Source organism: Perca flavescens, chromosome 17 (assembly GCF_004354835.1).
Source record: "Perca flavescens isolate YP-PL-M2 chromosome 17, PFLA_1.0, whole genome shotgun sequence".
NCBI classification, from domain to species: Eukaryota; Metazoa; Chordata; class Actinopteri; order Perciformes; family Percidae; genus Perca; species Perca flavescens.
In genome coordinates, this window is record NC_041347.1 from 31,322,363 (window position 1) to 31,383,310 (window position 60,948).

The 60,948-nt window shown below is 40.6% G+C and overlaps 1 protein-coding gene across 4 annotated transcripts; it reads left to right on the forward strand.

Annotated features, from left to right (window-relative positions):
- The first annotated feature begins 27,837 nt into the window (after window positions 1-27,837).
- Window positions 27,838-53,673, forward strand: LOC114572614 (polycomb group RING finger protein 5-B). 4 transcript variants are annotated; one of them, XM_028604306.1, is made up of 10 exons: window positions 27,838-28,135; window positions 28,832-28,968; window positions 33,458-34,232; window positions 35,376-35,472; window positions 36,282-36,337; window positions 38,622-38,681; window positions 39,204-39,382; window positions 39,694-39,792; window positions 40,982-41,071; window positions 53,246-53,673. In XM_028604306.1, exons 3-10 carry the CDS (start codon window positions 34,118-34,120, stop codon window positions 53,291-53,293), a joined length of 744 nt encoding a protein of 247 aa, XP_028460107.1. In that variant the 5' UTR covers window positions 27,838-28,135; window positions 28,832-28,968; window positions 33,458-34,117; the 3' UTR covers window positions 53,294-53,673. The 4 variants fall into 4 exon arrangements, with proteins under 4 accessions (XP_028460107.1, XP_028460106.1, XP_028460109.1 ...); XM_028604305.1 differs by lacking the exon at window positions 28,832-28,968; XM_028604308.1 differs by lacking the exon at window positions 28,832-28,968 and having other exon boundaries at window positions 39,207-39,382.
- Window positions 53,674-60,948: the final 7,275 nt, after the last annotated feature.

Sequence of the window (60,948 nt, forward strand, 5' to 3'; positions counted from 1 at the left end):
TAATTCGGACATAAAAACAGAAGTAAACATTTTAAGGCATCACTGAAACTTTGTGTTGTAAATACAATATATATTATCTTGCAGAGCTACGTCTGGGTCACCTTTAACCTACTGTACAAAACCTGCACACGGGCAACTGTCCAATACCAGTGGACGGTTTGGATAATTCGTTACAGATTGGTTTCTGATTGTCTGACTGCTCCTGTCACAAGGTGCAATGTAAAAAACAGTGACATTAATGTGAACTAAGTACTGGAAATAAGGCTGCAACTAACGATTGTTATTACTTTTTAATAGTCGTCTAATCTGTCGATTATTTTCTTGATGAATGGATTAGTTGTTTGGTCTCCAAAAATGCCAAAAAATGGTGAAAAATGTGGATAAGTGTTTCCCAAAGCCCAAGATGTGTTTGGTGTTACATCCCCTAGACTCTGGAACACTCTGCCTACTGAAATCAGACACACCACACCTTAGCATCTTTAAATCCCTTCTTAAAACTTACTTTTATAGGAAAGCATTAATTAATACTTAATACACTGTTGGTTTTATCATCCCGCCCTGCCTTGTCCATTTAATGTATGTCTGTGTACATTTACAGGTATGTCTGTATGTGTGTATGTGTATATGCCTATACGTATGTGTATTTATATGTGTGTATATATGTATGCTTACATATACGCTACCGGTCAAAAGTTTGGGGTCACTTCGAAATTTCCATTTCACTCCATTATAGACAGAATACCAGCTGAGATCAATTGGATTGTTTTTTTAACCAGGGTAGCAGTTTAGATTACATTATGTGCTTACATAATTGCAAAAGGGTTCTCCAATGTTCCTCAGTTAGCCTTTTAAAATTATATCAGATTAGTATATATATATATATATATATATATATATATATATATGCTTTATGACACCTCTGTTTTTTGTAATTACTTCATTGTTGTTGGCTGTTGGTTTTATTTACTGTTTTTCTGGAAAGCAATTTGTAACCTTGTTAAGAAAAGTGCTAGAGAAATCAAGTTTATTATATTGTTATATTGTGTTGTCCAGAAGTCAACGATTTTCAGTTTACTGTCACAGAAGGTGAATAAACTAGATACTACGACTAAATATTCACATTTTACAAGCTGCAATCAGAGAAGTTTGAGTTTTTTCATGAAAGATTACTTCAAACCGATGAATCGATTCATCTTTGTAGCTACAACTGGAAATAACCACAAAGTGCTTGAGAAAACTGAACATATTTGATGTTGGTTTAGATGAGAGCATCACAACCAGAAGAGAGAAGCTGCACACTTAACTGATGCATTTATTAACAAAATAAAAGACTCAACTCAGGCGGATAATCAGCTGTTTCCTAAAGAAGATGTTAGAAAGACTGCTAAACCTCTAACCTGAAGGACAAGTTCAAACATTTGCACTAAAACTGCCTGCTAAAATGTAATTGTTTAAACAAAGATCTTTTGCTAAACTTAACCGAGTAGTTTTTTTTTGCCTTAAACATAACCAAAGATCCTCTATACTAAAGATGGTGTCAGTACCCGATCCGTTCCACCTGCACAATCCGTTCTGCGCATGCGCAAGATGTTCACGCATGCGCTGATGATAATACCGTTTTACGACCTGCCCGATTTGTTCCACGCTAGCCTCCACCCAAGCTAACGTTAGTTTAGCTAACAGCTAATTTGGCTAACCGCTAGCCGACAAATAACGCATGCGCTGAAATGGATCGTGGAGGCAGAATGGACAGCTAGATTCAGTCTAAAATAACGTTAAGTCAAACATAATGGGAAAAGCAGGCTATAGCAAAATTAAGACTTTACAGTAACAATAAAGACAAGTATTGAGTGATTGTATTTTAAATGAGCACAAGTAAAGCAGAACTGACGTAACAGCTGTTATATATGTTAACATTTGTTTTGAAGTTTTATTTTGAGGGTCTTTTAAAAGTTTGCATGCTGTCTCCGCTAGCAGTTAGCCGAATTAGCTGTTAGCTAAACTAACGTTAGCTTAACTGTGGAGGCTAACGGATGGCAGACCGCTACAATCAGCTAGCGGTTAGCCAAATGAACTGTTAGCTAAAGTAACGTTAGCTTCCCAGTGGAGGCTAACGGCAGACCGCTATAATCACCTAGCGGTCCGCCCAAATTAGCTATTAGCTAAACTAACGTGAATGAGCTTTTAGCTAAACTAACGTTAGCTTCCCGGTGGAAGCTAGTGTGGGAACAGATCGCGTAATGTGTGGATGGATGACAAGATATATTCATATAATCTATTTATATTATACATTAGATATTTATACAGCTAAAATACATATATATTTAGCATCACGGAGATCAATTTTGTTAGGGTTAGGGCTACCCTAACCCTGTTGCCAGATCTGGCAAGAGTTTGGAAGTTGGAAGTTTGGAAAAATTGCTAAAGAATCGCTCATAATCTGTGTTCACGTTCACTTCTTCCATTGGAATCAACACACTCAGGACCTGCTGCTAGTCTCTTGAAGAGGCGTGGCAGTTGCAAAACCCACGTGAAACAGATGCAGGAAACTACTCTGAGTTGGGGCAAAACGTTACGACGTGTTCAACACCACGGCCGTTAACAACTCTGGTTTCGATACGAGGACGGGAAAATGCTCCTGTGGGTTGTATTTAGCGGGAAGGAAATCAACAACCTGTATCGTCGTGTGGTTTGGAGGACTGGTTGAAAAGGAGAGCACACGCATAAAAGTTAATGTCCTTTTTTTAGTGCACCAGTTTTTCTTTTCTATTATCTGCAGAGTGATTCATCTTCTCAAACATAGACGGTCTTCTGCAGCGCCTCGTCACGCTGGGCATGTGGCCACAGAAATGCAGTGATATCACTGCGAGGAGACAGGTTCATGGTGGATGAGAAATAAATAGTCACACTTCCAAACATCCTCTCGCTGCACTCAGTGGGATGCCTGAGTGTTTGACTGACAGCTGGCAGTGGGTAACGTCATGTCAGGAGCTTTTTTGTCCTGTGGTAAATGTGGTCAAAGTGCACATTACATATCTCAAAGCAATGTATGTATGCATGAATATACTGGGGACGGTGACGACACCTGATGGTCACAAGCTGCGTGAGCTCACTGTTCACCAATCGGAGGCCAGAGAGTTATGATGTCAGGTGTAGAGCATGAAAACAAACGATGCAATCACAGTATGAAGTGAAAAATGGCAGCACGCAGTCTAATTATAACAATTTAGTGGGTTAGATATTAACATGTTGATGTCCAGAATAATCATGAACATTTAACAAACTTCACCATGTTTAACATGATTCAGATTTTGATTCTCCTCTGCAGCTCTGTCTCCTAAATAATTACATTCCAATAAAACGAAACTGCATTCTCAATAACTGTATGTTTTGAGAGAATTTAATTGTCCAGCGACATTCGCGATTGAAGATTATAGTTTGGGTTTAAAATAATTATTTTTGTTAATTACTGTAATTTAAGTAACTTAAGTTAAGCATGTCATATACCTGACGCAGGTTAAATACGTTACATAAACAAGCGAAAGGTTAAAGTCCTGTTTTTGTTTGACCCATCCGTCCCGATCTCATCCCTACGCTGACTTTTCTGGACTTTAAGAAACTTACAGAACCAGTAAAAAGTCTGGACGCGCTTTCTCATTCACTTGAATGGTAATGCTTACGTAGAAAACCTAAGTCTGACACCATCTCACATCTAACGTTAAAGACTGTCATAATATGCAAAGACTGGGGGATCTTGCAGGATCACACATTGCAAGACTACAACTAGATTTGTTTTGAAAACTTTAACCAGGCTAGCTAGCTGCCCGCTAGCGTTAGCTGGTAACTTAAGGGAAAGTTTGCTGATTTTTTGTTCTGCCGTAGATGCGGATGAATGTCTCCAGTACCCGGGAGGTCTGCGTTTATCCGCAAGTAAAATTCCCGTTGGATGACGCACTCCAGAAGGGTTGAAAATCGGCAACTTTCCCTCTTTAGCGTAACACATAGTTAACGTTGTGCATTGAAACAAAACTACTTGGTTTGGTTTTAGGAAAAGATGATGGTTTGCGTAAAAATAAGTATGTTGGTTATGTATTGTAATTTAAGTATGTAAATTAAGTACCCATGTGAAGTAGGTTAAATACTTTACTAAAGCAAGTCAACGTTGACTTTTGGTTTCACACGGGACACGAACAGCGGCCTCCTGGGTGAAAGCCCTGTGGTTCTTTGACCTATTAATGCCTGACTTTATGGACTTTGAAAAGAAACGTATTTGTGGTACGTCAAAGGCAAACATAATCAAAGTGTGTTTTCCTCTAATTGAAAGCGAGGATACAGTTTTGTTGTCTTGGAACATATTTTTTAGAAGGCAGGGCTGTCCTCTGAACTCCATATCTAATTGTTGTCTGTGTGAGAGCTGCTGTAGCTCAGAAAGCTTCTTTTTTTCCATATAAAAGTATATCTATAATTTGTCTCTTTTAAAAAAGACACATTACTGCATCATGGAGTGACTCAAGAATAATAATTTGTGTTATCGTTAAAAATCTAGAGACAACACTGTTGACATCTTGACCATTTATTTATGGGGGATTTTTAGCAACACATTGAAAGGGGTTGTGAACCAAACATTGACACACACACACAAAACAAAGATAATATGGCAAAAGTCAAGAAAGTCTAGAAAAATCAAGGCCAATCCAGACTGTAATCAAAAGGTTGAGAAGTTAATAACAGTGGTTGGCTTTGCTTGCTCTCCTTTAGACCTTTTCACATCCAAACCGCTTCTTCTGACATTTTGATTCCTCTGAAAGTGAATTCAAAGTCACGAGCTATTTTTGAAACTGACCTTGTGACTGAAATAGATGGTAAAAGGGGAAACGGTTTTGGAGGGAGACCTTCAGCGCTACCGCACAATACTTTTTACTTCCAGCGGTAGACAACGGAAGGAATTGTGAACAGGAACATCATGGGGACCTTGTGAATTAGCAGAAACGGTTCTTTACTGGGAATAAGGGGGACCTGGTTAAAGTGTGTGTGTGTGTGTGTGTGTGTGTGTGTGTGTGTGTGTGTGTGTGTGTGTGTGTGTGTGTGTGTGTGAGTTTGCGATTGTTGTTCACACAAAGCTGGTTAAAACCCAAAAAATCTTTTTGCCTTCTAAGCACCCATGTCTCTCAGAACAACGTATTGGCAATAGCAAATACATTTTGGGAGAAATGTTACCTGACTTACGTTTTTATTAATTTATCAATATTTATAGACTTATAGACCCGGGTCACTCAGTTGGTGGACTGCGCGCCCATATGTAGAAGTTTGTTTCTCGACGCAGAGGCCTGGGGTTCGGGTCCAACTTGCGGCGAGTTCCTTCATGTCTTCCCCCTTTCTCTCCCCTTTCATGTCTGGGCTGTCCTGGTGATTGGTGGTGGAAATGCCCCCCAAAAAAGTCTTAAAAAATAAGAACGTACCTGCAAAGTTCGAAAATGTTCAATAACAATGTATCACATTTCTTTTTCCTACAATATCTGATTGTATCAACTAAGGCATATTGTTTGTGTTATGTTTCAGCAATCAAACACTTGGTTAAATTGGAACTGAACCAATTTTATCAAAATGCTAGTAGGTACTTGGGTAGCTCACCTGGTGCGCGCACTCATATACAGAGGCTCAGTTCTCAACGCAACGTCCGCAGGTTTGCCCTTTGCTGCTTGTCATTCCCCCTCTCTCTTCCCTTTCATGTATAAGCTGTCCTGTCATAATAAAGGCCTAAAAATGCCATAAAAAATGCTAGGGAACTACTACTGCAAATATGAATACGTATGAAGTAGATCACCCAGAGGGAGCTGTGTGAAGTCTAATAAATGTCCTCAAGTGATGTCACTTGAGTCAGCCATGGTTGAAGACTACAAATTGGAAAAGTAAAAAAATCTGGAGGTGTGGCGTGGACTCAGGATGTGCATCCAGTGTCCACCCAGAAGAAAAATGGAGCTCTTGCTTCCTTTTTGTAGCAAATGTCGCCACTGAACATAATCCTTGTCGCACTTACGTTTTGGTATAACAAATTAGTAGAATATGAATGTAATTTCTAGGAGACAGGGATGCAAAATGCTGGGTTTTTAACATAAAAGATGTTTTAACTCTTGTGTTGTCTTCGGGTCACATTTCACCCATTTTTAAAGTTTTTTATATAAGATATATTGGTTTCGTTCAACCAAATTGCCCCAAAATAACATGGATGCATGGATGTACGTTAAAAGGATACAATGTCCTTCGCAGATAAAATGAATGATTACTTCCATTGAATTTGTGGGTGTTTCATTAAATTTTAAAGCATTTGAAAAAAAAATGTTTAAATGGTTTTAAAACAGTATCCTGAATAAACTTTGACATATACCAGTCTGTGATCCACTCATTATCCTCTGATCTTAGCTATTAGTCAATATAATTCATAATAAAAAAGTTCATTTTCAATTTTGACCCGGAAAGACAAGTTCATGGTTGATGGGAAAACAACACAAGGGTTAAAAGAGGCTAAATCAAAGAAATGCATAATTGTCGACAAGGAAACCTGGAATTTTAGAAGATTATGACATATACTGGTCCAGATGCCATTGGACATGGTCATGGTTTCAGCTGTATTACAACATAGTATTTGGGATGAAGTTGACCGTGCCCTCTCTCTCTCTTTCTAACTATGAATACGAAAAGCTAGATTCACTATGCATCAACCTCGTGCTTCACTCCTTCTCTACTTTGAAAAATACGCTAGATCTTAAAACATAAATGTGTGCACTAGGATTCAAACACAACATCACAACAACTCTATATTTAAGTAGTCTCTGCCCGAAGCAGCGTTGACCCTGAAGTTATGAACAGGCATTGAAAGCTGCAACTTTTTATGCAGTTATTTATGCGCTGTGATGAAGTGTGTGATTGCTTTGCTGACAGCTTCACAGCTTGATCAGGAACGAGAATATCACGTTGTTGCAAAGAGCACTTGGCACCAACACTGAGACTAAATAGAAAAAGGTGCAGTTTGTTAAAATAGAGTCCCTTGTGTCTATTTCAGCTGCCACTCCCTCCTCTGGAACACACACCTCACATCCTTCCCTCATATTTGTCAGCAGTCGAAAGGAGAGTGTGAAGATGACACTATATTTATGTGTGTGTGTGTGTGTGTGTGTGTGTGTGTGTGTGTGTGTGTGTGTGTGTGTGTGTGTGTGCATGCGAGCGTGCATGTGTTTGTGCAGAGTTCCTGTGCAGCCTGGTCACCGGAGTGACCGGTAGTCCGAGACTGTTTTGGCGTTAAACCACAAGGGATACATCATAGGGTTCTGTCATTATAAATAGTCCCCGTGCAGAATTCCTTCTCTGGAAACATATCTAGTTTATTCTATTATTAGCGGCGTAAATCCACCCTCTCACCCAGTGTCCTCATTCGAGGGGGCAGTGCATCTGTGGGATCGATTGCGCCTCAGCACTGTTTACGAGTGTGTCATCGTATGAAGATAATCCTTCACTCAGAGAGACAAACCGTCCGGTCGTAATTCACAGCACTGTTTGCTTTCTGACAAGCGCCTGCAGGCTCCGAAGACCCCCCGCCAGGACTTTCCTTCCTATCCATCTATCTGAAAGAGCTGTAACTCTGACAGGGATGAAATTTAAATAGTAATTTGTCACGCTGCTGATGCCGTGTTTTCCGGACAGACACGAAAGCGAATGACAGCAGAGATGGGGCTGTGATAAAATGTGACATGAAACTTATGTCGGATAAAAGAAAGTACTCAGGCATGTTCATGTAAAAGGCTGTAGCATATGTGTCAGGTAGTATTTTGAATGAAATGACCCAGCATTCCAAGAAATGGACGATTTCAGCCCTCACCATTTACTTCCGATGCAGTAAGTAAAAAATTACGTATAATGTCATATACATTACTTTTATGGACCATGGATAAAATAAAAATAAAAGCTCTGAAAAAAGTGCCAGAAACAAAAAGAATCAAAAGCATCAAGAAAGTGACAAAAACAGCGGGGTAAGAAAGCGGCAAAAAAAGTTTTCAAACCCAGAAGGACAACAAGTTCATGGCCGACAGGAAGACAACAGAAGGGTTAATGAAATCGTATTAGAAGGGATAAACGAACAACCTACTGTGTATCAGCATATGGTTTGGAGGACTGGTTGGAGCCAAGACATGTAGGGCTGCCTCTAAAGAGGAAGTAAGGTTGACGTTTGTTAACTTACTCTATTACGTAACTAAGGCCGGCTACACACTGCCTGCGTGGCGTGAGTGTGGCGTTTATGTTGCGTGTCAGTTGCGTGTCAGCTGCATGGATTTTTCTATGTCTTTACACACCAGAAACATGTCTGACACGGCGCTGCTGCTGCTAGCCTTGTCTGGACACGTATGTTTCCCATTGATGAAATGAAATACCATGTTAAACATAAATATATTCTGATTTGATTACAGCAAAGACAACGTCGGCAGTATTGACGGCAAAATAGGCTACAGAATATTTCCTTCTATATTGACAGGTGCAATGTTAGAAAATAGACAATTTTTATTACATTTATATATCTGCATTTATATCAAAACCTAGAGACTTTCAAACATCAACATGTCATTTATTAAATGTATTTGTGTCAAAATGACAAATAAACATCTTTTCCTATTCTATTTTGCCTGGAAACACAAGAAAGGAAAGAACAATGGTGTCTCTCTGCATTCAATCAAATTGTATTGAAAGTCTAAAATGGGGGGGTGGATGGGTCAAACAACACAGGACTTTCACCCAGGAGACTGGGGATCGTGTCCCGCTTGTCACGTTTCCTAAACCCAACCGTTGGTTTCTTCTTTTCCTAAAACCAACCGTCCCGTTATTGTTTCCCTAAACCCAACCCGACAGAAAGAATCGTGCTGTTATCACGAAAGATGCTTCCCATTGTTATACATTAGTTTAAAAAAACGTGCTGACCATCATGAAAAGAAGGATATAAACGCGTCCGTGTACAAGAATCAATAGATTAAATTACGTGACCATTTCACAAAAAGCCTTGAGACTGTGTTGGAACGTAACCTTCCTCCACAGTATGTGTTTTGGTTCACTCCAATGTCTCGATAAGGATCAAATATCCTTATATCCAGTATACATCCAAATAGTCAATATTTCTGCTTTCAGCTGCCTTTAACAAATTGCATTAGTCTTTCAACACTGATGCACAGAGATGCTTCAGGCCTTGTTGGTTCAGGTGTTCCCTCCAGGAAATAAAGTTAGTTGCTAAGCAGCACCGGCCAAAACTTGGTTTACTGGGAAATAAACGTGTTTGTTGCCAAGCAACATTATCTCATCGGCTGTGTTGGGAGCCGTCGGGAAATCCTGAAGTCTTCCGTGTGGGGAATAAAACCGTGCAATTTCACTTTAAAATATTGACTTTATTAACATGTTCAGCAGTGGGCTGATTGTGGCACAGAAGAACTACAGTCAGAGAGCAGGAAAAAAGATTCACATTTATGTTATTTTTTTTAGTACAAGTACAGTGAAGACCAAATTGGAGCAGAATGAAAAGAGGCAAAGAAAATTAAGTCATATGACATAGTCATAGTGGTTGAACCCTATTCCGTAAATATTTTAATAATGTATCAATGAACAAATTATAATGCACTGATACTGTAAACTATAGATACGTGTAGGTACATGGTAGAAATAACTAGCTAAAAGTACTGGATAAATGGTAGAAATAACTAGCTAAAAGTACTGGATATATACAGTAGTAGAAATAACTAGTTGAAAGTACTGAAAAAAAAAAGGTAGACATAACTAGCTAAAATGTAATGTAATGTATTGTTATATACACTTCAGATGCACACTTCCAGAGTGAAGAGATTTATTTTAAGGACTGATGTAATAAAGTAAAACCAACATCTCTGTGTAGTATCTATCGTACAGAAGAAGAAGAAGAAGAAGAAGAAGAAGAAGAAGAAGAAGCCTGTCAGTGTGTTTGTGAATGGACAGGCTGTTTTGATGCTACCGTTTGACAGTGTTAGAGTCAGGTCAGCTTGGATGGTGTGACATGAGTCCGAAGGGATACGAGCCGCTGGTCACCCCCTCTGACCTGCCCCCCACCAGCATAAAAACCAACCAACACGGACCTAAACACGTCCTGCGTGAGCACTGTAAAGCATAACCAACCCAGTCTCATGACAGTTCATGAAATGGTCACGTTATTTAATCTATTGATGTGTTCACAGGGACGTTTTAGTCGTGGTGGCCAGCACGGAAATTTAAACTAATGTATTTAAATGGGAAGCGTATGTCGTGGTCACAGCACGACTACGGTAGCAAGTAGTATGAAATGCCGAAAATCCGCACAAGGAGGTTGGTTGGGGTGGTGGATGGGTCAAACAATTCAGGACTTTCACCCCGGAGGCCGGGGATCGCTTCCCGCGTGTGGCGTTTTGTTTCCCCGTTGTTTTTTCCCTAAACCCAACCTCCGCCATCCCGTTATTGTCACGCATCCCCCGCGGCCGTGTCCCGTCGTGCGAGGCGTCCTCTTCCCGTAATCTCCGTATAGACCATTTTCGTGCTGGCCACCACGAAAAAAACGTCCCCGTGAACACAAATCAATAGATTCAAATAACGTGACCATTTCACCAACTGCTGTGAGACCGTGTTGGCATAACAGGGAAGCATCTCGCTGTGTATTCAATTCAATTCGATTCAATTTTATTTATAGTATCAAATCATAACAGAGTTATCTCGAGACACTTTATAGATAGAGTGGGTCTAGACCACACTCTATAATTTACAAAGCCCCAACAATTACAGTAATTCCCTAATAATTCATTATTATTATCATTATTAATAGACACTGTAGTAGCGGTACAACCTCAGACTTAAAGGAATACGCCACCGTTTGTTGAAATAGTTCTTATCACAGTCTACCCTAGCTGTACATAGGTGGGCCAATGCATTTTTTGTCTCAGTGCAAGTAATTAGGTTGTTTTTTTGTCTTTTGTTGGCTCACTTTTACTCCCAACATGCTAACCGGCAACATAGGATTCCATTCACTACGCTAAGCTAACTAGTGGCGACGCTGCCAGTGTTGCACCGGACTAAAACGATGCATGCACAAAAAATGCATTGGCCCACCTATCTACAGCTAGGGGAGACCGTGATGAGCCCTATTTCAACAAACGGTGGCGTATCCCTTTAAGAAAACAAACTCAAAATCAAACAACCACTGAGGCGCCGAAGGAGTGAATCTTACGCATGGAATAAAAAAAAAAGAAAAGAAAATTATTCATTGTCCAGGCAAAGATGTGAGGTTTATTTGTCCAGTTTTGGCAGGCAAACAATTCAAGAAAAGAACAATGGCGTCTCTCTTCATTCGATCAAATTGTATTGAAAGTCTAAAATCTCCATTCGACGTGGTCTCAGTGCACTTTACAATTAAAGGAACACAGAAATAACAGACAGCGACAACATAATTGAACAGCATTAAAGCAGTTATAATAAACGATACAAAACCAGCACCATAAGAGAAGATGATCGTTTGTGAAGGACGCAGAAAAGATGCTGTGTTATGGTTGGCTGTAGCATAATGAGTAGAGTGGGGGTTTGTGTTGGCTTCCCGACAACCATGCAACTTTAAAAAAAATTTTTTTTAACTTTTCCTGACATTTTTGTGACTTTTTTTCCAATGTTTTTGTCGATTTTTTTCTGCGTTTTTTTTATTTTATTTTTTTACGTTTTTCAACATTTGTCACATTTCTTTTCAGTTTTTTTCAAATGCTATACCCTATTATTACTATATAATAACATGAACTATTAAATATAACAAAACAATGAATATGAGGGTAATGAGGGTATTTAAGATAGTGGAAATGTGTTGACATTTAGAACAAGTGTCACACTCACACACGCACGCATGCACACACACACACACACACACATATCAGCATATATGGACATCCATAAATGTTGCTCAACAGAGAGATTCACTGCTCAAGGTTATGTGTGTGTGTGTGTGTGTGTGTGTGTGTGTGTGTGTGTGTGTGTGTGTGTGTGTGTGTGTGTGTTTTCACATGTGTACATGTGATCAGCCTCAGAAACGTGGAGGCAAAGGTCAAGTGCAGCGAACCAGCACCTGCTGTAACCATACACACATATACACACACACACACTGCTACACACAACACCCTTTACAAGTTATTTCTGTCTGACACCTCTGAAGATAAACAATCCATAATCCCCCTCTAATCTCCTTCGCTCCTCGAACAAAGTTCCACCATGCAACAACTCCGAGCAGTTTAACAAAAAGTCTCAGCTTTAGGACAGTCCAACACGTTCGTCAGGTCCTCTGATTTAGATATGAGAACAAAAAACCCTCCTGTGGGTCATATTTCCTGTTACTTCCGCTAATTTATGAAACGCTCCTGTGGGTCGTATTAGAGGGAACGATCTATATTGTATAGTCATTTAATATATGTGTTCATACATGGCTATATATCAGATTTGTGTGGGTACAGCTTCGTCTGAATATTTGATATATGTAATATATCAATATATGTAATATATGTATTTTTACACAAAATGAGTACTGGGCTCTTTAATCTACTTTATGGGCATGTGAGGATTGTATTAATATAGATAGGATGGAACGGGAACCTTAATCATTTTTAGCTGCTGGGAGTGGATACTGTATCAGCATACACACAGGCTAAGTTTCTGCACCACGTGCTGTGAACAGAGACTGATGCTAAACCAGACGTAGAGGCAACAATACTGTGGCATGTATTTGTGTGTGTAGTATGTATGTGCCTGTGTGTGTTTCATAGATGTGTGTCCACAAGAATGCCAACTGCTCGCCGTGAACAGGTGGAGCGGGCGCAGTAACGGGGGCGTCAGAAGGTGTGGTGAGGAAAGGCTCGCCAACACTAAACAGCAGCTTCAGAGGGATGAGTGCTGATCCGCTGGTTCAAGGTTAAAGACAAGAGAGAGGGAGGGGAGAAGTAATAAGGATCAGATTAATAAAGCCTCCGCAGCGAGGGGTCAGCCCTATGTTCCCACAGCCCTATGGTCCCACAGCCCTATGTTCCCTCAGCCCTATGTTCCCACAGCCCTATGTTCCCTCAGCCCAATGGTCCCACAGCCCTATGGTCCCACAGCCCAATGGTCCCACAGCCCTATGTTCCCACAGCCCAATGGTCCCACAGCCCTATGTTCCCACAGCCCTATGGTCCCACAGCCCAATGGTCCCACAGCCCTATGGTCCCACAGCCCTATGTTCCCACAGCCCAATGGTCCCACAGCCCTATGTTCCCTCAGCCCAATGGTCCCACAGCCCTATGTTCCCACAGCCCCATGGTCCCACAGCCCCATGGTCCCACAGCCCTATGTTTCCACAGCCCAATGGTCCCACAGCCCAATGGTCCCACAGCCCTATGTTCCCACAGCCCAATGGTCCCACAGCCCTATGTTCCCACATTTCTATGATTTTTGCAGTAACGTAATGTAACAGCAACACAAGAAGGTCCATGAAGTCCATAATAGTCAGTTATCCTTCTAAAGTTTACTGACATTGGAGACCATCAGCCATGGGTTATCCTCTTGGTAATAGCAAGCTGTTCTCACTCCCAACTCATCACATAGCGACGCTTGGTCAGTGTCTCTCAGCGCCAGATATGAACGCACAAGGCACCCTTTAGCATCTGTATGGGACGCACCGGCAGAGCAGCATCTTGACCACGGCACTGTAGGAGGATGTACTATAAAGAGGAACAATGGTAGGGAATATTATTACCGAAACTCGTACTGCGTAAGGACAAAAGTTGAAGTGGTAGACAGGTCAAACAACACAGGACTTTCACTCAGGAGACTGAGGTTCACTTAAATGTTCATCCGTGGGTTTGTGTCCCGTTCTTGTCCTGTGTCACTTCAACTGATATCTTTTAACCCTAACCCACAATCTTTTTCTAACCCTAACTAAGTGGTTTTACCCTGCACGTTGAAACATTTGCCAAATTGGTCCTGACTGAAACTCTGCATAAGGACAAAAGTTGGGGTGGTGGATGAATGCAGGATTTTCACTTAGGAGACTGGGGTTTGTGTCCCGCGTGTCACTTAAACGTACATCTTTTAACCTCACCCACAATCTTTTCCTAACCCTAAGTGGTTTCACTCTACATAAAAAAACCCTGATTGGGGTGAAAAATGACACCAAAGGGCATAGCCAGAGTGTTAAAAGTGGGTTGCGAAGGGGTCCTGACCAAGCGTCACTATTTGACTATAGTTGGGAGTAAGAATGTGTTGCAAGCCAAGCTATACCAGATCATATAAGACTGTAGCATTAAATCCAGTTGAGTATATCTAAGCGAACAAAGGTCTGTTTGATCACTCAGGAATTTAACTTTTCATTTGGACGAGTAATATTGAGTTGTTTCTTCTTACAAAACTTACACAGGATACCATTTTAGAAGTATTTAAACAACCTGGCAAGAGCCGGCGTATATATTGTCTTACTCAAAACCACTTAATCAGTGCGGATGTTACACTGCCTCGCCCTCCAGGCTGTGCTGCCCAGGAGCATATCTGCGGTCAGAGCCGCAGTGTTATGGGAACTCCATGCACTGGTGCCCATCACACCCTGAAAATAATCCCAGTTTGGTATTTTCTGACGCAGCTGCTGTTCAGCTGCCGTTAGGAGGGTTGGGCACTCAACCCGAACATTTGGCAATATTGAATACAAAACAAGGTTACATTAATAGGGGCCTGAAACAGAACGGCCACAATAAATCTGTGAGGCCAAAGGAGCGACTCTAAAGTTAGTCGGAGGGATACTGTGATTTGAATTTTTTTTTTATGTCTTACTTGTTTTTTTGGGAGAAAAAGTGAATAATCAACAATTTTCTCCAATCAGAAGTTTGACTGGATAAATAATAGGCTGTGGTTATTTTTTCTTCAAGAAATTCTTCAGTTGATTCATGCACACTGGTGACAGACATTCAGGGAGATATTCTACACCAGGGCCAATTTGTGGGTCATAAACTTTTAAATTGAGAGAACAGAAGAGCTTCTCTGTGCTCTCCTTTTGGTACTTTTTTTTTCACCTTTCAAATTTACTTCCATATTAAGAGCATATATGTGTCGGTGCATGCCGACTCCGAAGCTCGATGTTAAGTTGCTCAGATGGACTGAAAAAGTGAATAATCAACAATTTTCTCCAATCAGAAGTTTGAATGGATTCTAAATGGGCTGTAGTTATTTGGTTTTAAATAAGTTCTTCAGTTGATGCATGCACGTGCCGACTCCAAAGCTCGATGTTAAGTTGCTCGGTTGGACTGAACTGAAATGATTGATGATGAATCAGAAAAGTCGTAGCTTCTGACAAATAGCTAATCAAGAAATGTCTTGTAATTTTGATGCTATCCAGACAGACTTAGATGTGGCCCAGCTGTCTCCTTGAGAGATCAAATATTCACTGGCAAATGTTTTTTTCAGAAAACTTGGTGCTCAGTGAACCATGTAAAAGAGCAAGACGCTGCAAATGTAATATTTGAATAGTTTAGTGTGACGAACCTTCTCAGTTGTAACTGAGATGGGGTCTGGGGAAGGTTCATTCACAGCTCATTTCCAAAGGGGCGTCACCAACGGACGCCGCTCAAATGCCTCTGGGCGCAATTGGATAGTCCTTCAACCAATCAGACCAACGATCCGGGTAAAGTGTACATTAGCAATATGATCTAAAGGTTTCTGGTTCAATCCTAGGTTTAAGAGCACAATGTCTCCATTGTCTGACGTTGCTGTCGTTGTACTAGTCTAGGGTGAACACATCACACAACTACATTTGTATTGAATGCACTGATGCAGATTGCATTCATCCTCTCTTCTATCTCTTGATAAGAGGGCAAATACATGGCTTTCCCAGAATGGTAAAGTATCACTTTAATCATTAAAATGAAAAATGTCTCTGAAGGTTCCCATTCATCCAGGTCAAACTGCAGCTTATAGCAGCACTCAGTCAAAGGCAACTGGACTTATTCTTTTTAAGACCAAATTCAACTTTATCTAGCCACAAAGCCACGAGAGTCAGAGTGATGTCAATGTTGTCATCTGCCCATGTTCGCGAGTGCGTGTACGTGAGTTGAAACCACTGCAGCTCTTTAGCTCTCTGCTGTAAGATTTGTTTGTGTTCAAAGCTCCCTTTACCCATGCAACTACTCATCCATGGCACCGCTGGTAAATATGGCAGTGTTTCTCTGAATGTGGCTGGTGTAAATGCTGCACTGAGAATAATGAGTCATTCAAAGTGAAATGATGTCTGAGGATGAGTCAGTCAGTCGAGAACTGAAGCTGAAGTAGAGACACAAAATAAAGATGAGAAGAGGGGAGGATGGATAAAAAAAGAGATTAAAATAAATGGGAAAACGCAGTTGGGATATCATTTAAATGAAAGGCTTTGAGTTGAAAAGAAAAGGGGAAAAAAACAAAGCAGGAGGACTGAGGTACAAGAGAGGGAAAGATGGCAGAGAAAATGAGAAGAAAAAAAGAGTTAAGGGCTGAAAGGGCTATAAGAGGAAGATGAGGAGAACAGAGCACATCAGAATGGAGGAAAAGAAAGAAAGGCGAGGGCAATTCATAAAGCAGTGGTCAGTAATTTGGGGGTTCAGAAGTCGATCCACATTCCTGTAGAGTGAGGATATAGAGCAATGGCTGCCAGCAGTCTACTCTATGTAAGGCACAGAGACATCCTGAGATGACGAGAACAGACAATTATCTCCTTGATGTCATATTTTCATCATTTGCATTTGCACTAAGGAAGATTGTTATGTCAAAGTATCTTTTCTTCCATAAATCACTCATCTTTCATCTTAAGTCATCTTAAGTCTTAAGTAATCTTAAGTATCAAATTAAACTGCATTATTTTTTTAACCACGTGAAACGTCTCTCGGGATGGAAATGTCGTTCTGTCGGACGCTCGGGGCACAACTTTGGTTTAGACTGATGACAGATTTTTTAACAATTATTGGACGGATTGCTATGGAATTTTTGCACGGATGTTTGTGATCCCCAGACGATCAATCCCACTGACTTTGGTGATGCCCTGACTTTTCCTCTAGCGCCACCATGAGGTTGACATCTATGGTTTTAGATGAAATGTCTCATCAACTATTGGATGGATTGTCTTTCACATTTGGCTTCCATAATGTTGCCCAAAGGATACCTTTTCATCATGGATGTATAATAAGATCTGGATACAGCGTTTGAGGCGGAGCTCCGTTCATTCCTATGAGAGTTGCTCAGTGGCGCATGAAGCCAAAAGAGTTCAACTTCTGCGTATAAAGTTACCCAGATGATCCGCGCTGCTTCCCAGTATGCAGCCCATAGATCAGGCGCACTAGAGACCTCCGGCGGCCGAGCCGGCTACTTCCGGTTTAGTGCTCCGCGAATTTGAATGAGGATTAAAGGTCCAGTGTGTAACGTTTTTAGTTATTCATTATCAAAATCTGTGTTGCCCGTTCACAAATGTGTCCTTTTTCTTGAATATTTACCACCACCATCAATTCCAAGTATTCCTATTGACTTTAAATTTTAAATTTGCATTTGCACAAAGAGAGACGCTCCATATTCATGCTCCACCTTGAAATACATTAGCCGGAGCATGGTGGCCCAGTGGTTAGCACTGTGGCCTCACAGCAAGAAGGTTGTGTGTTCGAATCCAGGTCACTCCGGGGCCTTTCTGTGTGGAGTTTGCATGTTCTCCCCATGTTTGCGTGGGTTTCCTCCGGGTGCGCCGGTTTCCCCCACCATCAAAAACATGTACTAGGTTCTCCAGGCAGTGCCCTTGATCAAGGCACTGGCTCAGATCTGGAGTGGGTCCCCAGGCACTGTCATTGGCTGCCCACTGCTCCCTTGAGGGATGGGTTAAATGCAGAGAAAGACACATGATACATGTACATGTATGTGACAAATAAGGTACCTTACCTTTCGCGTTTTCGCTGTCACATGATAAACTCACAGGTGCTGCTAATGCTGCTAATGAAACTCCGCGCAAATTCTTTCAGGAAGACGTCATTACCCCAATCACTACTCATTCTTAAATCAAATCAGCTGTTCAAGAAGTGACGTGTCAGTTAAACCAATCAGACTCGGCCACAAGATTCAAGGGCCAATCACAGCCTTACAACTCTGCTTCTTGTGCTGTCAGCTGTCGTTTCAGGCAACGCGCTCGACCCTCCTCCTCCCCTGCCTCCTCCGGTAGTTGTGTTTCTCCGGCTGACCGCTCCGTTACCTCTTCGGTCCGGTCTCTGGTCTCTTCACCGCCGCCACCAGTGTCTGGGCTCCATCGGGGGGTTATGTTCCTATTCCCTACCCCTTTAAGAAGATTATTTCGATGGAGTCCAATCTCCAAAAGACTTTGTACATTCAATATCATACAGTTGTACAATAAATATCTTTGCATATCTGCAAACGACGTCTCTCCTGATTGAAATGTGTATCATAGCTTCCCGGCCCCAGCCAGTTTGAAGAAGGAAACATGGAGGACCACACGTATTCAAAATCCAAATTTCAGGAACAGGAGTCTTCTTCTTCGCCCACAAAAATAAAAAGGATATTGAAAAGAGCAAGAGACCGACGTCATTACAAAAAAGAGTGAACATTGGAGCTGCCTTCCAAAGACGGAAAGACCTGATGAAGGAAAAGGGGACCGAAAGAGATGCCGAACGGCTACCGTAGCTGTAATACGTACTTTGAACTGCGCTGCGTGACAGAGTTGATTGTGATATATGATCTCAACGCTAGATGGGAGAAATTCCCACACATTGGACCTTTAAATAATTGAATCATGCAGCTCTAAACTTTCCAAATGTTATCGGACCGAATGGCTCAAATTCTGATGGATCCGCAGAATCTACTGTCTTTCGCCATGTAAGTCAAAGGGAACAAGAATTTTTGGGCCAGAGACCATCATGTGACGGCCACAGAAGATGTAATTCCACTGTCTGGCCACTATGTCAAATTGGCTTCATAACCCGGCTCACTTCCTGGGGGCCTGCTTTTCAGGACTTTGATGATCTCCTAAATGTTCCTTTAGCGCAATCACCAGGTCAAACATTGAAATGGTTTAATACTTTAATTCATGACCAAATACCTGCAGAACGAATGACATCCCATCAGTCTCATCTGTACTTGGTGTCTGCTAATTAGCAAACGTTACACACTAAACTACGATTGTAAACACACCTGTTTTGCATCAGTGTGTTAGGGTTGTCAGCCTCAGCCAGGTACCGCCTCACAGACCCACTAGCATTGATGTAGACTCTTATGGGATAGATTTCACATATAGTCCCCCGTAAAAGAACCAAACTCAGTCCTCTTAAAAGGGTCCAATAGCCTGGATGCCAGCCGAACTTAGCCCCGCCCACAACATTTGAGGTCGGGAAGTTCGGTCTGGACTTGATCCGTTGTCCGCGTTGTCCTCAAACCAGAGCTGTTCGGACCAATCAAATTGTCAGGGCGGGCTTTATACAGTGATGGACAGATGATCAACAGTAACGGAATCAACCACGTTACCAAAGAACAGAGAACTTGTTGGTACATGCATTCACCTTCACTATTTCGCTCAAAAATGATGATCGTGTTGGTAAGTACTCCGTGTATCCTTAAATTCTTTTTACAACACCGGCAAAGATTGTTTACACTCATCTTCTTCTTCTACTTCTTCCAGCGTGCGTGCAGTTGAGTTCTGTTGACAACTATGCGTCGCTCAACATACGTCACATACTCCGATGCTCTGATTGGTTGTAGGTCTATCCAATTGAGTGCAGATGCATTTTCTTTCCTGGTTCAGGTTGAAACACACAGCCATAATCACAGCCCAATGGAGCAGCATCAGACTCAGATTCTGACTAGAATCTAAGTATGACCACGTCAGGCTAGGGAACCAAGGCCTCAGGGCCGAAATAAATTAGCAAAACGCAACCTGAATCATGTTGTGTTAACAATGCACAGGTGAAGAGAACCGCAACGCTGGCTTGAAGCGAACAGTCTGAGTATGGTTTGTTCTGAGCCAGTTTTGGAGTGTTCACACATGCGCAAAAAATGCAGACTAATATGTCTGAGTTCATTTGAAAGGCTGAAACGGACCAAATGTGAAAATGCGTTTAGACTCCGACTTAGCCTACTACCTCTGTAGTGGTAACATGTAATGTATCAAAAAGAGTGGAAATTATCCCAAAACGGAATAATAAACACATACATACACACGCTCTCTAAGACACACATGCACACACACAGCTATAAAAACATATACATATATTTAGCTCCTGTATCTATGTAGACTAGTGTGCACATTACACAATAGATGAAGTGTGATGCTGTGCGATTTAAATAAAGCGATAAAAATACAAACTGTTGCCATGTTAAGTAGACAGCTGAGACGCTCTCTCACACATTCTCTCTCCTCTTGTCTTTCTGTCTTTGTGAATCTGTATTTTACTTTCTTTCTTTGCAGCTTGTCTTCTTTTTCTGTTCTTCTTTGATATCCATCTGTTGTGTCTGTATCCTGTTGCTGTTCTGTCTTTTTTATCTCTCTATTCAACCCTCTTCCCCCAAATTCCTTCACATTTCTCCTCCTCTGTCTCATTCCTTCTGTCCTTTTCTTACAGACACAGCACAATCGTTCTCTTCCATCACTTTTTACTTCCATCATCTCTTTGTTTTTTCTGTTCTTTGTCTCATCAGTTCATATCTACAGCTATGTTTTGCAATCAGTATGTGTCTTTTCTCTCTTCTCCCAACCCCCTCTCCCCCTCTCTCTCTCTGTCTCTCTCTGTTTTCTTTCTTCCAGATTTTATTGTAATTTGGACGGACAAGAACCTCGCTACACTAATCCTTACAGTTGGCCAAGGGCGTAACTTTGGGTTCAGCATTGGGGGTGTTGAGATCTGCAACTATCTAGGGAGGTCACATGACATGTCTGCATGTATTGAGAATAGAGACAAAAACATTGAAAACAATTGTCCAACAAAAACATTGGAAAAGCCCAGAAAGGATTGTTGGGGGTGGGGGTTGTAAAAGTGCTCATATTATGCTCATTTTCAGGTTCATAATTGTATTTAGAGGTTGTACCAGAATAGGTTTACATGGTTTAGTGTTTTTTTGGAACATTAAACCAGCCTTGCAAAAGTGTTACCATTTTTAGGGGGAGCTGAGATGAGCTTGAGCCCCCCCTAAAAAGTGTCTAAAATCGCCAATGGGCTGGACTACAATAGAGCTGTTTGGAGCAGTTTGTGAACAGTGTTTTCTGTTGGACATGGTAAGTCCCTTTGGGGGGGACTTTGGGCTGTTTCACTTTGTAAACCTATTACAGTCATAAAAAAGATTTATAACACAATAAAGAAAAGGGAAAGCCAAAAAGCATAATATGAGCACGTTAAGACCTTTTAAATACCACTGGGGGATGAAATTGAATGCTAACTTCACGGCCATACAATGGAAAACCAAATTTTAAACCCCAGGTGTATTTACGAGATAATTATTTACCAAGTAACGTCAGCTGAATTTAATACATTTTTTTATCATAATACCTACATTCATATTTCAATACACAATATCTTTGTGAAGTGTGTTTGTCCTCAAATAAACTATTTGTTGCATTTAGAGCTCTTATGCTATGAAACAAAAAATACAAAATAAACAGAACACTAACACATTAAAAGCTAATGCAGCAGGAGTTGTTACAATTAGTTCCACCTTGGTAAGATAAGATATGTAATGTTAGATAATATGCCGATGTCAATGGCTTCAGTGATTGTTTCATCCCGGAAAATATTTATGTATGTTACGGCACTTAATCCTACAAAAAGGACAAGAAAAAAATTTAAGATCTTTGTAAACAAAATGTAGGACTTTCAAGGCCTTATTTTTGGAACATTAAATTTAAGACTTTTTTTATTACTTTTAAGACCCTGCGTAATAGCACGGGTAGCCCGTTTTATCACTATATTGAATTTACCTTGTGTGTGTGTCTGTCTGTTTATGCAAGATAGCTTTTATGCCACCACACGTTCACGTTATTTCCCCTTACAGAAAGGCCCCCAAAGCATTATATTGCTGTATTGTAGCCCAGTAGAAGCATTATGTTAACAGCCAACATTTCAAACTTTAAAAATATGTACCTGTCACAGTTTCATATTCAGGATCTGTTTAGTCACTGATTGACTCATTTTGGAGCCAGCATCATTTATCTAGTCTCGCATTGCCAGACCTTCCTCTGGTTTATTGACAGTTCTTTAAACCAATCACTATCGTCTTGGGCGGCGCTAAGTGTCAACCGCAGCAGTGGTGCCTTTGCAAGGAACTTGTTTTGGTGGAACATGTGCACGTAGGGAGACGGGCTCGGGGTGTGATGAGAATTTTACTCAAGAATAGATAAATATAATTTGATTGTCGGTTCTAGCTCGGAGGATGTTTCCCGAATCAACCGGAGTTTAGAATGCCAACACAAAGAAAGCGGAAGGTGACGGACACTCGGCGAAACCTCCTGCGGCATCGAAACAATCCCGTAAATGAAACATTGTTGATATAGACAAGTGTTGTAGTCCTCGAAATCGTTCTTGGTCTCAAGACCACTTTTTGAAGGTCTCGGTCTCGACTCTTGATTTTATTTCAAGACCGGTCAAGACCACTACTGCAGGGACATCACTAAACCACCTGTGCATTATCTGATTTAACACCATTACTGTGACTGGATGTAAAACATCCTGCTTCAAATGCAACCAATGACTTGGCTCATTTCTAATTAAAAATGTGTTACTGTTAACCCCCTCTCCCCGCCCCCTTAACACACACTCCCAAGAAAGTGAATGCGGGAAACAGGCGAAGCTCTGGCTGTCTGGCACTGGTCTGGTCTTGACTCGGTGTCGCCCTGCCTTGGTCTTGGTCTCAACCCCTCAAAGGCTTGGTCTTGTCTCGGTCTTGATACACTCTGGTTTTGGTGATGACTTGGTCTCGGGTTAGGTGGTCTTGACTACAACATTGATATAGACTATCATTATAGTTAGAGGGTTAAAAGAAATTGGCGGGTGAGTCATTCATCTTGGTGAAAACAGGCATTATTTCCATTTTGTCAAGTCATCTGGCAGATAGGAAATAATGCATGAAGTCTGGGCCACTTTAATGAGAGCCACCTCTGGAGACACGCTCACTCAACAATCCTGAGAGGTGTCTCTTTTAAAAGAGAAAATGACACATTTCTTCACGGAAATTGTTGCAGGGCAAAATAATTCCACCTGTGTGACTGGAAACTGTGTTGCCATGGTGATACATTCCACTTCCCAAAACAAGAGGTCATATCCCACAGGGTGATGTCACTGTGGACTTTGTTTCCCCATCCAGTGGCCCCTTATATGTGTGTCAGTGCTGGACGAACAACTCAGGGGTGTCAAACTCATTTTAGTTCATGGGCCAAAGTACAGCCCAGTTGATCTAAAGTGGGCCGGATCAGAAAAAACATTGCATCATGAAGCAGTACAAATCATAAGAAGCAGTACAAATCATAACTGCACAATACCATACTGTAGGACAAGCTTTGCACAGACTGCCTTTTCAGTTAAGAGCTGTAGACTATGGAATTCATTACCAGCTGACATTAAGGTCATATCGGACTTCAAAAAATGTACTTCCAGCATTAAGTTGTGGCTAAAGGCAAATCAAAATTGTAACCATTTTTAACTATTATTAGTACTTTTTTTTTTTTCTTATTTTCCTTGTGTAGTGAGTGAAGGTGTGTGTGTATGAAGAAATGCCTATGATTTTTCCTTTAAATTTCTTTTTTTTCTTATGTATGTATCTGTTTTATAATGTTCTTAGAAATGCCCAACCAGGGACAAGAGTTGAGAATTAGCTCTAGCTATAAACTCTATATGCTGCGCATCAGTTACGGGCTTTGTATTGTAACTATGTTTGCTTGTATGGTCCCTGTTAAATAAACAGATAATAATAATAAAAAAATAAATAAAAGAAATAACCGATTAATAACTCCAAACGTGTCCCTTTCTTTTAGTGCAAAGGGGTACAAGTAGGTTCACATAATGAACAATCTATTTACAAAACTGCAATGCTGGAATGTAACTAAGTACATTTACTCCAGTTCTGTACTTAAGTACACATGTTGAGGTACTTGAGTGTTTTCTTTTCATGCCACGTTCTACTACTACATTTCAGACAGAAATATTGCACTTTTTACTCCACTACATTAATCTGACAGCTTTAGTAACTAGTTACTTTAAACATTAAGCTGTTTGCATCACAAACACATGTAGTTTATAAAATCTGATATTGGTCACTGGTTGAATCCTTTACACTTTCTAAAATGGGAGGATTTCTGCATTGAGTTAATTTTAATACTTTAAGTACATTTTCCTGATGATACTTACATACTTTTACTTAATTAACATTTTCAATGCAGGACTTTTACTTGTAACAGAGTATATTTACAGTTTAGTATTAGTACTTTTACTTGAGTAAAGGATCTGAATACTTCTTCCACCGCTGCAAAACAGATGATGAACAGCAGGATATACTGTAGCTTACTATATGTCTCAGTTTTCAACTGTTGATGATAATCCAATAAGACTGTTGCACCATTGCATGAAGCATGCAACATGTTGCATGAAAACATGGAAATACAGGATTCTATAAGTGTTTATTTTCTACTAGGTTGCCAACTAGAAAAATGCAGATCTGAACTTTTTAAATTTTTTATTCAATTAAATTATGTTTTGTTATGTTATAAAAAATAAGTTTTCTGGTTCGGCCAAGTCTGTTTTGGGCATAACTCTTTGAACTCGGCAGCAAAAATGTGTATGCCGTGTGTGTGATGGGCGTGATGTGAGCGCATATAAAAACTGATCAGGGCTGCAAGTAGTCTATGTCCACGAACTTCCAGTTCCGGGACTGCTCCATTGCCAACGAAAATTTGGGCGTATGTCCTTATTTTTGGCCGAATTTCCGTTAACTTACGCTTACTCTGTGTTGGAATTTTTAACTCCGGTGGATTTGTGAGGACTATGGTTAACTGCTCTTCAGATCTCTGCAGGGTAAATCCAGACAGCTAGCTAGACTATCTGTCCAATCTGAGTTTTCTGTTGCACGACTAAAACTACTTTTGAACGTACACATGTTCCACCAAAACAAGTTCCTTCCTGAGGCTATTTAGCAGAGGTGCCGTGGCTCCGTACGGCGCTTAGTGCCGCCCAAGACGATTGTGATTGGTTTAAAGAAATGCCAATAAACCAGAGCATGTTTTACTCCCATCCCAGAATGCTGTGTGGACTAGCCAGACCCTCCTCCGTAGCACTGTGGAGGAAAGTCTGGCAATGCGAGACTAGGCTGCAACTAACGATTATTTCCATTGTTGATTCATCTGTTGATTATTTTCTGGATGAATGGATTAGTTGTTTGCTCTATAAAATGTAGATCAGTGTTGGCCAAAGCCCAAGATGACATCCTCTAATGTCTGGTTTTGTCCACAACTCAAAGACATTCAGTTTACTGTCACAGAGGACAGAAGAAACTAGAACATATTCACATTTAACAAGCTGGAATTTGGAAGAGAATTTTGACTCTTTTCATGAAAAAATTACTCAAAACGGAATTATCGATTATTAAAATAGTAGGCGATTGATAGCTGACAACTAATTCATTAACCGATTAATCTTTGCGGCTCTATAATCGATTTATTGAGAAAGTAATTGATTCATAAATATGAGAATAAATCAGTTATCAATTCATAATTCAGTTTGTGCTAAACAAGTGGCAGACGTGACACCTGGATATATATTTTATTTGTGTGACCGATGTGTATCGTATAGTAAGCTAAATACCTGTATGTTGTTTTTGCCTATGGTATCTCTTTAGATTCTGAACCAGAAAAGGGTTTATTGCCATAATAAGTACACTTACAGTACAGGCCAAAAGTTTGGACACACCTTCTCATTCAATGCATTTCCTTTATTGTCATGACTATTTACATTGTAGATTCTCACTGAAGGCATCAAAACTATGAATGAACACATGTGGAATTATGTACTTGACAAAAAAGTGTGAAATAACTGAAAACGTCTTATATTTTAGATTCCTCAAAGTAGCCACCCTTTGCTCTGATTACTGCTTTGCACACTCTTGGCATTCTCTTGAATAGCTTCAAGAGGTAGTCACCTGAAATGGTTTTCCAACAGTCTTGGAGTTCCCAGAGATGCTTAACGCTTGTTGACCCTTCTGCCTTCACTCTGCGGTCCAGCTCACCCCAAACCATCTCGATTGGGTTCAGGTCCGGTGACTGTGGAGGCCAGGTCATCTGGCGCAGAACTCCATTACTCTCCTTCTTGGTCAAATAGCCCTTACACAGCCTGGAGGTGTGTTTGGGGTTATTGTCCTGTTGAAAAATAAATGATGGTCCAACTAAACGCAAACCGGATGGGATGGCATGTCGCTGCAGGATGCTGTGGTAGCCATGCTGGTTCAGTATGCCTTCAATTTTGAATAAATCCCCAACAGTATCACCAGCAAAGCACCCCCACACCATCACACCTCCTCCTCCATGTTTCACGGTGGGAACCAGGCATGTAGAATCCATCCGTTCACCTTTTCTGCATCGCACAAAGACACGGAGGTTGGAACCAAAGATCTTAAATTTGGACTCATCAGACCAAAGCACAGATCTCCACTGGTCTAATGTCCATTCCTTGTGTTTCTTGGCCCAAACAAATCTCTTCTGTTTGTTGCCTCTCCTTAGCAGTGGTTTCCTAGCAGCTACTTGACCGTGAAGGCCTGATTCACGCAGTCTCCTCTTAACAGTTGTTCTAGAGATGTGTCTGCTGCTAGAACTCTGTGTGGCATTCATCTGGTCTCTAATCTGAGCTGCTGATTTCTGAGGCTGGTGACTCTGATGAACTTATCCTCAGCAGCAGAGGTGACTCTTGGTCTTCCTTTCCTGGGGCGGTCCTCATGTGAGCCAGTTTCGTTGTAGCACTTGATGGTTTTTGCGTCTGCACTTGGGGACACATTCAAAGTTTTCGGACTGACTTTCATTTGTTAAAGACTGACTTTGACCTTCATTTGTTAAAGTAATGATGGCCACTCGTTTCTCTTTACTTAGCTGATTGGTTCTTGCCATAATATGAATTCTAACAGTTGTCCAATAGGGCTGTCGGCTGTGTATCAACCTGACTTCTGCACAACACAACTGCTGGTCCCAACCCCATTAATAAGGGAAAAAATTCCACTAATTAACCCTGACAAGGCACACCTGTGAAGGTAAAACCATTTCAGGTGACTACCTCATGAAGCTCATTGAGAGAACACCAAGGGTTTGCAGCAGTATCAAAAAAGCAAAGGGTGGCTACTTTGAGGATTCTAAAATATAAGACATGTTTTCAGTTATTTCACACTTTTTTGTTAAGTACATAATTCCATATGTGTTCATTCATAGTTTTGATGCCTTCAGTGAGAATCTACAATGTAAATAGTCGTGAAAATAAAGGAAACGCATTAAATGAGAAGGTGTGTCCAAACTTTTGGCCTGTACTGTATGTGGAAATTGCCTGGTGGAAGGTTAAACATGAATGTATGAAATAAACAATAGCCACATAGCCTACAGAAAAACAAATGTACAAAATAGCTGTTGCATAAGAAAAAAAGGCTCTGAATGGGTTGATCTACTGTAGTTGAATATTTATATTAAAATGTTGCTTGGAAACGAAACCAAACTCTTGTCTGCGGCTTCATCCCTGCTCATCAGCACGGCGCTGTGTGTGTGTGTGTGTGTGTGTGTTGTAGGCCAATAGTCACTCAGTTACACAACCGCTTTCAGTTTCCGAGCCCTGCCTGCCTGCCTGGTGGCTCCCCGCCCACCGCTGCTCTCTGCTCTCTGCTGCCCGCCCGCCTGCTTGCCTGTCTGCCTGCCTGCCTGCTGGGCGGACTGGGGCTGATCCGAGCCGACCAGTTCCGTGTTCTCTCCTCACCCAGTACACGGAGCACACGGAACAGGAGGACCTGACGGTGTCATGGTGGACATTCCTGCCCAGCCGCGGCATCCATAACTCCGTTGGGGGGGTGGTGAAGAGGGAAAGTGTACACGGAGGTGAGGAATGTGTTTGTTATTACGGAATTATTTCTGCGCGGATGGCGAATTCATCAGTCGACGTCGGTCGCGATACGTTAACAGCCAAAACTTTGACGCTGCTGGCTGGACCTCCTCTCTCTCTCTCTCTCTCTCTCTCTCTGTCTCTGTTTCTTACTTTACCCCTCCCTCACCACCCCCCTCTCTCTCTCTCTCTCTTGAAACGCAAAGTGCGTCGCCTTGCACACCAACTCACATGCGGGACTACGGTATGTTCACGCCAAACGGCAAATAACCCGCGTGTGGTGCGCTTCCCGTCCGTGTCGTTAAAAGGCCGTGACGTGAAGCTCTGCAACTTTTACTGTCGATACGTGCTGCGTGCGCGTGTCTATGTGTGTGTGTGTGTGTGTGTGTGTACATGGATGGGTAGCCTCAAGGCTACAATCGAGCTGCGACACGCGTACACAGCGTTTGAACTATTATATAGGCTGGCTCTGTAGATGTGTGTCACTGTAATGTGCCCGTGTCGTCCATTGATGTTGTTTTGACACAGGTGACGTAGACCGTGACGCGCCTTAACGATGAGATAAGCAGATCCGCTGTGTGAATAAATAGCGCGTGTGTGTGTGTGTGTGTGTGTGTGTGTGTGTGTGTGTGTGTGTGTGTGTGTGTGTGTGTGTGTGTGTGTGTGTGTGTGTGTGTGTGTGTGTGTTACAGACGAACACTGAGGGGAATATCTGAGCTGCGCACTTGAGATTTTTCTAGCAAAAGAAGCGACCCGCTGAAAGAAGCACCAGGACTCTGGAGTTAAGCACACACACAGTGTTCCCTCTGTCCCTAGTTTGTTTTCTGCAGTGAGTAAGCCGCCTCAATCTCTGCATGCGTCCAACAGTGTTTACACACCTGACTGTAGCCTGGCCCGCAAGCAGCATGTCAACATGCAGTTCATGTGACGTCATTTCAAAATGATGGAAGTTGCACGTGAGAATAGAGTACAGGGTTTTCCCTATGCCATTATAAGATTTAGGCGCACCACCCAAGTCGGTTTGGACACCACCTGAGCCGAAATAACTAAAAGATTTTTCTCCGATCTAAAAGGCTGTAGTTGGTCTTTAGTGGACTTCTTTAGCAAGTTTTGTCTTGAAGCTTTTTGAGTGTTATTATATGCATCGTCTGCTCTAGCTTTTCCAACATTTTAGACACAGATATGACAATAATAATTAGGGCTGCACGATTGGAGGAAAATATCTAATTCCGCTTATTTTATTTTGACTGATATTGCAATTGCAATATGATTCACGATATCAAAGGGAGTGATCATGTTTGTATCATTCTCATTTTCATTGACTTATATTAAATCTTAAAATTGTTTAAAGGATTATAGTGTGATTTTTGCGAGGATCTGTAATTCTATATTCTGTAGGATAGGATTTGTAGGCCGGGACGTATCTGCAGCTCCACAATACTTCATTCAGAATGGTTTGACACATATTTTGCCTTTGACAAATATTGCCTGGACGGGGCACCGCGGCTGAATCAAGCCGAGCTGAGCCGGGTTGAGCCGAGCCGAGTAGAGCTGGTCCTAGCAGTGGGTAAGCACCATAAGTCTTCCACAAAAAACCTAGGGAAAACCCTGAAGTAGCCTATAGCCTACCCCTAATTAAAAGTAGCCTATTGTTGTAGTACTTCTGTTGGACCTATTAAGGTTGTACAGCAGGTGGACACAATATCAGCAACAACTTAAAGTGCTCATATTATGCTTTTTGGCATTTTCCTTTTCCTTTGTGTTCTATATCTTTTTTGTGCACGTTATAGGTTTATAAAGTGAAAAAGCCCAAAGTCCCCCCCCAAAGGGACGTACCATCTCCAACAGAAAACTCTGTTCACCAACTGCTCCAAACAGCTCTATTGTAGTCCAGCCTTTACTTCAGAGACCAACGTGGTCCCTTTGGAACATACGTTATAATGCTCACCTAGCTGCTAGCATGGCACGACCTCATACTCTGCTTCTGACTGGCTAGTAGTCCTTACCTAGGTATTGTCAGGACACGCCCTCATACTCTGCTTCTGACTGGCTAGTAGTCCTTACCTAGGTACTGTCAGGGCACGCCCTCATACTCTGCTTCTGACTGGCTAGTAGTCCTTACCTAGCTACTGTCAGGGCACGTCCTCATACTCTGCTTCTGACTGGCTAGTACTCCTTACCTAAGTACTGTCAGGACACGCCCTCATACTCTGCTTCTGACTGGCTAGTAGTCCTTACCTAGGTACTGTTAGGGTACACCCTCATACTCTGCTTCTGACTGGCTAGTAGTCCTTACCTAGGTACTGTCAGGACTCGCCCTCATACTCTGCTTCTGACTGGCTAGTAGTCCTTACCTAGCTACTGTCAGGACTCGCCCTCATACTCTGCTTCTGACTGACTAGTAGTCCTTACCTAGGTACTGCCCTCATACTCTGCTTCTGACTGGCTAGTAGTCCTTACCTAGGTACTGTCAGGGCACGCCCTCATACTCTGCTTCTGACTGGCTAGTAGTCCTTACCTAGGTACTGCACATGTGTGACTCCCAACAAAGATGGAACAGAAGTATGATGCCTCACTCTGTAGCTAAAACAGAGAGCTCAACACACAGGGTGAAAAGAGGAGCTGCAGCAATGTGCAGTACAACAAAAATATGGTGTATTTTAAAAATTAAACCATGTACACCTACTCTGATATAACCTCTGAATACAATAATGAACCTGAAAATGAGTATAATATGAGCACTTTAAAAGTGTGATCCAAAAAGGAGCAGGGACTCAAAAGCTACTTTGCCCTAGGGCTCAGCTCTCTTTTTGTCACAACGGTGTGGTAAAGCCCCCGCTGCTCCGATTCTCCGGGCCAATCTCCCACTCCATTGTCCCCTCACTCAGGAACAAGACCCCGAGATACATGAACCCCGTACTCGGGGTAAACAATCATTCCCTACCCGGAGTAGGCACAGTTTTGATGTGTGCGGTTAAACCCATAAAAACTCTGAGAGACCCATTTAGACTCTGACATTAATTGCATAACGGTTACATTCATAGCAAACATCACAGTAAGACGTGTCAAACATCATATGAGGTGTTGGATGCAGTCCATAAATACAACCCGCCTGCCTGTTTATTCTGTAACTTGTTATCGTAATCTGCATGATGATTAGTATTTGATGGTAACCTGTTATCAGGTACACAGGCTGCTGTGTGTTTAAAAAAAAAAAAAAGGAAGGCATCAGACCTGAGAAGAGTGACTAATCCCACATCCAGACACATTTACTGGCTTTCTCAGTTCATTTACTGTAACAGCACCACTGACACCATCCCATTTAAATACATGGGTTACAAAAATCTTTGCATAGTAAACATGAAACTCCAGAGGGGTTTTGCAGCCACCACTACTGTATAAAGCTTAATATTCAGCCCAATATCTATATTTGAAGTAGGCAAACCCTAAATTCATTCCGATCCATCAAAGTGGGGGATAGAATGGGGGCAAATTGGAGAGTTTAGCTATTCATAGTAATGGTAATCCAGAGACGAATGCATGTAGGTCATAACTGCAACAATCCCATTGGACCAGTGTTCATGTCACTGTTAGTTAATGATAATCACATTCATTACACATGACATGGAGGAGAAAGCAAAACATAAAGAAAGTATGGGAAAAAGATAATGCAAATATTGCAGCTGTAAAACAAGGGAAATGACTTGTATGTGTGTCAACTTGATGAGTGTGTACAGCCTGAACCTCTACATTAATATAGACATATATCTCTTTATCTCTCTGGCTTTTTTGTAAGAAGCTGACAACAAAGCCTAACTTGACTTTTTAATCTTATCAAACAAAGAGAAATGTTCTCCTCCTGTCGTAAAATGGTCATAAATCAATATGACATTACTTCCTTGTTTTATGAATGATGGCGAGTTGAAGCAGCCACGCTGTGTGTGTTTGACCAATCAGGGACTGTCATCCCTGCCAATCCAACCCCTATGGTTTCTGTAGATGGAGGTAAAATGTCCCCAGAACTTAATTTAGACCCTGGTCTCTGCAGTTCAAACGCAATTAGTTCCTTAAAAGGTTCCTAGTCCTTTGGGGAAAGTTCCTGTGATTGAGAAGGGCATTTTGTCAACTGTTGTTCCTCATGAATTAATTAACCTGTGTAATTGATCCCGTGTACCATGAATTTGTTGTCCTTCTGAGTCAAAATTGAAAATGAACTTTTGTTCGCTTTTTTTCTATGCTTTTGATGCTTTTTAAAAGTTTTTGTCACTTTTTTCAACATTTCAAACATTGAAAATGGGTCAAATTTGACCTGAGGAAAAGGGTTACATTTATTTAGCTTTTCTTTTTAGAAGATGCCTGTTACAAGCTGTGAGCTTCTTCACAGTTTTTTTACTACATATATATATATATATATTACACATATATATGTATAATATATATACCTTTTACATTCCTATTTATCTTTTTTATCTGTACTCTTATTTTTAATTTGTTGTTTCATTCTTTTTAGGTAACTTAAGTTCAAGCTTGAAAACTCATCAGTATTTATATATATATATATATATATATATATATATATATATATATATATATATATATATATATATATATATATATATATATATTAGTGCTGTCAATTGAACGCGTTAACGCCGTTAACACAAACCCATTTTAACGGTGTCGATTTTTTTATCGCAAGATTAACGTTCTTTTTGGCCTAGCAAACTTTGTAGTTTTTTTCACACGCTGTTGCAACAACTAGTAATGTTAGAAAAACTACAACTACCACACCGGATCTAGCTAGACCGGAAACTAAACAACAGGCACGCCGTACACACTTGCTTGGGCTTGTGAGCCGGCCAAAGAGTAGTAGACGTTTTGAGTGGATGGCGAGCTCGAGACGCCGAAATGGATGCCAGTAAGATTCTGAATGGAAAGTTTACTTTCAAAAAGTTGCCAAATGGTTCCATTGACAAGACCAAAGTGATCTGTGTGGGTTGTGTCGTTCTGAACTGAGCTATCATCGCAGCACTTCTAGTCTGAAATACCATTGGAAATGGTAACCTTGAAGTGGTATTTGTGTCTTAAATGTGCGATTAATTGCGATTAATTACGATTAATTGCAAGTTATGACATTAATGGGATTAATCGCGATTAAATATTTAAACCGTTTGACAGCACTAATATATATATATATATATATATATATATATATATATATATATATATATATATCTCTTCATGAATATATCTTTTCATTTCTGTTTTATCCGTACTCTGCAGGACAAACCCTTATTTTTGTGTTTCATTCTCTTCAGGTATCCCATGTGACCGTGCACCACTAGACGAATGAAGACGTCGACAGCGGCAGCGCCATAATGATGAATGAACAGGACTGGGATGAGGCGGACCACGTAGAAGCCTGTGGCCTCACTGTCGTCAACTGACCTCTGACCCCTCATGGATTAAAAATGGCACTTTGGCTGAGACAGGAAGGGAAGCGAGACATTTTACTCTCCAGGAATTCTGGGAAATTAAGAAACTTGTTTGTTTGAAACAGGATTGTGTCTTTTTTTTTCTCTCTCTCTCTCAATGGGATTAACATGGTTCAGTGAAGATGGAATAAGGTCTGAGTGGGAGATGTTCCAAAAGAAAAACTGATTACAAAATAGAATTTGAGTCAAGGATGGAGCAGGATTTCACACAGAAGGATCTTTTATCTCTGTCGTAAATTGTGGATAGTGAACACTTGCATGCATGCACATGCTATGCACTAGCCTGGACTAACATTAGCCAGTATTGGTGAAGATTCCAGCTCTTTACACCCAACATTAGCCTGTAACTGCTATCTTTTCCATTCGTTATTGTTGTGACTGGACGTCTGACACTTCTAAAAGCTAGAAGGTTACTTTTCCCTGGTCCCTATCTTCCTGTAGCATTGCTAAAAAAAAAAAACAAGAAAAAAGAAAACTCCAAACATGGCTGCTACAGGAAGGAAGCACTTGGTGAAAGACTTTAACCATTTCATCACCTGTTACCTGTGCCGAGGTTACCTGATTAAACCGACCACGGTCACCGAGTGCCTGCACACCTGTGAGTGAAACAACAGAGTTTGACGTCATATTGTTCGCTTGGAATTGTCCCACCATGCATTTTGTAAACACATCATTAGCTTGTTACCTAACACGTAGTCTATAGTCACGACGTTCCACTTGCGGGATTGTTCAGGTGCCGCCGGAAATTCTGCCGGATGTCCTTCATTTCGTCCCGGATGTCCATTACTTTCCTCTTTCTTTGTGTTGGCATTTTAAATTCTGGTGGACTTCTGAGGACTATGGTTAACTGCTCCTCAGATCTCTGCAGGGTAAATCCAGACAGCTAGCTAGACTATCTGTCCAGTCTGAGTTTTCTCACACATGACTAAAACATATTATAGAATTGGCAATAAACTAGAGGACGTTTTTCTCCCATCCCGGTAAGCTGTGTGGACTAGCAGCGCTATGGAGGAAGGTCTGGCAATGTGAAACTAGCTAGCACGCTAACCTACAAGCAAGTGAGTTAACAAGCAAACTATCTGCAAGAGACTGGCCTCCTGCGGAAAACGCTCCCATAGGTTCCCAATAGTTTGTTCGAGCAGCATTTACGTCTCATGTTACGTAGGAATATAAAGGCGGCGCCCTCTAGTGGCCGTAGTAATTATAACGGGAAGCATAGGACATAATGGGACGAAGTATAAGAGCACCAAGTTCCATGTAAGGAGGTTGGGTCAAACAAACACGAGCTACGTCACATTCAGCGTCACGTGCAAAACCGAGATGAGGCAACGTCTGATTTGAACCCAAACCACAAACTGTTTTTCTTCAACTTTCTGAGTAGTTTTGGTTCCTTAAACATAAGCAAAGTGCAACCGTTTCACAACGTTAAAGATGTGTTTTAAACCGCGACCGTTTACGTTCTCTGGTTTAGATATGAAGACAGAAAATGCTCCCGTGGGTCGTATTACAGGGTAGGAATGAACTCCCTATATCGTCGTATGGTTTGGAGGATTTGTTGATCTGCAAGCAAGCTAAAATGCTAATGAGCGAGCTAGCAAGCTAACTAGCAATGCCCCAGGCAGGTTTCTTTCTTTTATCGGAATACTTAAATAAGATGGCGTCAAACTGTCTAGACAAATTGTTCCCATCGGAGATACTAATTGAAACCCAATAAAATATGTTCATGTTGTTTTCTCTGCAGTCTGTAAGAGCTGTATTGTGCAGCACTTTGAGGAGAGCAATGACTGTCCTAAATGTGGCATTCAGGTGCACGAGACCAATCCACTGGAGATGCTCAGGTAAAATGTACTTTCTCTTCTCTCACTTTGTCCTCTCTTTTATTTGAATGAGCTTCTTTTTTCTATTTCATTGGTAGTTTGTCACCCTCAAGCCGCCTACACATGATGGGTGGCAAAACTGCACTGCGCTGGCTGTTCCATGGATTTGCTATGGGGAGAGCGGTGCCGCCCAATTAAGCGCTGCGCTACCCTTGGCGTCGCTGACCGCTCAGATTTGCGCCGAGTGCTGCACTCAAAGTTCATATTATATATCTTTGACCTAGTTGCTGCTGACCTTTCAAGGTGCAACCATGGGCGAAACCAATTCCAGAACGTTCCAGCGCTGCGTTTTGCCTCTTTGTTCTGCGCCCTACCTCGCGCTTTTGCCGCGGATCACGTGTAGGCGGCTTAAAGCTCACTCTCTTTCTTCTTTAAGGATCTTTCTCTTCATATTAAAGACACTCTTGCTAAGTTTTTAAAATGACATTTATTACCACAAATTTAATTCCATTCACCTCCATTGTATTAGCGACCTCCTTGGTCCACCTGTTATTGTTCTCAATTTTGATCATCTCATCCTTCTCTTTTTAAAATATATTTGTCTCTTTATACTTCCGCTTCCCTCTTATCTTAATTACCACCTATTCATTCTTTTCCTGATTTGTCATCTGCTTTGACTTTTACATGTTTGACCTTTCAACCGTCACTACCTTCAACTACTCATCCTCGTAACTCCTGTCCCTTTAAATCCTCTTCTTCCTCTTCGTGTTCTCATCATCCTCCTCTCCCTCCGACCTCCTTCTCATGCTCTTATCGCTCCGAATTCTCAGGTTGGACAACACCCTGGAGGAGATCATTTTCAAGCTGGTGCCCGGACTCAGAGAAAGTGAGTTAGCCAGATGGTTTCATCAATCTGTCTCCTCAGTTTGCAGTCCGTGTTTAATTATGTGACTATTCATGATGGGGTAGGAAAAATAATTTAGTAAACGACAGCACTCCAATCACATTTATTCATTACAAGACATGCAAAGATTTTCTTAATACGCATGAATGGCCTTGTAAGTAAATGTTGTGGGTTATATGCATTTAAACCAGTGTGGGGAAACAGCAAATTACATATGGGCAAAGAAAGAACACAAACATATTTAATCAGAGTGATTCTATCAGATTAAAAATCACAAAATGTCAGCTCTCTTATGACACTCATTAGTGTCTTTGCTTTGACAAAGCATCCTTTTAGTATTTTGCATACTTCTTATTCTTGTTCTTTTTGGCTGTTTTTGATGCTCATTCAACCGTTTCAGTGCTACAAATACCTATTATACATTGACACATATCTATGGTTTCTGGCAGCAGTCTGTTGTATAATGTCTATAAATACATTGTAGCATCCACCTAGCAACACCCTAACAATCACCAAGAACATCTTGGCCGCCACTTGGCAACACTGTCACCAAGAGTGCCTTAGCAATCAATTAGCAATACCCTAGCAACCAACCTAGACACCCCAGCAACCACATAGCAATACCCTAATACCCATCCAGAACTAAAGCTTTGACTCGCTGCCTGAATCTGATTGGGTCTGACCTGACCATGCTGTATTTTCTCAAAATTCCCCAAGGCTTGGGTCAGGTTCATGCTGATTTTCTGGTGTTTTCTTTCTTTCTTTCTTTCTTTAAATGCAGACCTTATAGTCTTATGTATGGACTGTCTAACGCTGTGCATGACCGCCCATTTAACTAACATGCATGGAAAAAATAGCAGTGGAAATTCTCAGGCTCAGGTCAGGCTTGGACCGAGGATCGGTCACATAGCTCTACCAAAAACACATCCTAACTACGAGCAATGCCTTAGCCACAACCTCCATATGAACCCATCTCAGTAATGCAATACCGACCTCTTAGCAACCAACCTATCAATTTCAAAATCCACGTGAGATTTAATCTAATTTAGCACAAAGATTTAAATTATGCAAACATTATGTTTGTGGTAGTATTTGTCTAACAGTCTCCTCATTGCCATGTTTAATATTTATGCCCAGTAGTCTTAACGTCAATTATATTGTTTAATATTTCATAATTGCATAATGAGTTCTTAAAATGTTTTATTTTTTATTAACACTGCGTATGGAAGCTAGTAAGTAATCAGACCTGGGTTCCAATATTTTAGAGAGGTGGAAGCTGAAGAGTTAAACAAGGTGAAAATGCACAACCTTCTCTCTGCAGCGCAGCCAACAAGAAGCCAAGTCAACATGTCTAACTAAAGCTGTGATGCTGCTATAATTTTATGATGCCATAACTTCACCTCCACTGATGGAGCACTCTGGCAGTCGGAAGATGGAACTAACATCATATATTTTAGTGGGGGCTCGGCCAAGTGGTGTAAAAATCAGCGCCATATGAAATCTGTTTTATATTTTTTGAAGAGTAGACTTCTGTGTTGTTTTCTTTACCATACTTGTCATTTCCAAAATCAAGCCATCCTGTTTCTTTTGATCGCTCATTAGAGGCAAGAACATACTTCAAGTGTGGAATAAAACAAATGTTTATTCACAGACAGTATGAACACAACATTGCAATGTGACTGACTGGTCACAAGTTTCATTAAACCGCCTACTCACTTATCATTAGCCTCACTCAGGAAACCAACAAAAAGCATCAAATGTAAAGTTATTTAAATGCTTGTCTAGGTTGCACTATATTTCCAAATGAGGCTGTTGTGACAAGATATTAGCCATATGCTCCTAGTATGACGTACGTAGATAGTGTATCTTTTGTATAATCTATTTAGTGCCGATGGCTCTAATACCACAATACGTTCCCCAAGCCTAAAAAACAGTTCTGGCAAGGCAGTATGCACTTTCATCTAGCCTTTATAATGAGGTTTCCTGTATATGAACTATGTACAAATGAACTTTCGAACTCAAAGGCAGGGTTGGTTACTATTTCCATTCTACACTTTTTTATATATTGTTTGAAATGGTCTTTACACCCCGAAAGCAGTAAATAACTTATGGGCTAGGGCCCTTAGGAGATGCTACTTTCAAATCTTTCAAAAGCTAATGCTAGATTAGAATCACCCTTTCTTCTTTATGTTTGAATGCTTCTCGGTGTCTCCATGCTGCTTGGTAACACTGTGTTTGTGTCTGTTGTGTATCTCATGTGAACCAGAAGAGGAACAGCAGGAACTTGAATTCTGGAAGAAGAACCAGCCCCGAGAAAACGGCCAAGGTGAACGGATTGTGACTCACATTATACATATGACCGAGCACTATGATTTTTGACATTTTTTTTATAAATACAGTTACTTTGTCTCTGGCTGTACCGGGAGATAATCCTGCGGGATTGTGTGTGACAATCGAGCATGTCTGTGTAATTTACACAACGTTTTTGGGAAGGAGGGAGGTCCGCTGGTAACACTATTCTTGGGAAAATTGAACTTTGTCTAATTCCTGTGATTATTAGAGGAGGCAGAAGAAGGGGAGTTTTTTTTATTCAGCAGCATGTGAATAATCACATTGTCTGCTTGTTCATGTAAATCTTGGGGATTTCAGGGAATTTCCTGCTCATACATCAGATCATACACCCCACACATGCTTTGTAGAGGGCAATAATTCAATATCATCATCTTTTAATCATATTATTATGATGTATCTTAATATACAGTTTGTCTAAATCGATACTCAATTTTTATATTCAAGAGATTTGTATGGATATTTGTGTATTTGTGTGAACGTTTGTCTCAAACCACAGCAGAAAATGTGAGGCGTCAGAGGCTCGGGCTGCCTGATGTTGGAGGCGATTATGGCGGTGGCGGTGGTGATGAAGACGACGACGGCGGCAATGAAGACTTCCACAGGAGTGACCCTCAGATAGCCATCTGTCTGGACTGCTTACGCAACACGGGACAGTCGGGGGAGAGCACTGTCACGGTGTGTGTTTTAATAATGTGTAACATTTTCCACCAAAAGTGTAAGGGACTTTGGTAATTAATAATCCTTACAAACAAGGCAGCCCTATCGTTTTTCATTAATGTTTCTTTGAAAGGAAAACATTTTAATTGGGGAAATGTTTTAGTACCACTGCTATGTTTGGAAATGCTTCCAAGCTTTTTGGAAAGTATCTAAAGTGTAAAGGTTTGAATAATTCGGGGTTTTTTTCTGGGCGAAAAAAGTACATTCATCTTTTAGCTTCCTCTCTAATTTATTCAGTGTGTAATATAATTTGTCCTTGGTCCAATTAGGATTTGATGAAGAGGTTCATCCGCTGCTCCAGTAGAGTCACAGTGGGAACAATTAAGAAGTTTCTCAGTCTTAAACTAAAGCTGCCTAGCTCTTATGAGGTAAGTAACAGATCCAATCCTCCAGATCAGAAACTACAGTTTAAAGTGATAGCACAACATTTAGGGATGTCTTGTCTTTCTATGAGATTGGACATCTTCATGTGTTTGTGTGTTAATTGAAGGTATATTGATGAGTAAGAATAACTTAGTTTAGCTCAAATGCTGGATATCAAATGGATCAAAGAGCAACGTTCCTCAAAAGCTTTGAAATAATACATTTTAACTTCCACTATGATAGATCCACTTCATCTCCATATTGTAATTAACGCATCCGTAAAGCTGTTCACTATTAAGACAGCATGTTGGTTTGCTGACTACAGTTTAGTGAACTTCTGCTGCTGATGTAGTCACATGGCTGATGCAAATTCCTTCACTCTTCTACCCAATGTGCTGAGAAATGAATCGGCAAAATGCCTAAATATAGACTATGATTTTATTACTGAACTGGTGTCACGTAACCTACAATTACTCATTGTCAAATAAGGCTAACTGGCTAGCTGACTACCAGCAACATTATCAACACAGTGCATTTAAAGCGTTTATTATTAGCTAGTGCAGTGGTTTGAATAGCAACAGGCTCTGTTGACACAGAAAAATGAGACAGCACATTCAATCACATTATGTGTCAAATATATAAATACAATTTTAGTAATATAACTAACAGATTTACGCTTTAACAAAATAAACAGAACATCTAAAGAATCAAACATGGACCACTCTTAGAAACTTTATATGATATGGGCAAAAGCTGAAACTATAGCAAATGAGTGAAGGTCTCACTTGTGCGAAGAACAAAGTCAAGTCAAACTCTGTCCAAGTCAACTTTGACCCTCAAACCAGTCAGTGTTTATGAAGCCAAATGCTCATTAATATTTCATTCACATTATCATCATCAAGAGTCAGCTTTATCGTGGGATTAGAAACGCATCTAAAACTGAACCACACATTGAGCGCAGCCTCCCACACGTTACCACAGTGAACTTCCCCTTTCATTTCATGCATGACGACTGAGGTCCTTTTTATTTTCATTTCCCTTGTCAGTTTCTGTCTTGTCAGGTTTTGGCACCACATTGTCATTTTTACTCTGTTTTACTAAATTAACGTCTTTCTTTAATCCCTTTCATTTTATTTTTTTAAAACAATACTTAAATTAACTCATTTCTGATCATGTGTTTTCCGCTTTCTCCAGCTGGATGTGCTGTGTAACGGAGAGATCATGGGCAGAGATCACACTCTGGAGTTCATCTACATGACCCGGTGGAGGCTTCATGGAGAGAATGTAAGGCTGTCGCCCTCACTTCCTGTTTATGTGTGCATGTTTGCATGCTTATCTGTAGATGCACTTGTGCAGGGAAGCATTTATTTGTGTGTGAGTGTGTGTGTGTGTGTGTGTGTGTGTGTGTGTGTGTGTGTGTGTGTGTGTGTGTGTGTGTGTGTGTGTGTGTGAGAGTGTGTGCATGCGTGTGTGCATGTTATGCATTTAGCTACATTGTGGGGACTCACCTCCCCAAAGAGAGACTAAAAGTTCATCCCCAAAAAGTTAAACTTTTTATTACTTTGTTCTAAGTTAAGGTTTAGATTTAGGCTCAAGTAAAGCTCCGGGTTGTGGTTAGGCATGCTTAACAGTATGGTTAAGGGTTAGGGTAAGAATGGCAGTAAACTAGAGAGAAACTTGCAATTGTATAACATCAGCTGCAACGCCACGCAACGTTGTTAAAATTCGGTGCCAATTGGCCGTTCCCTACTTCCTACTTCCGGCCCCCTTGCTCAGACCTCACCCATCTTCAAAACTTGGCCTTTGTTTTTATCTCAACTACCCAACTGTACTGTATTATGACTGCATAGTACGACTCTATTGCAGTGCAAAATCTGTCCGCAGACAGACATATAAACATTTTATCAAATGTATAAGCTACAGGGATCTCATTGTAAACTCCTGTTGTCTGATCTCTGCGCAAATCAAAACACATGCAAAACAACATTTTCTAAAGGTTTAACTATGTCTCACTTTCCCCTCAAAAGAACTTTGCTGCTGTTTTTAAGACTGAGAAAGGATTTTCCACCTTCGTTTCCAAATATTTGCATTGAGTCTTTGCAGAAGTACAGTTGAGAACAGCTTCTCTTGTTTGCCATCGACTTACCTCTCTAACCATTGCTTGGGCAGTTCTCTCAGCAACACCTGATGGTTGCAACTGTGCTACAATAGAACCACACATTTAACAAATGACGCTTGTCAACAGAGGCCTGGCTGGTTACTGGAGTGTCTGTACAGACTGCCTACAGAACTTGAAGGCTCATCACCTTCTTTTTGAGTGTCCACATTGCCAATAGTATTTGGTGCACAAGTGTCCTTGTGCAAACAAATTATGTGATTTTGAACCCTGAATGAGTTACACATGACAGACAGACATATAAACACCTGGCAAAGTACTCAAAACCGCCTCTGTGGTAGTTCCCGCTACAGTAGGTGTCTCTATGACCACATTTTGCCACGATGACACACACACACACACACACACACAAACACACAGACTCTCAAGGTAAAATTAAAACCAGCGTCCCTGTTCCGGCTGGTAATAAACAGAATGTTCTCAGTAGGTGAACAACTACTGTGGGTGAGTTAGCTCTATTCTTTATTCTAAATAGTTTTGAAGGAAGAAAGTTTTTATTAAAAAAAATCTTTCATGACTCAGATTCTGTAAAGGATTGAATTCCAACTTCAAGCTGGCTGAAAGGAGACTTTTTTCAACACTGTTTTGGTAATTGCTGTGTTCTTTGTATAAAACCAGTCACTTTTGAAACACTTTAACATTAATGTCTTAAACATTTACACACTTAGACTCATTCTAGGCCTTAATTCTGTCCTTTTAACTACACACTGTATACTCAAGTGCCACAGGCTTACATTCGGTTTGGTTTCCACACCACTTTGAACAATGCACACTTGAGAAGTACACTCATGTAAAACCTTCAGTCAACTTTTTTGTTACAGAATTCCAGTTGACAACATTTTGCTTAGACTCCCTAGATTCTTTTAAGTGTTGTAGATCATTTTGACTTTAAGAAATGTGAGAAACTGTTATGGATGCACAGGGCAAAAAATATTCATCAAGTTTCCTTTGAATCATCACAAGAATGAATGACTTTTCGTGATTATCAAAGTTTAATATTGACTAGATAAGAACAGATTGACAGTTGAGTTTAACCTAATTCTAAGCTTAACCCTGAAACAAAAACTTAACCCTCAAACTCTTGTTAACGAAATGAGGACTAGATCACATGTCGTTACTTTCAAGGTCTAAAATGGTCATTGACTTGACAGCACTCTTAGCCTAAAGGCATTGGGGTCATCAGTCCTCTCTGTGGTTCAGCAGGTCAGTGTGTGTGTGGCCACACATACGGTATAGTATGCACTTGCTTGTGTGTGAATGCTTTCCTTCCTGTACATGGCGATGTGTGTGTGTGTTTACATGAGTGATTGGTTAATGAAAGGTCCCGCCCAGTTGTGGACAGCGATTGAGGAGCGCAGACAGCTGGCACCACAGGAGGCATCAGATACAGTTGGAACCAGATATTTACATACACTTCAGAAAAAAAGGAAGGGAGAGGAGAGGAGGATGATGGGAGGAGGAGCAGGGCAGAGAAGAGGTAGTCCGTATGAAGTGAGAGACGTAGAAAGTCTACACTTTCTCAGTTACAGCTGCACTAAACGTGTCCACTTGAAGGAATAACATGACTACAACAGAGTCATTTGCTTCCACATTATTTCCTCCACACACAGGAATCTTATATTTATAGATGTTCTGTACGTTCTTTTGGGAATGGGAATTAAAACATTTTATTTACGTATTATTCCTGGTCATTATATAATCATGCGGCACAACAAAAGTCAACCATTCTCCAAATTACTGCTTGATAAAGTAAATTTCTAATCTAAAAAAAAACCCTAATCAGTCTTATAGGCAGAAAAACAGAACAAATCGCCGTCTGTTTTGTATCAACACAGACACAGTTTGAACTGACATCTTTCTTATATAATAATGCGATACAGATTGTCTCTTTAGCTTAAACAGATTGTAGGTCATGTCATTTTCCATCTGGGCCTTAATCCCGTATGGAAAGTTGTGGACACACAATACGTAAACACTGTGTTACACCAGGGATTGTGACGTAGATTTGTACTTACGATGCACGACAGATCAGAGCAACTATTGGCAGAACTTGGTTTTTGGTTACTAGGTGAGCACATTTTGCCACACAAGAAGATGCTTTTTATGCATCCGTGTGGAGGATATTACGTCTAAAATAAGGCCCTAAGGCCTATAAAATCTGACTCTTTTAGATGGATTCAAGTTTACCAGAACACAAGGATCAATCTGAGACAAAGAGTTCAGTTGAGCAAGTTTACTGAAGTCCAGCATTTAAGTTAAACACACGTGTGGTTACACAAAAAGGATCCCTGGCCGCAGACAAAAATATTCAGGTTCACTCAGTCCCTCTCAAATTGTGAACCCCCTCTGACCATATTCCTAATCTTTTTATCTTCTTCCTTGATGGCATCATCCTCTGTCTCCGAGCAGATTTCTTAAGTTCTCACACACACACACACACACACACACACACACACACACTGACCCAAGAGCCACCCCATGCCGTTCCACCTCTCCGTCTGGCACTAAAAAACAGCTTCTAACATACACTTTACATTCTTGAACTATAATGTAATCACAGCTTAACATAACCATCTGTGTGTCCGAACCTACGTCTCATGACCACACACAACTCCCATATATTATAAACTTTTATACTGAGAATAACACATCTAGTTTTGAAATATTTCTACACGTGCCAGCGGCATCCGTGGCCAGAGGCATTACTTTTTCGTGTTGTCCGTGCGTTGTGAACACCATATCTCAGGAACGCCCCCATGAGGAGTTCTAAGTAATAACAACAACACTGTCGGCGCATCCACATGACGCAAGCCTTCGGGGATCGCGCACCACAAAATAGAAAGAATTCCTAGTAGTTAGATAGTTTACATATCTGTCTAAATCTGTGTTAGTCAGCACTTTTCCTTTGCTTAGGAAAATCCAAATCCGTATCAAGATGTTGATTAGACAGCATGATTATTGCACATGTGTGCCTTAGGCTGGACACAATAAAAGGCCACTCTAAAATGTGCAGTTTTACTGTATTAAGGAGGTCCGGGGGGGTCTGAAAAGCAGCCAGTATCTGGTGTTAGGGATAGGGTTACGTTTCATCCCTCTCTCTCGACCTCTTGACCTGACTGTAATTCATCGTTGTAACCGACTTGAGTGGGCAAATGCTCACATTCAGTGGCGTCTGTTCTATTCACGGATAAACCCTAACCCTAACACCAGATACTGACTGGTCCCCGCCCCCCCCAATACAGTAAAACTGCACATTTTAGAGTGGCCTTTTACAGTCCTTCCAGAAAAATGCAGAGTATTTTTGTGATTGTTGCGGGCAAAAATCCTTGATTATGTGGCACGTTTTCTTAAAAAATGCGATGGAATATGCGGGATATATATGCAATTTTATGCGAGGAAATTGCGGGAACTTGCAAAAAAGAATTCCCACTCCTAATACGTCACAAAACCCATTACTGACCTGTTCAAGAGCAGTAAGACGACATCCGTGTCTGACCTCAGTCCCTTTTCTTTTTTCAGCACTCTCTAACTAGGAAACCAATGGTTATCTGTGTTTGTCTTTGCAATTGGGTACTGACTGAAACATTTCGTAGGAATTCCTCTGGTTTTCAGCCCTGCTTCACCTGTAGCAGTACTCCTGCTGCTGTTGTCCTTTCTCAGCGTTGATTTAAAACGCTTCACTTGGCAATGGCTTGAATGTAACGCACGTTAATATAAAATTGACGTTAATATAAAATAGTCGATCACTACAGCTTTAAGGGAATGTCTGCAGGATGACAAACATTTGCTAGTTTTATGTGTGGCAGATGCCGTGTAGAAGTCACATTCACTTGATTTGAAGGCTCTGAATTTGAATGTATTCAAAGCACTGAATTTGAACACGAGACAATGCCTTTTTCAGAGTCAAATGAGTTGGTTTTTATTACCTAGCTCCATTTTGAGCTTAATATCTTTTTGTCCGTGTTTTCTTCACCTCTGTTCTGCCCACCACCCGTGTTCCAAAACAACAGACCGGAATCAGTCCGTCAGAATTATTTATGTCCCTCCCGGTGAGTCAGAAGGATAAACACCAGGAAATTATTTTTGAATCCAGTTTGAACCGTCTGCTTAAGGACGAGGTAGGGAGGGGGAGTGACGGAGAGGGCGACAGAGACAGATTGAAGCTTGAGAGTCAGGCATGGAGACAGAAGAGGGTGAGAAAGAAGATACGAGTCATTCGTCAGTCTCATCCTTCTGACAACTCCGCAGCTGGACTTCATTTTATTCCACCGACGCCGAGAAAAATTGAGGCCAGTCGGGACGGCTGCACACACACGGCATTTTGGGACGTCATTTTGTCACAACAGGAGTCACACAGCCTTCTGATTGCCACCATGGTTATTTAAGAAAACAAGACTCAATGTACCTGGGGAATACTGATTACTGTCCCTACTGTGAACTCGCTTTGAGGTCCGTCATCGCTGCCTGGCAGTTAATTATATCATTCAGCAACTAAGATGTTAGCTAACAAATCCTTCCAAAATTAATAGATGAGATAAATGATTTGTCAATCTTTCTCTAATTTAAAAAGCATCACAAAAGGCATACTACCATTGAATCTTTTGTCCCAGCAGCCCTGTCTCCATTAAAGCAAATATGTTTTGGAAAATAAATAAATTTCCAACTCAACTATGTTGGAATTGGAACAAAGTAATTTTTCTTTTAATTTCAGGAAATGCGACATCCTATTACAGCCCATACAGGAGAAGGTTGATGGGGTAGGGAAGGATGGTGGTTCAGGTTTAATATTCAAAACATTTCAAGGGATCATCTTTCCCTGTTCCCAGTTCTAATGGATTACATTAGATTGTACAGGTGTACCTAATAAAATGACCGTGCTCTAACTAAGCCAATGATAGAAACACATCACGCACCAAATCAGCCACTTCTATAAACCAAGGGAAAATCTGTGTTGACAATAATATAGAAGTAAAGAGTGAATATAGTAAATATTAAAAGGATTTTAAATGTGCTATAGCATACCAATCTATTTAACAACCTTAGATTCAGTATTAAAAAAAATGTATTATCGGCTACACAATACTCGGCTAAAATGGAATACAAAATGACACAAAATGGGCTAAAATCAATATGTGTTGTCATATGATCAACATCTTAACAGTAACAGTAGGTAGGAAGAGGCAAGTGGTGATAAAGAAGACAGAGCCTCTTGACCTGACCCCGACTGTCCAGATAAAAGGTCCTAAACGACATACCGCAGTCTAAATGTCAGATGGTTGTGTTGGGTCTGTGCTTACTCTCTTCAGACAAAAAGGTCAAATCCCTCTCAGATTAGATTAGAAAGCGTAATCCCATCGTTTTTAACCACAAAATGTGTTTCCGAGATCAGCCGAAGCTGTGACGGACTTGTTCCACTCGTCCTGTAATTGAGAGCAATGGATTCACCTCGTTAGCGCTGATCAGTTTCAGGTGTTGGCAGCGTTTGTTCAGAAGTAGGAAAGTTTCTGGCCTGAATGATGGAACAAAATTTAAGAATGAAACCCAAAACATTTTTCCTACACCTTCAAGCAAGTGCTCCATCCAGAGAAAGGTGAACCTCTTCACAACCTCAAACACAGGAATTTAAAATAAGGCTTTTTTTTGTAGGATAAGTCTAAACAACACAAGGGAAAATAGTGCCTTAAGATGTTTATTGGAGAACATAAAATCCATACAAACAAATATACTAAAAGATCTACAACGAACAAAATTATAAACGCAACACTTTTGTTTTTGCCCACATTTTTCATGAGCTGAACTCAAAGATCTAAGACTTTTTCTATGTACACAAAAGGCTTATTTCACTCAAATATTGTTCACAAATCTAAGTTAAATCTGTGTTAGTAAGCACTTCTCCTTTGCCTAGGAAAATCCAAATCCGTATCAAGATGCTGATTAGACAGCATGATTATTGCACAGGTGTGCCTTAGGCTCCCGTTTGGACTACTGTAACTCACTGTATGTTGGATTGGATCAGTCATCCCTTCGTCGGTTACAGTTAGTCCAGAACGCAGCAGCTCGACTTTTAACCGGGACTAAAAAGCGTGACCATATTACACCGGTTTTGGCCACGCTCCACTGGCTTCCTGTTTGTTTCAGGATTGAATTTAAAATTGTATTAATTGTTTTTAAGATCTTAAATGGGTCTTCGCCTTCTTATTTATAAGAGCTCCTACATGTCCACACGCCAGTCAGAGCACTGAGGTCGTCCAATCAGATGCTCCTCGATGTGCCCAGATCCAGGTTAAGAACCAAAGGTGACCGAGCCTTTTCAGTGGCTGCTCCAAACCTCTGGAATAGTTTACCTATTCATGTAAGAACAGCTCGGACCATTGAAACGTTCAAGTCCATGCTTAAGACCCACTATTATTCATTGGCTTTCAATTCAAGTTGAGTTTTGATATCTTGACAGTATTGACCTTATTCTTTTTCTACTGTCAATTATTTTGTATTGTACATCGTGCCTTGTTTGTGTTTATTGTTTCGTTGCGTTTTGGAGCATGTTAAGCACTTTGGTCAACTGAGGTTGTTTTTAAACGTGCTATATAAATAAAATTGAATTGAATTGAATTGAATTAGGCTGGCCACAATAAAAGGCCACTCTAAAATGTGCAGTTTTACTTTATTAAGGAGGTCCGGGGTCTGAAAAGCAGCCAGTATCTGGTGTTAGGGGTAGGGTTATGCGGTTTATCCCTCTCTCTCGACCTCTTGACCTGACTGCAGTTCATCGTTGTAACCGACTTGAGTGGGCAAATGCTCACATTCAATGGCGTCTGTTCTATTCACAGGTGAACCCTAACCCTAACCCTAACACCAGATACTGACTGGTCCCCCCCCAATACAGTAAAACTACATTTTAGAGTGGCCTTTTACAGTCCTTCCAGAAAAAAAAATTGCAGGAACTATGCAAGCCCCGTATATTTTGCGCGGAAATCTGTAATTTATGCGGCGAAAGTGCGCCGTATTTGAAACATTGGCTGATTATGCATTGAATTATGCAATCGCATAATCTCGTTTTTCTGGAGGGACTGCTTTTATTGTGGCCAGCCTAAGGCACACCTGTGCAATAATTATGCTGTCTAATCAACATCTTAATATGCCACACCTGTGAGGTGGATGGATTTTCTCGGCAAAGGAGAAGTGCTCACTACCACAGATTTGTCGACAATATTTGAGTGAAATAAGCCTTTTGTGTGCATTGAAAAAGTCTTAGATCTTTGAGTTCAGCTCATGAAAAATGGGGGCAAAAACAAAAGTGTTGAGTTTATAATTGTGTTCAGTATATTAATAGAAGCTCTTGGTAAGTTAATTCTCAGCAACTGTGGATTTCCCCATTGTGGGATTATTAAAGGATTTTGTATCTAAGGCAGAGAAAAACCTAGATGTAGTTAATTGCAAGAAGACATTTCATCTAATTTCCCTGAGTAAGAAATGAGTACGCAGACTGGCTGCTGTATTACTTGTATAATTTATTTCAAATTTTAGCTTTGGGATTAGATAAAAAAATGCATTTAAAAAGTTTGTGTGATGGTTGAAACAACAGTGGTGGCATTTCGTCCTTTGCTCTTCATCGACAAGAGTTATACTTCAAATGCACGCTAGCTAGCGTCTCACGGGCTCTCCCAGTGCCCTTCTAGTTCCTAATGATCTTCTGGACCCCCACCCCTCCCCCGAGCTTTCCTTTAGCATTGCATTTCGGCCAAAATTTCCACTTCATCAGCACTTTGGTTCATGACAACAGATTACAAAGGACAGGTGTCCTGATTTCCATGAAATGTGTTGTGAATATTCAGGGTCCCCAGGGGAGGAACATTTTGGGCATTGCATGAGCTTTAGTGCAACACCAGAGGGGAAACATTACAGTAGAATATATTAAATATGAAAATCACACAACCCTGAAGGATATGAACTATGCAAAAGCAGTTAATACAGTAATTTTTGGCTGAACCTAACAGTTTGACAGCAAATTTAGTTATCAATTTTTTCACCCTTGTGGAGTGGTGCTGGTGCAGCAAGTTGGATGGATCTACGATTATGTCATTTTGCACCAGAACAAAATGCCTTAAATGTAGCTGACAGCTGAACAAAATATGTTTTAGTGCAGTATATTTAAATTGTTTTGGAGACAGAGATGCTGAGTGAAAGAGTGTCAGAGATGCAGATTACAGAGGCACAGTGACAATGTGGTTAGGTTGGATTCAGTGTTCATTTGTTTTCTGAGGCATGATGCAGCAAAATGCAGAAAGCTGGAGGAGATGACAGCAGCTGTTCTCTGCAGCACCGGCAGCCTCGAGCTGCCAGAAATAGGAGACTGACTCCACAAACAGGAGACACACACGCTTCACTTTGCAGCCACTCTGACAAACACTTGCTGTTTTTCTTATGAAAAGGGAATCTCACATCTTTTGACTGTTTTTAAGATGTGCTTAACAGCCTTAGGAGGCAGGAATGTATGAGCAGCTTTGACATTTCTATTATTTAAACACAATGATGGATGCATTACTGAACGAGCCTACAGGCCACGAGCCTGGCCCACACAGGGGCCTGAGAGTTCACGCGTCCCCTGGGCCAAGACTGTTAACCGGGATGGGAGCAAAACATGCTCTGGTTTATTGGCATTTCTTTAAACCATTTCAAATCGTCTTGAGCGGTGCCGGACGGAGCCACGGTGCCTCTGCAAAATAGCCTTGGGAAGGAACTTGTTTTGGTGGAACATGTGTACGTTCAAAGGTTGTTTTAGTCGTGCAACAGAAAACTCAGATTGGACAGATAGTCTAGCTAGCTGTCTGGATTTACCCTGCAGAGATCTCAGGAGCAGTTAACCATAGTCCTCACAAATCCACCAGAGGTTAGAACGCCAACACAGAGACAGAGGGAGGTAATGGACGTCTGGCCAAAAAGGACATCCGGCAGAATTTCCGGCGTCACCGGACCAATCCGCGAAATGAAGTTGTGGATACAGACTTGATCCAGTCTGAGACGGCAATAGACCTTTTACACGGCAGACACGTTAACACGTCATAGTAGGAAAAGCACAGGTGTATTCAAAACCATTAATGATGGCTGCATTCCACTTAGGAGAGGTCCTGGTATTGTGCATGCTGACTCACTGAAATAGCTTACTGGGACACTTGATTGAATTGAGCCATCGTTAAGGTTATCAATTACAGCTGTGAATTTTCCTACTATGACAAGTCAAAATGTCTGCTGGGAAAAAGGTCCATTTTGAGAGAAAACCAGATCCAAAATGAGGTGTTAGTCGGGAGACAAGCAAAGAGAAGTAGCAAAAAACTAGCGATTAGAAACCTCTAGAAACTTGTTGGTCAGAGGTTCTATACCGTGACTGGTAATAACTGGCAATAATCTGGTGTTGAGTCCCTGGAAGCCACAGGTAATGAGGAGATAGGATCCAGGTGTGCAGGATAGGATTCACGTCATTTCGAGGAGACAGACTTCCTCACGTTTTTAACACACTTTGCATTTCTTTGTTTGAAAACAGCCGTATGATTACAGTGTTTGTTTCTGATAGCTGATTACATTCTTGGTCCAAGTTACCCTGATAAAATATGATTTTAAGTCTGTCATTGTCATCATGTTAAACGTTCTTTGTTTTGGAGTGCAGGTTATTAATGCCTTAAACATCAGTGAGTGACAGATCCATCTGACTAACATAATTTGAAGGCTTTGGTAGCATTTGCTAGGAACAGTTAATGTGTTGTGTTGATCACAGAAAATTGTTGATTTAAAAGTCATTTCTGTAAGTCCAATAACAATAACCTGCACGGCTGCAGTGATCACATTTTGTCTGTTTTTCTGCCTCTGGCGCAGCAAGATGATGATTAATCCCGCTCCCAATGCTCTGGTTGGTTTTCCATTCACAGAAACAGCTGAACACCAGACCCATTTCAATCACACAAACGAGATCTGACACTGATTGTTCTGAAACATGTAGGATTTGAATAATCTTGACATGAATGAGCTGAAAGCAACACATCCAGAAAGTAGACTGTACCATTGGTCAAAGGGATTTTATAATTTTTCTACACAAAGTTATGCCATCTGAAAAATGATGCACTAAAAAGTACACAGGCTTTGTGTTGTCTCTAATTAAAAGCTAAATTACATTTTGATAAACAGGCTTACCTCTGGATTTTTTTCATATGCTCCAGCAAACCTAAAAGAAAGAGTGGCTTGTTCCACACACTCAGTTCTCTGCGTTTCATATCGAATGATAACCTTTTCAATTGAGCTTCAGCAGAGCGAGCAGCAGCCAGACCTTGATTACTTTTTTTCTCATATGGCTCTTCTGCATCAGGCACTTGGCTTGTGTTCCTGCAGAGCAGAGCCAGGTGGATCCTGGACACGTTAATGGAAATAGGGTTTACATTCTTCTTTAATTCAGGAAACCGATGAAAAAGGAGTCGCCCGGTCTGTCAATGGACAGCCGAGCTTCAACTAACGGGTTGAAAAGTTGGGAAATGTATCTGGCTCGATATGGCTGCAAATCTAACTGAGATTTATTCTGCACAGGCACTTTCACAGCCTCAAGAATGAATATGATACTTTGAAACCCTCTTTATGTTTCCTCATTTTTATAAATAAAATTGACAACCTTTTGGCCTAAACCACTTAAAAACATTAAACTTTTTGATCACATCTCTCTAAGTTGCTCCTGTTGACTGTTCTGTTTAAAGGGTGATTTTAAACCTCTTAGAGGGTTTATTAAAGAATTTTATGGTATGGACCTTGACATGATGTGACCAAATATGAGATTATATATGCATTTCTAAGCTGAACAAACGCTGTTATTGAGCCTAATAGGTTTTATGAGGAGTTTTATTTTTCTAATTTTTACTGATTTAGTATTTTCTAAATATGACACAATATTTGTGACATTTAGCTAACACTTGCCTCATTTAGGTTGTGTGTGTGTGTGTGTGTGTGTGTGTGTGTGTGTGTGTGTGTGTGTGTGTGTGTGTGTGTGTGTGTGTGTGCGTGCATGCGTGTGTTTCAGCATGCCACATTGTATCGAATTAAATACATGCTGTGACAACTCTTCTTGCACCTTATTAAAACTTCCTCAAAGTCTGTTCAATCTACCTGATAACCTGCTTACAGAATGTTCTAACTTTGTGGGATGTGATTACATGTTTGTGTAATTATTCCTCTCTGTGTTCCAGCAGCTGTGTGGTGAACGTTTCTCTTCCCTGAAACAGTTTCTCTTTTTTCTGTCTCTCCCTCAGACGTATCCCATGGTTCTTGAGTACCGGCCACGAATCGACTTTGGCTGAACCCCCGGCTGCAAGAAGAGGACCACACACACACACACACACACACACAGGCATATGCAGACATACATGACAAGTATATAAAACATTAGAAATGTGTACATTTGCACATGGATAAACACAAAACACACAACATACACATACACTTGCCCACCATGTGCAGAGAAAGAGATTTAAATGTATTTTTGTACAGCCAATGATGAAGTGCATACGTTGTCATGCTAAAGAGGTTTTATGCTACATAGAATAATATATGCTATAATATATGATATTTTTAAATGTATGTCCCTGTGCCTAAAAACCTGTCGAGGTCAGAAATGAAGTATGACCATATCTTCACTTTGCCTGTCTAACTGTAGATTAAATGTTGATTTTCTACTGTTGATGGCTGTTTTTATGTTCATGTCTCTGCCGTTTGATCACATCTACTGTCACTATCTGAAGGCTAACACAGTGGTTCCCAAAACTAGAGGGGTGCTGGGTGGGCGGAGTTATTATATTAGGCGCGACGCCGCTAAATATGAATAAATAATGCATAGTTTTGCTGCACTGCTAGTGAAGTATAGACACGTTTATAAAAAAAAATGGTAGGACCCGAAAAGCTTCCTCCTCCACCCTTTCGGACAAGAGTATTTATTTAAGAGTATTAATTTATTTTCCTTATTCTTGCTTTTTCTTTTTTCGTAGTGAACTGCTTTTGTGTCTTGTATTTTAAGTTTTTTTTGGTAATTCTTTTGTATGTTGTTTGAAATAAACTAGTCCTTCAAACATTCATTCAAAGGATTGCCAGGTAAACGTAAAGCAGATGATGAAGCCACACCATAAAACTATCACAACTACCAAAACAAAGGCAAGGCAGGGCAAGGCAGCTTTATTTATATAGCACATTTCAGCAACAGGGCAATTCAAAGTGCTTTATATAAAACATTAAAGAGCAGTTAGAAAACAATTAAAAAACAATAATAAACAAATTAAAAACATTAAAAGACAAGAATAAAATTGATAGTGCAGTATAAGAATAAAAGTTACAGTGCAGTATAAGAAATTAAAGTTAATAAAATAGATTATTTAAAGAAAAGCAACATCAAAAAGATAGGTCTTTAGCTTAGATTTAAAAGAACAGAGTTGCAGCGGACCTACAGGTTTCTGGGAGTTTGTTCCAGATATGTGGAGCATAAAAACTGAATGCTGCTTCCCCCTGTTTAGTTCTGACTCTGGGGACAACAAGTAGACCTGTCCCAGACAACCTGAGAGGTCTGGGTGGGTCATAATGTAGTAACAGATCAGAAATGTATTTTGGCCCTAAACCGTTTAGTGATTTATAAACCAGTAAAAGTATTTTGAAATCAATTCTTTGAGGCACTGGAAGCCAGTGTAGAGACTTCAGTACTGGAGTGATGTGATCCACTTTCTTGGTCTTAGTGAGAACTCTGGCAGCAGCGTTTTGAATCAGCTGCAGCTGTCTGATTGATTTTTTAGGGAGACCTGTAAAGACACCGTTACAGTAGTCAAGTCTACTGAAGATAAAAGCATGGACAAGTTTTTCCAGATCCTGCTGAGACATAAGCCCTTTAACCCTTGATATATTTTTAAGGTGATAATAGGCTGATTTTTTAATTATGTTAATGTGGCTTTTAAAATTTAGGTCTGAGTCCATGACTACACCAAGATTTCTTGCTTTGTCTGTTGTTTTTAACATTGTCGTTTGAAGCTGAGCGCTGACTTTGAATCGTTCCTCTTTTGCTCCAAAAAAAAAAAAAAAAAAAGGCAAGAAAATACTTAGTGTTGCACACATTTTCATCTAATCCCTACCATACACTTAGACTTTGAACATACTTTGAAAACACAAAAAAAAAAGTCTAACTCCATCTCACATCTAAAGAAAATCATCTCACATCTAACATAGTCTGTCATAATATGTAAAGACTGGGGATCTTGAAGGGTCACACATTGCAAGACTACAACTAGATTCGATTTGAAACATTTTACCAAGTTAGCTAGCTACCGCTAGCATTAGCTGCTAACTTAAGGGAAAGTCTGCAGATTTTCTGTTCTGCCGTACATGCAGATGAATGTCTCCAGTACCCAGAAGCCTGCGTTTTTCCACCGGTAAAACTCCCGTTGGATGACGCGCTTCAGAAGGGAAAATTTGCAACTTTCCCTCTTTAAGGTTTAGCTTAGTGTGGCGTCACAGCAACCATAAACAACAGTGTCTCTAGCCGTTTGCTGCTTCCTGTTTGGTGCTGGAGGGAGCGCACCCATTGGTTGTTGACAATGTTCACATGATTTAACTTCACTACCAAGACTTAAAACTTACGATTATATCAAACACGTTTGATTTTGTCTGAACGGCCAGACGGGAAAGAGACTGACTGGGAATAAGTTTTATGACCACCTTACACCAAAACATTAAGACGACGGGAGCTCGCTTGTAAAGTTGTTTGGTTTAAGGTCGGCATGAGGAAACGACTGCCAATCTCTTATTCAAATGAAAACTGCACCTCACCATCTAATTTTTTCTCTCTCTCGCCCCTTCACAGAGAAGATACTTATTTTTACAAAGAGTATTTTTACACATTTAATGGGTTGGGGGGATTTGGGAACCACTGGGCTAACACAACAGGCTTAGCTGGATCTAATGCTCCTCTGTACATCATATCAGTCAGGTATCTTCGCTTCAGAAAAAGTCTGAATAAATAGTTTTCTTCAATCTCCACCCTCTATGCAGATGATGCAATGATTTATTTAGTTGCAGACAGTGAGCATCTGCAGAATCTAATATCTTTCCATTTTTGTATACAGCCGTCAGTGCTCTCACTGTTCACTTTGGTTTTGGCGAATCACAATTCTGGGAAAACTGAGCTGTGTGGCTCTGCAACTCTCTCTCTCTCTCTCTCTCTCTCTCGCAGAGAAGCGACTGACAGTGATTGCCAGCAATTATAAGGTCTTACTTATTAAGTATAGTCTTAGTCAAGACAGTGAAATATTACTGCTTTGACTTAGAAATTGATGATTTGAGTGCTTCTTCTGTCACAGGTCATACATACCCTATCCAAAAATACACACACACACAAACAGCATGTTTTATGTGTTGCTGTGGGCTGGGTCAGACAGACGGTGCGTGCTCACATGCTCGTCCTTCCAGCTGCTTGTTTTGCCCTTGTAGTTGTTTTTTTAGGTCAGAGTTATGTAGGCCAGAGGTCCCTGTGGTTCTCTTTTTTTTGTATTATTATCCAAAAAAGTCATACATTCCACAAACAACAGAACAAATAAACGACAGACCTCACCACAAATCAGGTCTAACCATCGACCAACAACCAAACATCAAAATGATAAAATAAAAATAGAAAAAAGAAAAGGAGGAGAGAGAAAAATGCTAATAAATGAAACCAATAGATAATAACAATAATAGTAAAAAAGTAGTGTGGTTCTTTACATAATTCACAGTGTTGCTGCTGCTGACCTCTCACCCCTGGACTCTGGGTTCATATTAAAGATGAATGGGAGGCAACAGCAGATACATCTCGTCCACTTGAGTATGAATCTTCACTGGTCTGACGATTTAATAATCTTAATCCTGTCAATAGTCTCGCATTGCCAGACCTTCCTCGACTGTGCTGCGGACGAGGGACTGGTATGTGTGTATATATATACATACACATACACCAGCACATTCTCACCCAAGCACATGTCGCACATACACATTCATTCCATGTTCTCAATAAATAGCTAAAAAACAGTAAACAGCAGTTATTGCACAGAGTCCGTTTGCACTGAGGGGGCAAGGGATGTGTGTATGTTTTATGTTTGTATGTGTGGATGATTTCTGTAATATGTCCACAGCTCTGGGGAAGAATCTGTTCCGGAGTCTATTTGTGCGTGTACTGGGGGTTCTCAGTCTGCCTGCGGGGAGGGTGGTGAAGATGGAGTGTCCGGGGTGTGAGGTGTCCTGTCTGATGTTTGTTGCCATCTGAGCAGCTTGTAAAACATCAACCTTGTTGTCTACAGTCAATCAATGTTCATCATATTTTTCAGGAAAAACTGGGCTATTAGAATATTTGTGCTGTAGTGAGGTCACCTGAATGTAAAAAAAGGTTGTATGACCTTAATGACAAATAAATAAATAAAACGGAAAATGAATCTCACAGATATTTATTGATATCACACACAGAGCAATAAAAGCTAAGCCAATCCCATGTCTAAATCAGTTCCCATATGTCTTAAGTGTCGAACTGTGAAGAAATAAACATTATAACTTATACAGTTGACAAAATATATACATTTGTTCAAAAACAAGCGGCAGAAATGACCGAAAACGTGATAAAGTATGGACATCAAGTGGATACATCTTTGATGTAATAGTTTGGATTTATTGCTGGACAACTCTGAAAAGAGTCACAAGTTCCAGGCTGGATAGAAAACCTTCTGTAAAGGCTACAAAGACACCAAAGACACCCCCGTGATGGCCAACTCCTTAGCTTTTAGCAGGAAAAGTTGGTAAGCAGCTACATTAAACCGTTATCAAATTATCTAAATATTAATCAGAGGTGCCATTTGTCGTCGTGGACGATGGATCAATCAGTACATACTTGTGCTGTGCAGCCAAATGTGGTTCAAATCTACAGAGTTTTACATTTTAGTAGAGTTCCCAAAGAGTCCAACAATTTAAGATATGTCAGGATAAATTTTGGCTAAATGTGAATGAAATTAAATACAAGATGTCAAGAATATTTCCAATTGATACAGTGGTTCAGCCAAGAAAAACATAGTCTTTGGTTTAATTATTTTTACTCTTCGTAAAACTTTAATAAAGAACAAGCTGATGTCATCAGTCCATCCTGTCGCTAAACCAAAATCGGTGTGCTGACAATTAAGATCTGGATCCGAGGATGTCATGAAACAGGTTTTTTTGTCATGGCTGCTGATATGTCTTCATCTTTTTACTATATTTGTAATTGTTGTCTAGCTCTGTGTGTAATCTTTCTTTTCATTTCTTCTTGTGAGCGGAGCTGCTCGGCAACGCAAAATGAATTTCAGTGTGAACTGGCAATAAAGTTATATCCTATTGTATTGTATGTCGAATAAATAGGATAAAGACAATGGAATTTTAGATTTTTTTTTTTTTTTTTTTTTAGACTCGATTCAACGTTATTGGCATTGCACCCAAGTCGTACGTCAAAAGACAAAATCGAATTTGTGGTTTGAGTCAGAAGAACTTAATGACTCAAAGAGCTTCGGATTTCGTAAAATTGTTGTTTTAATGAAATATTAATTATATTTCTCCAATAAAATTTACTTAAATTAACTAATTTTTTTATATTAATTAAGTTCTACTGTTCCCAGTGTGCAATACAGGGTTGTGTGAACCTGTCTGTTTGTGCTGTGGGTTTGTATCTGTGTGGGTGGAGAGAGAGATAATGACTAGTATCAATACTGAAAGAACAAGAAAGCTGAGAGAAAGTGAGAGTTTCTGTCGCACTCACAACCCAACGTGCACTCTGGTTCAGTGAAGCTGCCGTACAAACACAGACACACATGAGTTTCACTTCCTCGTTTGATTCATTACAGATTGTCAGACACTGTCATTGTCATCGTTACCACTGTGTGTTCAGCCCGGTCTCATGGCAGTTTGTGTAAATGTGACGTTATTTGAATCTATTGATACGTGTTCACGGAGACGTTTTTGTCGGTTTTTACGTGGCGGACAACACGAAAATGTGAAGTAATGTATTTCAATGGGAAGCATATTTTGTGGCCACAGCACAAAATGGTAGGGAGTGATATAAAAAGCTTTTGTCCCGCGTGTTACTGTGGCGCGTCTCCCGGCATTTAAGGCGCCCTTTCCCTGTAAGGTTTTTCCTAAACCCAACCTCCGCCATCCCGTTTTTATGGCGCCTCCCCAGCGGGCCGCCTCCCGGGCTTATGGAGCATCCTTTTCGGCCGCCTCTCGGCATCCTTTCTCTGAGAAAATAACGTGACATTTACACGTAAAAAACGAGAAAAACGTCTCCGTGAACACGTATCAATAGATTAAGAATAACGTTGATATTTACACAAAATGCCGTGAGACCGGGTTGGTGTGTTTCCACTGTGTTTCATCACCATTTTGTGACATTGTGTATTTACATTTTATCCATTTAAAAAAAAGAAAATATATATAAAATATAACAAAAGATGTACACAGCCATAGATAGATCGATAGATAGATCGATAGATAGATAGATAAAGAATAAATAAAACATACCACAACAACCACAGCACAACGGTGCAACTCATAAATTGTCCAACTAGAGCCAGACAACTCATACACAAAACAAACCCACAGACACAAAAAATTAAATAAATAAAAAAATGTCACTTCCAGACAGAGAATCATCAATACAAAGCAGTCTTCCTTTCAGCCCATGCTTGTTCTAAAAAGTCTGCAAATCAAAAACGTTTCATGTTTGAATAACCAAACTAACAGATCTATATCCTGCCTCATCTCTTTTACTTCAACTTTGTGAAATAATTGCAATCTTAAATCATATGTCCAATACCAGTGTTGGTCATCTTACTTTAAAAAAAGTAATTAGTTACAGTTACAAATTACTTCTCCCAAAAAGTAATTCAGTTAGTAACTCAGTTACCACATTGTAAAAGTAATTAGTTACTCAGCAAAGTAACGGTGACGTTATTTTTTATGTTCTATCACGCTTTTACGTTCTATAACATCTTCAAATATGTTTATATTAACTGATTGAAGAATAAAAACACTATATACAGTATTTTAGAACATTTGGTATTTAGGATAGCTCTGAATGACTCAGACTCCACAGTGGACAGGGGTAGCATGTTTTCAACAACATACCTTGCAATCATTGTGTTCAGCTCGGCCTTGGTCACCTATTCCTGACCCGAAAAATCGAGCGCTGCTTGTTTTAACAGAGTGGCTCCGTCTCCTTCGCTGGAGCTCCTGCTAGCTGCATTTGGGCTCGGGGTTGGGTTAGCAGCAGCAGCAAGTGTCGCGTTAGCATGTGTTGATGTGAGGGGCTTCATAAGATTGGAGTTGCTTGAGGCAGACGTGGATAAAGTCTTTTTTCCTGGGCATAGCGTGCATGTTACATAAACATTCTTGTCTTTAATTTTAATGAGGGAGAAGTAGTGCCGGTACTTCCAGTTCGAGAACGCTACCTTTGAATGTCACTGGCTCGTCGTCATTGTCGCTGTCTTGTGTTTAGTGGTAGTCAGAGCGTGCAGTGAGACAGCGTGAGCAGGGCATCCGCCTAGCCAGCCAATCATCATCGCATTTGCACCTCGCGCTTCCTTCAACCAAATTGTAGAAACGCGGCACTCTACATTCTCAGTAATGATAACGGCGTTGCAACGATGGGAAGAGTAATTAATTAGATTACTCCGTTACTGAAAAAATAACGCCGTTATACTTAAACGCCGTTACTCCCAACACTGGCCAATACAAAGCAAAATTAACTTCATTTTCTATTTCATTGAGATCACACTAATAACACAGTCTGTCTTTCTCACTGGTGCCAGACCAACGTCCTGTTTCAATATGGAGAGGGAGTATATCAGACCACAAGTCCCCATCTCATCAGAATCTAAGTCAGCTTTATTGGCCAAGGGTTTACACATACAGGGAAGTTGGTTTATGTTGCTGT

Excerpts from the sequence above, each read along its gene's own strand:
- LOC114572614 (XM_028604306.1), top strand. The coding sequence starts at position 34,118 with ATGGCTGCTACAGGAAGGAAGCACTTGGTGAAAGACTTTAACCATTTC. Across the intron at positions 35,473-36,281 it reads AATCCACTGGAGATGCTCAG|GTTGGACAACACCCTGGAGG; the intron begins GTAAAATGTACT and ends CCGAATTCTCAG. Across the intron at positions 39,383-39,693 it reads CGGGGGAGAGCACTGTCACG|GATTTGATGAAGAGGTTCAT; the intron begins GTGTGTGTTTTA and ends TGGTCCAATTAG.